Source organism: Podarcis filfolensis, assembly GCF_964270895.1.
Source record: "Podarcis filfolensis genome assembly, chromosome: 13".
NCBI classification, from domain to species: Eukaryota; Metazoa; Chordata; class Lepidosauria; order Squamata; family Lacertidae; genus Podarcis; species Podarcis filfolensis.
Window position 1 is genome coordinate 12,435,887 of NC_139615.1, and position 71,910 is coordinate 12,507,796.

Consider the following 71,910-nt stretch of genomic DNA (forward strand, 5'->3'; position numbering starts at 1 on the left):
CTCCTTCCTGGTGATACTGATGAAGTGGAGTGTATGGATCTTGGACATGGCATTTAACAATGGAAGGTTTGCATATTGCATGAGGAAGTAGAATTAGCAGCAAGACCATTAATGCCACCATCCTTGGTACATTTTCCCCCTATAAACTAGGATCCCCTTTGTACCATTACAGGTTTTGTGACTGAAGTAGTCTGACCTAATTGGCCTTTTAGCCTGCTCATATGTCTGAAATGCCGACTGTGAAAACTGGAGAGAAAAAAGTGATGACACTGATGGATGCTTGCTGGTTTCTGATTCCCAAGTCTAGTTGTGATTGCTGGAGGTAATATATTTTTATCAGGCTTCTCCAACCTTGTATCCTTCAGATGTTTTGGGCAATGATTCACCGCAATCCAAGATTGGCTGCAGGTGATGGGGTTGTGATCCAAAACAGTTTAAGAGCAGCAGGCTTAAAGGCTCGATTATATTACCTTTCACAGAATTTCTCATTAGATTAGATTGTGTACTATGCATGTCCATGAGGTGGTTTGACAAGTGGGCACATTAATTATAGTTCTTTGGATAATTAAAGGGAAGATAGTCACTTGTGTGTCTTTCCTAACAGAAGTTTTCATTTCCTCTTAGCTACATGACATTTTGGCTTACAATAATAAACAACAAGAAGAAAATACTGGAAATACAACCCTTTGGTCTGAAGACAGGGAGGAAAGGAACATGTTTGATAATAGCACTGGCCTATTGAAATTCTGACGTGGAAAGAAGAAACGTAGGGAGGGGGTATCCTTCCACTGCTTACACTGTATTCAAAAATAACATGAAAGAACAAAAATTGCATGAGTTGGTCTCCTTGTCTTCCCAACAGATGGAAGAATAGCACCAACCATTATGCTTGATAAACTAAAATGAGGCATGAGTAATGTCTCTGCCAACACGGAAAGACATTTCTAATTCGTTGGCAGTGCTAAATATTACCTCTTGTTATTTGTCCATGTCACTTTCCTTATCTCATTTTGTCTCATCTTTCCAGGCCAAAATTTAAACTATTGTGTCAGAAATACGTTATTATATTTCCCCTTCCCTTTCTTTGTGCTTTACAAATGGGAATATAATTTAAGGGCAGACATACTGATTCTTGCCCACAACCCAAATCTCTAAGTGGTGTTAGATTCCCGAGTCTTCAGATGCTCAGCCAGGATTTCTGTTTCCTTTTGGAATGAGGCACAGCAGAGAGTGTGGCATTTTTAGGATATGTGGTTTATTTACACATTATATGCACCCTGAACCTATGGGGGGCATTCACAGCATTATCACCCCTACAGTCTTTAGTTTTTTCTCTCTTAGCTGTAGCCTTGGGTTCAAACAGACACTCAAACATTGCTCTCTGACTCTTTCTCCAGCTTGTTGCTTTATTTACATTTCACATAACTGCAAACTCCCAACTCTAAACCCAGGCTTTATCCTTCCAACCAATTAAGGGAGGGGCCCCAACCATTTCTTCTCTCACATCGAGCCCCCTTTCCTTTGCTCTCCCTTTTTAATGCTTTTATTAACTTATTATACCAACACCAACACAGACATCACTCAGAAGACAAGCATACAAGAAGATATAAGTACACATAGAGAACAAATGAGACACAGACACCCCTATTTCAGTTCTTATTCATTTCTATTTGACTTCCTTACCCCTCAATGCGGGTCCAGTTGTATACTTAATAAACTGTTTCTTTCTCAATTTCTCTTCTCTATTTTTCCTCTATATATTACATTTTTAGACCTTATCTTATTTTGTGAATATTAGTCTAGACAAGTCCAAGTATTTATTTGAGGGCACTGCTTTCCCAGGTATTCACTACATTTCCCCCATTTTTTTTTGAAATTTTCGTTTGGATTTCTATAATTTCCGCTTTCAGTTCAGCCAATTCTAAATAATCAAATAAGAGGGAAGCAGGTGGGCTTGTGGTCTAAACCACAGAGCCTAGGGCTTACTGATAAGAAGGTTGGCAGTTCGAATCCCCACGATGGGCTGAGCTCCCGTTGCCCAGTCCCTGCTCCTGCCAACCTTGCAGCTTGAAAGCACCTCAAAGTGCAAGTAGATAAATAGGTACCGCTCCGGCGGGAAGGTAAATGGTGTTTCTGTGCGCTGCTCTGGTTCGCCAGAAGCAGCTTAGTCATGCTGGCCACATGACCCGGAAGCTGTACGCCGGCTCCCTCGGCCAATAAAGTGAGATGAGCGCCGCAACCCCAGAATCATTCATGACTGGACCTAACGGTCAGGGGTCCCTTTACCTTTAAATAATCAAATAGCTTTTCTTGCCATTCTTTTTGTTGGGATTGTTTCATTTTTCCAATTTTTGGCAATTAGAATTCTTGCTGCTACTGTCACATTAAAAAACCCCCTCTTATTTTCCTTTGTAATATCTGGATCTAATTTCCCCAGTAAAAAGGCTTTTTTAAAAAAAAAAAAAAGTTTATTTAATTTTCTTCAGCTCTCCATAAACCATATCCCCAAAACTCTTAATTTTATCTCAAGTCCACCAAATATGCAGCAATGTGCCCTCTACTTGTTTGCACCTCCAACAATTTTGATTTTGCTCTATACATTATAGATAGTTTCTAAGGTGTCATATACCATCTGTAGAACATCTTGAGAAGATTTTCTTTTATCACCTCACATGCCATGAATCTCCAATTTTCTTTCCACAATTTTTCCTTTGTTTCTTAATCTGAAGAGATAAAAGTTCCTTCAATGTGGAAAGGAAAGTGGTGAAACATAACCCTTAGTTACGGAAGCCCCTATGGTGTGAACCACTCCTGGGGAACCCCAGAGGATCACTAGGAGGGGGCCCCTCTTCCTGACCATTGCCACCAAGGATCCATCCGAATGCCCCTTCTCAGTGCTATTTTTCTAGAAAAAGAATTGCCAAAACTCTCCATGAATGCCTCCCTTGTTCTCTTATAATGGCAATGGTGCCCACCTGAGAGGTGACAGAACTGAGTTCCAGTGAGTTGAAAAAAAAGCCTGACTTCTTATGTCACTTATGTTGGTATCCTGTCAATTTACCAGCAAACCATGCATATCAGCAACCAACCCACGATGCCTTCATGAGTGCCTGCCAGCTGAAGTCAGTGCTGGTTGCAATTATGTGTACAGATGGTGACCATATTGTGTGTTCCACTACAATGGGGCAGGATGTACATTAACCCAGGCACATGCAGAAAAATCAGATGGGATTAAACAGTGTGAAATTGTTCATCCCTACTGCCGAATATTTGTAGGAAAGAGCCTAAAGGCATAATAATACATGGCCATGACCTAATGATAACAAATGCAGAGTTCATAGTCAGCAGAGGAAAAGTTAAATGAGGTCTGTAATTGCTGAATATGGGGGCATCAGTGTGTTGAAAGAGGGCAAGTAGTGGAGATTTGCAGGAAATAGAAATGTGAAGTGGGCATCTGCACATCCTACCTGATCTGGGGATGAAATCTAGAGTCTTGGGTTGGGCAGGCTGAGGGAACAACTGCCCTGCTCTGTATTCCCCCTCAGAGCAATTTGGGGGCAGGCCTAATATTTAATTGGTATTTTTAAAATTCTGATTGAAGTTGGGAGTTGACAGGGAAAGGAGACACACCATCTTCCTTCCCACTTTTTCACTGACAGCAGAGGGTGAAATCCTGTGGAGTAGTAGCCTGAAGAGGATTCTGGGTGCTTCTTTTCAGGGATACATAGAAATGGCTTTACTAGATATTATAACCAATGACACAAACATTTCATTTCTTCAGCATTTTCTTCTTATTAGGTGTTCCCTACTGTTCAGCTCAGGCCTCAGCAAAATAATGTAACATTTTGGGGAAAAGATGCAACACAACAAACCAGCACTGGAGGCTAAGATAGAGAAGATCTCCACAGCCACCATCTATTTCCCCTTTGTGCTCAGGTAGGAAGGAACAAAGGATAACCAAACACTGCAAAAGACCAACATGCTGAAAGTGATGAACTTGGCTTCGTTGAAACTGTCAGGTAATTTCCGGGCAAGGAAGGCAACAGTGAAACTGACAAATGCTAGGAAGCCCATGTAGCCCAAGACACAGTTGAAGAAAGTTACTGTCCCCTCATTGCACTCCAGTACAATTTCTTCAGCCACCGACTTCATGTCAGCATTAGGGAATGCTCCATTAGGGAATGGAGGAGAGACCACCAGCCATACAGTGCAGATGAGTGCTTGGATAAGGGAGCAGGAGAGGACAATAGAGTTTGCCAGTCCCTTCCCCACCCACTTCCTCATCCTGGATCCTGGTTTTGTGGCCATGAAAGCCAGAACCACAGTGAGGGTTTTTGCCAACACACAAGAAACAGCCACTGAGAAGATGATGCCAAAAGCAGTTTGTCGGAGGAGACACGTCACCTTGTCAGGATATCCAATGAACAGTAATGCAGAAAGAAAGCAAAGCAAGAGGGAGATGAGCAGAACGTAGGTGAGGTCCCGGTTGTTGGCTTTGACAACGGGAGTGTCCCTGTGCTTCACAAATATTTCCAGCACCAGTGCTGTAATGAAAGCAAAGGAAAGAGCAGAACAGGCTAAGCTGATGCCCAGAGGTTCTTCAAAGGACAAGAAAGTTGCACTCTTGGGAATACATGTATTTTTAATCTTTGTTTGGATACTTTTCATCTTCACATTCATAGCAGTCATTCATGTCTGAGAAAAGAAATATGAGCAACATGCCACTACTCCTTAATATATTATTAAAATGATTTAAAAAGTGTAAAAGGAGTTTCAAACAATAAAGACTAAAATGATGGAACCGTGGCCTTCTCACCTATTGGATGTTGAATACTGACTGAGGCAAAATGCAAGAGGGGGGGCCACCAAGACCCTTCCTGATTTCTGGCCTGAAGCCAACTCAAATTTTCCTGATACTGTTCTAGTTGCTCACACTTATTTACTCCCTAATTAAGGAGTATTTGTGTAATTTAGTCTTTGCAGTTTTGACATTAGGTGGCCTAATCAGAACCTTTCAACTGCTTTCTGGATTTTGATATTTCATGCTTATCCGAAGTCTGTCAGAGAGAAAATAAGCTTTTAAAATATTGATGTAGTTACAGCACCCTTTTGAATATTTTCATGCATTGTATCCTTAGTAATGCCCCCCACCCTCCTGGCTCACACACTAAACTCAGCATGGATTAAGGAGATATGGTGGCATATTTCCAGCTGTTACGGAAACCTCCTGGCTCATTTGAAAATCCACTTTACACTAATCGCCTTCAACCTTATGGATCTTGGTATAGGATTCTTTCTTATTAACAGCAGTGAACATTCACCATCACAAATTATCACGCAAACACATACACTTTCATTAGTTCCTTCTTCAGCTAGATTTCTCAATATTTTCATAAGCTGTAAAAAGGAACCTTGGTGAATGCATGATTTCATATGCATGTTCTCGATTAGAGGCAACAAACTTTAAATATATACAGTAAATTTCTTACCCTCCATGTCTGAAATCTTCCCTTCTGGACATTGGATGCAATCGTAGCAGCAAAATGCTTCCCCCTCCTTCACCTTCCTGCAAAAACCAGGGCGGCAGCTCTCAGTACATACAGACTTAGGCTGTGTCTATTACACAAATGAAAGAGAGAGATGTATAAAATAAGTGGACTCAAAGAAAAGCTAAAGGGGGAATTTCAGGGAACTGCCATCGGAACTAGAGGAGGAGGCGAGGCCCCGCAACGATGCTGGAGAGGGGCCAAGCAGGGAGAGAGGCAAGTCTCCTGTTGGGGAAGAAAATCAGCGCTACACCAGGGATAGAGGGGGGCCAATGGGGGAAGCAGAGAGCAGGCTCCGGGACTCTTCACTGGACACCAACGGGGAGAACACAGGTCTTCCGCTACCCACGCCCTCCCTGCGCAGAAGACTTCCGCGCAGGGAGAGTAGGAGGAGACTGGGCGTCAAACAACTTTTATGTTGGAAAAGGTTTAAGAAACGCCCACTGACGGATTCTGCCAGCGACTGAACAGCCACGGAGTGGATGGCTGTCCAGCGAGAAATGGTTTAACCAGCCAACCTAGCCCAGAGCGGCGGCTATTTACGCACAAGCAACCCCTAAAGCCATTACAGGGAAGTTAAGCTCTTCCTTAAAACGGATTTGCAGAAGAATAACAATATTCATTTCATCAATTCATTTAATAGGTTGTTTCAATTCCATTTGGACTCATTTTCTGACAATTCCCATTGACGCAATGTGCAAACTCCAATAAATTGTTGTTTTTTTGCAGTTACCTTTGTGGATAGTAATGTTTTTAATATCCTCTATAATCAAGGCTCTGATTAGGTATGCACACCTCTTTCTGCTACAGTGACATTAAGGGCTTGTGGTGGTGTCGCTTAATGCAAATTAAGCCTCAGAGTTATACACCTGTTATTCTAAAACCTTGAAACAAGGATCCTACATTCTTGCCTTGGGCCTCTTAGCAAAGCCACAATAGAAAGCCACTGCTCTATATCCTATAGGTGGTGGCAGCTAACTCTCCACTGAGCTATTCAATTGTGGGCTTAATACCCAAATAGAAGGCGGATTACTTGTTGATGACATTACACAGAATATTTTAAACGCCAAAGTCCTTAATATGTTTGTCTAGGAATATAACAACCAGAGGTTATAGGGATTAGACTTTTGTTATGGGACTTAAGTAAAAGTTGGTGTCACTTCATTTTTCTTCCTTATCAAAGAATTGTCATAAATTTAGAATATAGGCACAGATGTGTGGCAGCCCACATATTTCAGATACTATCTTGGTTAGCCCTTTGGGTGCTGTTTGAATTTATATTCTTATATGCCACATTGATTTATCAAAATCTATTTGGATATCTTAAGTTCCCATAACTTGACAAAGAGATGCATATCTCACCTGCGAAACCTTATAGATATCCAAGATTGTTGCCACATGAAGGGAAATTTGGGAGTCCAGTCCCCCAATGATGGCTATCAAGTTTTCATTGATGTCACAGATGTAGTTGGGGACAAATGTTTCCAGTGTGGATATGAGTAACATTGTGGCATGAGAGGTCCATTTGGCATTGAAATAGCTGTCATAGATGCGGAAGCCTAAAGTGACATTGGGTAAGAGCTGAGGGTTTGCATTGATCTCCTTCACTGCAAATTGCAAGGCCAGGATGTGCTGGTAATTCTTTGGCACCACACTAAAAAAAGAGTTTCATTTTCCACCAGAAGGGCATGTAACTCTTTGTAAATTTATCACAACTCAGTTCTACACTATCCTCATTAGCACTGCTTTCTTTCTTGGGAGACGCAGGGGTACACATACCACCAAAACATTTTGTGAATCTAAGTTTGGTCTCATTGAGGGGCAGTATTTCAATATAAGTAGGAAAATGAGGGTACAACTAAACTTTTTTTTTTTTTTTTTTTTAGGAAAAAGCATTGCTCATTTGTATTTTTTATTACTGCAATTATTTAAATTATCTTGAACAGGTATCACTACAAGTGATCCTCCTCCTTGCCTACAATGGCAGAAGAGGCAGATAGGGGGAAATTCTATCGTAAGGGAGCACAGACTTTAAAATATTCCTGATATAAATTGTTAACGCTTCTATTATTATCAATGGACATTGTTGGCTGTAACTGTTGGAGTCAAACAACCACATCAGGACCACCGTTTAGCCACCCCACCTCTTAAACTGATTTGCTTCATTGTCCAAAGAAGGAATAAAAATGCAAAAGAGAAATTATCCAGGCCTTACTTTAGCTCTTCAAGCAATGTTGGTGGGGGTTTTTCAATGAAGGGTATTGAAATGGAGATGATGATGCTGTGAGAGGCGATGGCACCAATGATGAGGTCTCCTTCCGCATGATACTGATGAAGTGGAGTGTATGGATCATGGACATGGCATTTAACAATGGGAGATTTGCATATTGCATGAGGAAGTAGAATCAGCAGCAAGACCAATAATGCCACCATCCTTGGTACTATTTTCCCCTATGCACTAAGATGCCCCTAGTACTATTACAGCTTATGAGACTGAAGTAGTTTGACCTAGTTGACCTTTTAGTCTGCTCATATATCTGAAATCCAGACTGTGAAAACTGTCGGTGGGTGGGAATAGTGATGACACTGATGGATTCTTGCTTCTTTATGATTCTTAGGTCTAGCTGTGATTGCTGGAGGTGATATATTTTTATCAGGCTTCTCCAACGTTATATCCTTCAGATATTTTAGACTGCAATTCACAGCATTCAAATCTGACTGCATTTGATGGGTTTGTGATCCAATACAGTCCAAGGGCACCAGGCTTTGAAAGGCTCAATTATAGTACCTTTCACAGACTTCCTCATTAGCTTTGATAGTGTACTGAGCAAGTCCATGAGTTGGTTAGACAAGTGGGAACTTTAATTACAGTTATTTTGATAATTAAAGGGAAGATAGTCAATTGTGCATCTTTCCTAACAGAAGTTTTCATATCCTCTTAGCTGCATAAGATTTTGGCTTACAATAATAAACAAGAAGGAAAAAATACTGGAAATACAACCCTTTGGTCTCAAGAGAGGGAGGAAAGGAACATGTTTGACTGTAGCACTGGCCTCTGGAAATTCTGACCTGGAAAGAAGAAACCTAGGGAGAGCGGAGTTTTCCCCTAATTACATTTCTTTCAAAGTTCACATGAATGAACAACAATTGCATGAGTTGGTCTCCATGTCTTGCCAATGGATGGGAGAAAAGCATCACAATTTATGCTGGAGAAACTAAAATGAGGCATGGGTAATGTCTCCACCAACAGGGAAAGACATTTGTAATTCGTCGGCAGTGCTCAACATTACCTCTTGTTATTCCTGCGTCTCACTTTCCTTATCTCATCTTGTCACATCTTTCCTTGCCAAAATTTAAACGGTTGTGCCAGAAATACGTTTTTATTTTTCCCTTTCCCTTTCTTTGTGATTTACAAATGGGAATATAATTTAAGGGCAGGCAAACTTATTCTTGCACTCCACCCCAATCTCTAAGTGGTGTGAGATTGCTGGGGCTTCAGGCCCTGATCCAAACTTTGTCTTGTTTTTTTGTAATTATGCACAGCAGAGACTGTGACTTTTTAAGATACATGTTTTATTTATTTATTTATACATACATACGACCTGAGCCTATGATGGAGGGGTTCACAGCATTAACATCCCTAAAGGTGTAGCCTTGGATTTAAACAGACATCAAACACTGCTGTTTTAAGACAAAGTAAAATAAAGCTTACTGCAATCTCAACTCAGAATTAGGCTTATAACCCAAGAGTTACAAGAAACTCACATGCAGCCTACATCTCCCCATCCCAGCCTGAATTCATAATAATATATAGATTGATATAATATTAAGAGCTAAAATATGCAATAGCAGAATATGAGCTGCTCATGTATGATGAATGATTTTATATCATTAGAAGGAGTAATATTTGAAGGTAGCAAATCCCTGTATAAGTATGTTATTTCATTAGATGTATTATAAATGTGACCCCAACACTCTCCAAGAGGAATCCTATTTCCATGCATGAAGGCGTAAATGTGGAGTTCATTGGAGTCTCCTGACATTCTGCATCAAACAGTGATAGATGCACTGGACTCCTGTTTCCCTATTTCCAACTCACTTGAGGTGTCTCATTATAACAGGCTCCTCAGATCCTTAGTTTTTCATTAATAATCCCTGCTCAGTTCCTTTTCTTGCTGTTCCAGCTTGATCAGCACATTTGACCAGTGGGTTTGGTTTCATACAATGACCGCCCCTCCCCAGATTCCTCATTTAGACAATGTGACAATGCAATGGTTGGACACAAATTCCCGGCCTATAGAATATAGAAAATAGATACTCTCATGGATTCTTCAAGACTTCCTTCTAATTAAGAGATCCCTATCGTTCAGTTCAGGTCTCAGCAAAATAATGTAACATTTGGGAGAAAAGATGCAACCCAACAAGCCAGCACTGGAGGCTAAGATAGAGAAGATCTCCACAGCCACCATGTATTTCCCCTTTGTGCTCATGTAGGTAGGAACAAAGGATAACCAAACACTGCAAAAGACCAACATGCTGAAAGTGATGAACTTGGCTTCGTTGAAACTGTCAGGTAATTTCCGGGCAAGGAAAGACACAGTGAAACTGACCAAAGCTAGGAAGCCCATGTAGCCCAAGACACAGTAAAAGAAGGTCACCGCCCCCTCATTACACTCCAGTACAATTTCTTCAGCTACTGACTTCATGTCAGCATTAGGGAATGGAGGAGAGATCACCAGCCACAGAGTGCAGATGAGTGCTTGGAGTAGGGAGCAGGTAAGGACAATAGAGTTTGCCAGTCCTTTCCCCACCCACTTCCTCATTCTGGATCCTGGTTTTGTGGCCATGAAAGCCAGAACGACAGTGATGGTTTTTGCCAGCACACAAGAAACAGCCACTGAGAAGATGATGCCAAAAGCAGTTTGGCGGAGGAGACATGCCACTTTGTTAGGATATCCGATGAACAGTAATGCAGAAAGGAAGCAAAGCAAGAGGGAGATGAGCAGAGCGTAGGTGAGGTCCCGGTTGTTAGCTTTCACAATGGGAGTGTCCCTGTGCTTCACAAATATTTCCAGTACCAGTGCCGTAATGAAAGCAAAGAAAAAAGCAAAAGAGGCTAAACTGATTCCCAAAAGTTCTTCATAAGACAAGAAAGTTCTGTCTTTGGGAATACATAAATTCCGATGTTTGTTTGGATATTTTTCAACTTCACACTCATAACAGTCATTCATGTCTGAGAAATAAAATATTTTGTATTAACCTCAATGTATTAATCTCACCAGCACACTAACTCTTGTTTCCTTCTTTCTTTTTCTTATTAAATTTTATAAACAAATAATAAAAAACTGTTTCATGACTACGTAATTAAGATTCGGGGGGGGGGGGACATCAGGAGAAGAAAAATGCAAAGATGGTAAATGATGGAGCTCATACTGCTCAGACAGCCAATCAGCAGCAGGAAATGTAGCAGGGTTGGAAACCCTTCCTGATCGACTTCACATAAATCAGGAACTAGCCAGGTTTTTCCAGTCGATATTCTGTAGCTTAATGTTTTAAAATATACATCTAAATATGTTTCATGGGGAAAATGTACATTTGAATAGGACTTTGATGAGCAATGATACAGCTAAATGCATATTGAGAGAATATGCAGATTTACATTTTTAAAACAGGATTTATTTTTTAAAATAATGCAAGTTAATGAAATGAAACTGTGTGCAAAAATATGTTAGGTTAACCATTAAGTCCATTGCCACCCAAATCTTTCTACCTTGCTTCAAAAACTGAGAAAAGAAAGCTTAGTGAATATATGTGTCAGGGGCTCGGGAGCAGGAGCACAGGGGAGAGAGGAAATGGAGAGCGAAGGGGAAGAATCCGAGGGCAGCGTAGGGGAGTATGACAGTGACCCGAGAGATTCCATAAGCTTCTCCAGCAAATCAGAAGATTCCCAGAAGGGGGCGCCGATGGTCAGGGCAAGGGGGGTCCCAGGGGGGACGCACCAGAAACAAGGAGCCAGCGGGGACCCCCAAAGCAGCAGCGGGGGATCAGGACCAGTTTCCCCACCAGAGCGTAGTGGGGGGGAAGAGTCACATGTGTCAGGACCAGTGTCTCCTCCAGCGGGGAGAGAAGATGAGTCAGGGCTGACCACGCCTCCATCGGAGAGTGGGGGAACGGAGGGGAGGTCAGTTGCAGCTAGCCTCCCCGAAGGGGGAAGCAGTGACAGCAGCAGTGAAACGGTCAGGAGGAAAGTTGCCGGCTGGGCGCGCGCGCCAAGTTCAAATGTACAGGCACGAGGGACAGCAGGAGACCCGGATTGGGAACCAGCTCCTAAAGCCCGCCGGAGGGAGGGGAAGACTCAGGGGATTCAGCGTCAGAAGAGTCTAGAAAGGGCGAGACCCCGACGGACAGCCGGAACCAGAGGAGGAAAGAGCAGAGGAAGAGGTGGAGCAAGGCTAGAGTCTTAAACTGGTGTCTGGGGGGAGGAGATTCAGACGGAGCTTCAGCGGTCTAGAGTTTGAGACGTAGAGCTGCACGCTGCGGCTGTGGAAGTGAAACTGAACTTCAATAAAGACTTTCGTACTTAACAACGAAGCGGCGTTGGTCCTTTGTGAGCTGGGATCTCGGGCAGCTCTGTTTTTTGTCAAAGATGATTCTGGCCTCCAGCCAGTTTTACAGGTTTAATTAGTTCCATTTTTCTATTTACACACAGCAGAGCTCTCAGAGCACGTCCGGCTCATTCGGATTAGTTGCAGCAACTGGCTGCTGCTTTCGTTTTCTCCAGCATAACCACTTCCGGAGCCCTCCCCTTTTCCTTCCTCTGTTACGTGAAGGGCTAAGCCCTGGAAATTGCTCCCCCTCTCTGATTCATTGCTTCCTGACAACCCTTCGTCCTCCCCCTCCTCTGAAGAGGTACAACTACTTACAATCGGAGGCTTATCTCTGTATTTCCACATCATTTCCCCCTTCTCAGCCCCCAATTCCCTGACAGGTTTTATACATATGTTGCTCTCAGTTTCAGGGAACCAGATATAAATCTGTACCATATATTTCTTACCCTCCTCGCCTGAAATCTTCCCTTTTGGACAAGGTGTGCAGTCATAGCAGCAAAATGGCTCTCCTTGTTTCACTTTCTTGCTAGAACCACGAAGGCAGCTATCGGTACATACAGAGTTAGGCTGTGTCTAATTTGAAGTGAAAGAGGAAAATATATATAATTCTCAGAATAATACAGAATAATAAAGGAAGAACAAAAGTGAGTGCTCTTAGTAGGTTTTGTGTTTTACTACATTAAAAAAACCCCTCAGATTACCTGTTTCTTAAGCATTCTTTCTGATTTGCTTATACGGTGATTGTCTTCCCATTATTCAGTTAGTCCACTTTCCCATGCACTTCTCCATCCCTTTCCCAAGAACTAAAAGTTATTTTTGTATAAGTGGGTTTGTTCTTCTAGGCTGATAGGGACAATCTAATAGTGCAAACCTGAAATTACTGGTATATGCTTGAATCAGTATCACAAAATAGGTAAAGGTAAAAAGGTAAAGGACCCCTGGACAGTTAAGTCCAGTCAACGGCGACTATGGGGTTTGTCCACAGACAGCTTTCAGAGTCATGTGGCCAGCATGACAAACTGCTTCTGGTGCAACAGAACACCGTGACAGAAACCAGAGTGCACAGAAATGCCATTTACCTTCCTGCCTCAGCAGTATCTAATTATCTACTAGCACTGGCATACTTTCGAACTGCTAGGTTGGCAGAAGCTGGGACAGAACAATGGGAGCTCACCCCGTCATGGGAATTTGAAGCGCTGACCTTCTGATCGGTAAGCCCAAGAGGCTCAGTAGTTTAGACCACAGTGCCACCTGCAAATATTGAAAGTCTGAAGGCACCCCAAATCTCTGTTGAGGAGTTGTGGGTGACTTCATGCAGTTTATGTTCTAGTTCTATCTAGAGATATATCAGTAAGAGGTAATAGGACTTATTGTGGTTATTATAGTGCTCATGAAGTTTTTTATCTACAAGAAACACAGATATGTGGCAGGCCAAATATTTCACGCATCATCTAGTCTGGCTTACTGGGTGGAATTTGAAGGTACCTGTATTTTGCGCTCTATAAGACGCACCAGACCACAAGATGCACCTAGTTTTTGGAGGAGGAAAACAAGAAAAAAAATATTCTGAATCTCAGAAGCCAGAACAGCAAGAGGGATCGCTGCGCAGTGAAAGCAGCAATCCCTCTTGCTGTTCTGGCTTCTGTGATAGCTGCACAGCCTGCATTCACTCCATAAGATGCACACACATTTCCCCTTACTTTTTAGGAGGGAAAAAGTGAGTCTTATAGAGCAAAAAATACAGTATATGTGAGAGTGATTATTGTGGATTATTGCGATCTTATCCATTTAGAATTCATTTCACAATGTCATTTAATATATTCATAGTCAATATAACAGGAACCACTATAAAAAGTTGTAGGGATAGCATCTAACAATAATTTATGTGTTGTGCTATTTTCTGTCCTAACTGTGATTTTAATAAGGGCTGTACGATGCTCACCATAATTAACTTCATATGTTATACACATTCAAAATTGGAATCTTCACAAATAGCTGACAGTTACCGGTACATCCTACCTGGTTAAACCAGTTATGCCATGTTATGGCATCCTCGTTGATAGTGAAAGCTTGGTCTGGAGGAGCCTGGGGGTCCATCTTCCCAACTTTCACTCTTTTAAAGGATTAGTTTGAAAAAAACAATCCAGTTGTTGACATCAAATCCAGCTACTATCTCCCCAGTCTGGTCAAAGGAAACCGTGTCCCCAGCACTATTGTTAAACGAGATGCCCCTCAGAAAATGGTGGAGCTATATTGAAAAGAAAATGGCAAGAATTTAATCAAGGCTGAAATTCAGGAAGGGATAATGAGGTCTTGCATCTTTCAGGTTGAACTCTTTAAGTATCCATTCTGGATGGAAGCAATTTTCTTCTCATCTTTTGAAGTTTATTTTCAATTACAGATTTTCAAGAATTGCGGCAGTCTGTTTCAGAAATTAACAGACAGCCATAAACATAAACATTGGAAAGTTAATGAAAGTGATGGCTCTGTGGATTTCATGGTGTGTGTGTGTGTGTGTGTGTGTGTGTGTGTGTGTGTGTGTGTAGTGGGTTTCTGTATCATTCCTTCTATATGCCAAGTTCAGAGATAAATTTGATTCTGTCTGTAACCAAAACAACATCACCCACATGTAAGAGGTAGGTATGAACAGGCTTGGGGGAACTTCAAAGTTTACAGAGGTACAAAGTAAGGCTTTGGGGAAAGAAACCCTGAGGAGGGCACAAGCCTCCAAACATCCCAATGAGGACTGAGAGCATTTAGGAGCCTCAGAATGCTGAGAGACTCTCTGTTAGGGAGGAGTACAGAGAAGGTACACACACAAAGAGGACAATGTTATAGAGGATCTGCAAGGAATAACACATTTCAAACTTTTCTTAGAATTCCAAGGAGTAGGTATGCAGGAGAAAAACAATTTTGTCTGCATTTTAATACTCATTTCAGACTTTTGGACCAAATATGTGAACTGAAATACAATTATGCTTTCAAATTCATGTCTCTGAACTTTGCAGTGCAGTTCTCAAATCAAACAATGTGTATAGAAGTGCATATATTAGGGGGAAGTGTCCATAAAATATATATATCTGTGAAAGGAACTTATATTATATATATGGTAGACTGCTTGGGAAAAAAATTGCTTATTTGTCAAAGCTGTTTTTAAAAAACGCATAAAGATTTTGCAATATATATATATTATAAGAGTTAATAATCACAATTCTATACATACTTATCTAATACATGGGTATTATTATTATCCAAATACATATATGTTTATTTTTAACCTACTATATTTTGTACAAATATGTTCCAAATATCATTATATTTGTCCATGCCTTTGCCTTTAAGTAATCTGTTGTAAATGTAGTCATATCTTCAATCCATTGGTTAAAAAGAGCCAGACATTTATCTTTCCACTGCATCAGTGTCAGTAAGGACACAAAGAATCTATTTATGTTGCCCAGTTGTCAAATTCCATATGAAGAATATGTAATTCAAAAGAACATTTTCCTCTGAAAATTTTAAATTTTCCTTCACAGTCATATTTATATAATCCACTACTTTCTGCCAAAACTTAATAAGTGTAGGACATTGTAAAAACATGTGCTTTAAAGAAGAATTATCCTTAGTACATCTCCAACAACATGAAGTCTTAGATAAACATTTTAAAAATGTAGTGGAGTCCAATAAATTCTAAATATTATTTTCTGTTGTACAGGCAGTTCCCTCTTTGTGTGTGGGGTGTGCTCTGGATCATTTTGTGTGTCAGTAGAGCACACATAAGTCCTAGTCTTCCACTGTTTCCCTGCTCCACCCCATTCCTCTTCCTGTTCCGCCCTTTTTCAGGTCCAAAATGACCTGCAAGTCAGAGTTCATGTGCCAATTGAATGCACACAAAATGGTCGCTGCCTGTGTAAATCATACTGTAAGGTCCATTGACACCTTTGCTATAGAAGTTTCCTCATCAGTCAGTTCTCACGCATCTGTCTGTCCCTTTGGTCAGAGCTCAGATTACAGCTGCTCTCCCCCTCCTCTCTGCTTCTTCTGTTAACTGTCCTCTCCCTGTGCCTGCTTCTTCTCCTCCTGTCAGCATCTGAGCTTCGCTGACAATATGTATGCTTCCATCCAATTTTTCCTTATCATCATTTTTTAAAAGTTAGGTTGCTTCACAAAGTCAATTTAGCAAGGGAAAATAGGTCAATTCTATTTTTCTTAGATATCATATTCCATTTCTTTCTAACTGACACAACTGTTTCCAGAGACTCCCAAGCTCTAACATATTTTGATCCTAATATTGTCCATCCAGCCCAAGTTGCTATTATATTTATATTCTAAAGTTGCCCTGATCAGAAAATTAGTACCAGTTGTGGGCTTCTGGTATTTATTCAATTTTCAAAGGTTCCTTCTCCAGTGGTACACAGTGAAGAGGCAAACAGTTAAATGGAGATGTTCGGCTCATTACCTGCCACAAATGTTGATGCTGAAGCTTCAGTCCTCCACTGGTTACCATTGGTCTATGTTTGACTCGGGATGTAGACATGGCATGCAAAGCTTGAGCCACAACATAGGCAGCATTGTAGATGTTGTAGCTGTGGCTGGTCATGCTCATTTCAAAGAAAGGACCAGGAAGGTTCTCCAGCTTCTCTTCCCCAGTGCAGTTATCTCCCTCCACATTGCCAGCAATGTGATTTCTGAATACGCAACCAAATGCGTGCTGCCAGAACTCCACAATAAAGCCATCTCCTTTTGGGCTGGAAGGATTTTTGCTATCAACAAATTGGTGAAATCCTGGTGGATCATTAGAGTGAGTTGTGAATGAGAGAGCCCCATGGAGTATTTCGGTGTCCCAAGTCCTTTGATAGGGAAATGAAGTGAGCTCCATCTGGGCAGTCATAATCCACACCTTACCCTTTGGCTGACTTGGCATTTGTTCTCCTTCTGATAGGTATGGCAACCATCTGAAAAATGTCATAGCATACGATTCCCCATGGACAACAACTGCATTGGCTTTGCTATTCATTATATTATCATGTATTTTTGCCCCCTTGTTAAACAAATCATTAAATTCTGAGACAAAACTGATTTTCTGAGTTCTCTCTGTGAAGGCAAAACAGATACCCCTCTGGGAGAAAAGCGGAACCACAGTTTGTATAAATCTATCTCCATATTCATCATTGAAGGTAAGGGTCCCAATCCATGTCCACCTGAAATGCAGAAGGAAGTAGAGAATCCCCTGATATTGAAGGTCTTCCTTGGGGACCATCTGGTAGAATGAAAATCCTGGGGTTTTATCATTCCTCAGTGGTGCAGAGCCATATATGAACTAAAGAGAAATGTGGGGATGGAAGAAAGTGGCATAAACAATAGCCATTTAAATGGACCAGTTTTAACTACTTAGTGCACTTGAAACATGTTATATCAACAGTCCTTACAACAATGCTATGATGTATATAACTGCTAGGTTTGCATGGAATGGACAGAGGGAATAATGACATTTTTTAAGAACTTCTAATAGAGTCATTGTTTAGGAGAGAACTGCAACCACACAGGACACCATTTGGCTCAAAATGCCCCATCTTTAGAGCCTTAACTATAAGAAGATAATGCATATATATCTTGCAGCAGAGGCAAAAGTTATCAGAAGATGAGAAGTTCCCTGAATTCTCTCATATTTTATCCAAATCCTACAACTGTTTAATTGTTGTTGGAATGACAGAGGTTATTCTTCAGGGGTAGGCAGCAATTTTCTATAGCTCCACCACATTCAAAATGCCTCAAATGAAGTTCTTTGTTTCGCTGTTGTGCCTACCAGTGTGGTGTAGTGGTTAAGAGCGGTAGTCTCGTAATCTGGTGAACCGGGTTCGCGTCTCCGCTCCTCCGCATGCAGCTGCTGGGTGACCTTGGGCCAGTAACACTTCTTTGAAGTCTCTCAGCCCCACTCACCTCACAGAGTGTTTGTTGTGGGGGAGGAAGGGAAAGGAGAATGTTAGCCGCTTTGAGACTCCTTAAAGGGAGTGAAAGGTGGGATATCAAATCAAAACTCTTCTTCTTCTTCTTCTTCTTCTTCTTCTACTACTACTACTACTACTACTACTACTACCATTTCTCCCTCACCCTCCATGTTTACATGTGTTCAGGTGAAAGTATTGTTAAGCCCCCCCCATGTTTGCGTGGTGTGAGATTCGAAGGGTCCATGTGATTACCTGGGGTTTGTGTTTGCTTTTGGAATGTAGTGGACACTGTGATGTTTTATATGGTTTATATATGCATATATACAATCTGAGCCTATGATGAAGGGGTCTATAGCACTACACTCCAAGAGGGTCTCCTGCTTCTCCCATAGGTGCAGCAGTCTTGGATCCAAAACAGCAAGCAGCCATGCTCTCTGACTACTTTCTGCAGCATGTCACAGCTTTGTTAGGTCACAACACTACCAATCACAATACCAAAAAATACCACTGGCCTTCTATCTTAGGGAGGGGCTTCATTCAATTTTGCTGACAGACACAGAATCCCCTGATGGCCCATCTGCCTACCTTTTGTTAGGTTAATGACTCAGCTATTATCAGATGACTACCTCATGCGGAAGATGGCCTGTGTTATTTCCAACACTTACTGGATCCAGGGAGTTAAGAGTTTGCTTAATTTCTAACCCTTTACTGAATTCAGAGATTTAAGGGAGTCTAGACACTACCACCCCAAACTCATAACAGTATGAAGTGAGACGGACCACACATTACGTGTTCATTAATGAATTATTTCTGAGACTGAGATATGTCCCTCTGGTTACTTGGAATGTACACATTTGTTTCTCCAAACTACATAATTCAACATTGATATGGTAAATTTCCATATAGGACAGAGAGTGAGAAATATCCTACCTGTGGAACCTTATAGATATCCAAGACTGTTGCCACTTGAAGAGAAGTCTGGATGTCCAGTCCCCCAATGATGGCTAAAAGGTTTTTCTTGATGTCACAGATATAGTTAGGGACAAATGTTTCCAGTGTGGATATGAGTAACATTGTGGCATGAGAGGTCCATTTGGCATTGAAATAGCTGTCATAGATGCGGAAACCTAAAGTGACATTGGGTAAGAGCTGAGGGTTTTCGTTGATCTCCTTCGCTGCAAATTCCAAAGCCAGGATGTGCTGGTAATTCTTAGGCACCGCACTGGAAAGAAAGTTGCATTTTGTATCAGAAGGATATGTCCCACTACCTAAATCTTTCACAACTATGTTCTATATCATCCTCTTCATTATAGTATTTATATAAGAATATATGCTTAAGGCAATCCTTATCGTCAACACAAAGATTAGATAGGTGAAAAACAGACACATCTTATACTTTCTTGGTAAGGTAGTTATTTACAGTTGGTTTTACTAAAAGAAGCTATATGATTTGAAATCCTTGGGAGATGCTATTTAACACAGACATATAAATTTATATGCATAAAATTATTATTCCACACTATAAATTACCAATAAATTACCAATATACCACAATTACCACTATAAATTACCAATAAGAAGACTCTTAAAAGATTAATGATTAATGAAGACATTATTTATTTAACAAAGTTGTAGAAGATAATGAAATCAGAGGAATGGCATGACAGAGGGTCCCAAGATAAGGAGAAAGAGGACAGACCTATTTCTCCCAGTCTTGTAATACCACATCAAGGGTCAAGCCAATGGAGCTGAGAAGTGGAACATTCAGGGGGGTAGGAATGTTGTACTACATCATAAGGCTCACATTATAACTATGTGTCATGGGATAAACTTAGTTTATATTAGACAAACCCATGAAGGATAAGGGCATTTTTGAGTACTAGATGCAATGGACAAGGCTCTTTGTGATGGACCAGCCCTTCAAATATCTGCTTGGAATTTCCTCAAAAGGAATCTGAGTCCTCTTATGTGCTCTATTTTTAAAACCAATGGGGAAAAACCAAGGAGACAACCAATCCAATTTGAGGGGTCTGGAAAATTATTTGCAGATGACAGCACAACTTTGCAGGTATTGCTACAAGTGATCATCCCAGTTATTTACCATGGTATAAAAGGGAGAAAGGAAGGAATCAAAATGCAATATGGAAATATTAAGTCCTTACTTAAGGTCTTCAAGTAATATTGGTGGGGGTTCTTGGGTGAAGGCTATTGAATTGTAGTTGAGGATGCCATGAGATGCAATAGCCCCAATGATGAGATTACCTTCCTGGTGATACAGGTGCGATGGAGTGTGTGGATTGTGGATATGGCATTTAGCAATGTGAGTCTTGCATACTACACAAGGAAGCAGCATCAATTTCAAGACCAGTAACACCACCATCTTGACCATTACCATCACACCAAAATCCCCCTATTTCTAACCATAGCAGTATCATTAGAGCCTCTAAGAAAAAAAACTGCCAGAACAAATATGCCATTTAGTCTGCCAATATGTGTGAATCCCAGAGTTATTATTATTTTTTAATCCTGATCATACTAGTGAATCCTTGCTGGCTTTTAGTCCCTAACACCAGTTGTTATTGCATATTTATACCAGCCTTCTCATAACACTCTCCAGATGTTTTGTACTTTAATTTCCACCATCCCTTATTGACTAGCGATGGATGTAGTCCAGAATATTTGGAGGGCACCACATCTGGGTGTCAGGAGTCAGAAACAAACGTGAGTCAAGCAATAAAGAACAGTGTCAGAGAAGTTAACTCTTAATTCAAAGAAACAAAAAGAAGCACAGGCCTAGTGATCACTGCAACTCTTCCCAGCAGGTCTTGCCCCAATGTGGCAGGGACCAAAGAAGAAGAAGAAGAGTTTGGATTTGATATCCCGCTTTATCACTACCCGAAGGAGCCTCAAAGTGGCTAACATTCTCCTTTCCCTTCCTCCTCCACAACAAACACTCTGTGAGGTGAGTGGGGCTGAGAGACTTCAAAGAAGTATGACTAGCCCAAGGTCACCCAGCAGCTGCATGTGGAGGAGTGGAGACGCGAACCCGGTTCACCAGATTACGAGTCTACTGCTCTTAACCACTACACCACACAAAGGTTCCTGCCTTCCCACAACTGCCCAAATCCCCTCCTCTCCAGGGTTTCTTTCCCTGAGTCTGGACTGCTCTTTGCCTCAGCCTCTTCCAGCTCACAAAACCCTGTTACCTCTTCAGCTTCTGACACCTCCTCCCCGCAGTCTGCTCCCTCTTCTCCCTCTGACCACTCATCACTGCCCCACCACCAATTCCCTGGCCCCAAGCCTTCTTCCCTTGAGCAATTCCCAGCTAGTGCCTCCCACTGCTCCTCTGCATCTAGCCAGTCCCTGGCAATGGGGAACTCTCATTTATACTATCATTGACAGACTGTCTCATTAGATTTGGTAGTGTCTAATGCAAGTTCTAAGGGAGTGAGGAGTGTGATAAGTGGAAGTGTTAGTTACTGTCTTTTTGATAATTACAGGGGAGATAATAATCAGCTGAAATCCAGCAATTCTCTGTGGAATTGCAAAACTAAGCTAAACTAAATTAAACTTTAACAGAAGTTTCCATTTCCACTTACAGGGGCACCAGCTCCCGGGGGCTGAGCCCTTCCACTCCCATTTTTTGGGGCTGCTCCACCAATGTCCAAAAAGCATGGAGGTGAAGCAGTGGCCACCTCCTGCTCCTGCTGCTGCTGCTGTGGAGGGGAAGAAGGGTCAAAGCAGCCTCCCACCAGTGGCAGCTACAGAAGGAAGAGGAGGAGCTGCTGGCCATTGAAGCTCTGTATGCAGAATGTTGGCTCCATTAATTGCCCTTGCAAGCTGGTGCCTCTGTCCGATTACTTGGATGAGAGCTCGGCATTTGGGCTTACAACTATGAAAAACAAAGAAAAGATACTAGACATTTCCATTGAACCATTTTCCTTCATTTGGGGCCAGTCTAATTTGAATATTTTCAGTTCTGGGAACTCAACTTGCTTTTGTTAACTTTCTGAACTGGTCAATTGATTTTACACATATAACTTTTTTGGGGGGGAGACACTTGATTCTACTCATAGCAGCTGAAAGAATTTCTACATGCTCTTTCTTAGGGCAGAATACCCACAGGAAGAATATTATATTTTCAGACATCCCATAATGCATTTGGCCCAGGAAATACAGGGGAGCAGGATATGGTGAACATTGTGACTTGTGCTGCAAGCCTTTTTTCCTGCAGAAAAAGAAGAAAAAACACCTCTGCAATCTTACAAATTGATCAAAAGTAAGCAAAGGCAAAGCTCTGCCTTGGCTGATGATTTGGGGCTGGATGAATGGCAGGTGAAAACCAATATTGATTCCCAAGGGCAGTGGGTTAATTCACAGCTGTCCAGAAGCTTCAGCCCAATTGCATCATTGTAATCTATGAGATAAATTTCAGAAAACAGACTTTAAAAGGGGGCTTCCCAGGGAAGGCTGCAGATACTGAGCTAATGATATATTTTTAAACTTTTTATTTAATGAAATGTATACACTGATCCAGCAAGGTTCTTTTTGTATCCACAACAAAGCAATGCAATTGCAATTTATTCCTTATAACCACATATATCCATTTACAATCCTAATTATAAGTAAGTGGAATACAAGAAATATTAAAATTATGAATAAAAACACTTAAAGACAAGTAGTTAAAGACATTTTGAAAAATAATTAAAATAAGCTGTAAAGCATCAACATCTCCATGTCTGCATGGGCTTGCCAAAACAAAAAGTTTCTATGCAAGTGCTGAAAATCATACAATGAAGGCACCTGCCTGATGTCAGTAGGCAGCGAGTTCCAGAATATAGCTGCTGCCACACTAAAAGGACTATTTCTCAAAAGCACAGAATGGGTATTGTGTAGCATCTGCAACAGTGTCAGGCAAGGATTTCAAATTGGTTGCATTAATCAACTGCCACTTCCTTTATTCTCCTTTACCTTCCCTGGATGTTCATGTCAAAGGGATTTCTGAATATTCGATTTCCAAATGTCAATGTGGATTCATGGTTCTAAATCAAATCAGGGACAAACCGATTCTGTCTGAGAGAGGGGTGAATCACCGAATCAGGCTCCAAATTGAATGGTGGAGGTGAAGCCTGCACATATCTTGTGAAAACACCTTTTTCCTGATCAATCCAGATTGAGAATTAAGATCACATATGGATTTACTTGTAATAATATATTGACAATAATTGCTCTCAGGACTCAACTATACAGCTGGAAATAAAATGTTTCAAGTGTGTTGTAAAGTGCATTATACAAATGCGAAATTGATGGCGATGGTGAGCTATGGCAATACATGTTTCAAAACTTTTTTTTTTGTTTTTATAATAACATTTTATTAGATTTTAACAAAAAAAAAAAGGTTACAAAACCATAAACAGCAACAAAATAAACACCGGGGGAAAAAAAGAAAAAAAAATACAAACATCAAAAATTCAACACAAAAAGAAAAAAAAAAGAAAGAAGAGAAAAAGAAAGAAAAAAGATAAGAAAAATAAAAATCCCTCTTTTCAGTTTCTCACCATTTTTTTACTTATTTTCCTGACTTCCTCCCACCTCCCTCTTTGTATTCCATTTAAAGATTTGTTCAGCAAATTCATACCTCTTACCTTACCCTTAATTATATATCCCCATATAATATCCTCATATTTTCATTTATAATCAAACCATTCTTACAAATTCTTATTGCACCTTATTACTCAAACCACTTCATTTTTACAATAATTTCATTAATTTTATCTTATCCTCAAATCATTAAACTTTCAAAATTTAAACCAAATTTTGCTAAAGCCAATTACATCCTTTCCAACATCTTTTAATGTTTCATTAGTATTAAAATAATTCCATAAATATAAGTTTATTACAAAAAGCATTTCTCATTCTAAGTTAATCCAGCGTCCCTTTTCCTGGTTCACGGCAATGTCAGTCCATATATCATTATATCCTTGTCAATCAGGTGTCCTAATGTCTGAGGCTCTCAAGTCACTTCCAAGCCCCTTCTGCGAGTTTTCTTGTTCCTGTTTGTAATTGCATACATCCTTGTTCCCTGTTGATTTCTTTCGCCTTTCCTTCTCTTTCTCCTTGGGGGGCCAATCTCCGGGTAATTCCGTACAGTAATATTCTTCATTTCCTTTTATCCAATTGTCCCATTCCCCGGTGTTGCACTCCCCAGTGTTTAGTTTGTAATCCAAAGAGTAATTGTTCCAAAAAAGATCTTCCACTTGTTTCACAGTCCCACCAGAAATAGAAATTTTCATAAATCCAAAGTTTAGCCAGTGTCCTCCAAATTCCATCCTCCAGTATTGCAGCTTTTGGTCATGTGAGACTTTAATTCTCTGTGTCTTTTGGGATACATTCACAATCTCTTCCATCTTTCTCTGCCCTTGCACTTGCCCTATTGAACCAGTTTCCTGAATAGATTGTTGTGCAGTTTCTGTAGCTGCATTTTCCATTGGCACCTCTTTGCTGACTGCAGCTGCTATATAGTCCATCTTTTGATTCATCAAAGACACTTTCTCCTCCAGCTGTCGCAGCACATCATATATTTTGCCCAGGGCAGATAAAACTTCCTCTCTAATCATTTCTGTCAAGGTCAGAGAGCTGGTCCCACGGTCTAATTTTCCCAGTTACAATGTTCTCTTTATAGTTTAGAACAAACACACTGGCTGGCTTCCTCTAGGGGGTGTAGTTACTTTTGGCATCCATTTTTAAATTGTATCCAACAAGGAAAAAATTACTTTCGATTTTCAGATATTTTGTTTCCTTTCAATATAAAGCCAACAGACAGAAAGCAGCATTGGAATTATTTTTTCCCTTTTCCAGTTCTATATGTCAATTTTTCTATTTTCAAATTGTAGATATCACCGACAGTTTCTTTCCTGTCATTCCGTCCCCAGGTTAGGGACAGTGGAAGCTTATTTTCTTAACTCTCTCTCTGCAGGATTAGAAAGTCAAATTTTCTCCCCCTTTCCTCCTGCTGTCTAGGGGGGTTTGATGGTTAAAAGTGCAGGAAACTTCAGGCTATCTGTTTTCCCGGCTTTTAGCTTGTAAAATCTTTGCTTTGATCTTTATACAAAGGACGGGAGGTGGACTTCCTTTTTGCACCTTCCCGTTTCAGGTCAAATTCAAAGCTATATTTTAATCCAAAATTTTCAATTGTCCTACTCACGGGTTGTTGTTTAAAATCCGAATTGTCACAGGAAGAAGGACAGCGCTCTCTGACAACAGCTGTGCAGCTTTGCTCCGCAGAAGTAGTGATTGACTCTCAGCACCATGCCAGCCCCCGTCTCACTCAGGAGCCCTTTATAGGGTTCCTTTGCCGAACGGGGGGGGGGGCGCAAACGGTGCCCGCCGAGTCCCATGGCCGCAGGCTTCTTCCGCCTGCGGTTTTCAAAGGATCCCCGCTTTGCTGTAGCGGTAGGACCCGATTTCTGCGGAGCTGTCTCCCTCTGAATCAGAGGGAATCCGCCATTGTCGGAGGCACTGCCTCCGGAAGTCTCGTTTCAAAACATTTTTTGGGGGGGAAAGGATTTTCATGTATTTTATGTGTGTCTAGATTCCACCCCAGTCTTCTTGACAATACACATACTACAAGAGAATAATGTATGTGTAAATGTATTATTGTTTCCCTCAAAGCAAAGTACAGATGCTTCAGGTTACAGACGCTTCAGGTTACAGACTCCGCTAACCCAGAAATAGTACCTCAGGTTAAGAAATTTGCTTCAGGATGAGAACAAAAATTGTGCAGTGGCAGCGCAGCAGGAGGACCCATTAGCTAAAGTGGTGCTTCAGGTTAAGAACAGTTTCAGGTTAAAAACGGACCTCCAGAATGAATTAAGTTCTTAACCCAAGGTACCACTGTAAGTCAATTTTACAAATGAATTTTCAACTATGGGAATTTTGACTCTAGAAAAAATTATATAAGGCAGCAGCTGAACATATATTTCCAAATGTTCTACTGTACACAGAGAAAAAAGCATGAAGACAGCAAAGGGCAGGTTTATTATTTCTTTAAATTTTCTTCCTTATTAGCTGTTCTCTATTGTTCAGCTCAGGCCTCAGGATGATTATATAACATTTGGGGAAAAAGATGCAACCCAGCAACCCACCACCGGAGGCTAAGATGGAGAAGATCTCCACAGCTACCATGTATTTTCCCTTGGTGCTCAGGTAGGAGGGAATAAAGGACAGCCAAACACTGCAGAAGACCAACATGCTGAAAGTGATAAACTTGGCTTCATTGAAACTGTCTGGTAACTTCCTGGCAAGGAAAGCCACAGCAAAACTTACAGTTGCCAGGCAACTCATGTAGATGAGGACACAGTAAAACATGGCCACAGACCCCTCATTACATTCTAGTATGATTTCTTCCATCACGGAGTGCATGTCCACATCTGGGTATGGGGGAGAGGTTGCCAGCCACACAGTACATATCCCTGCTTGGACTATGGAGCAGGAAAGGAGAATGGAGTGGCCTAGTCCTTTGCCCACCCATTTTCTCATCCTGGATTCTGGTTTTGTAGCCATGAAGGCCAAAACCACCGTGAAGGTTTTTGCCAGGACGCATGAAACAGCAGTTGAGAAGATGATGCCAAAAGCTGGTTGCCGGAGGAGACATGTGACCTTTTCAGGTCGGCCAATGAAGAGCAATGCACAAAGGAAGCAGAGCAGGAGAGAGATGAGGAGAGTGTAGGTGATGTTTTGGTTGTTTGCAATCACAATGGGTGTATCGTGGTGCTTCATAAATATACCTAGTACCAGAGCTGTGATCAAGGAAAGGGAAAGAGAGAAACAGGCTAAACTGATGCCCAAAGTTTCTTCATAAGACAAGAAGCTTATGTCCTTGGGTAGACATGCATCACGGTTCTTGCTTGGATAGTCTTTGTCAGCGCATTTATGACAATCATTCATATCTGGAAAAATGTAAAGAAATGAGCTCATATCATATCAGCTTACTGAAATGTTTCCTTTCTGTCTGAGAAGGAAAGAGCTGTGTTTAAATCAAAACACATGTTTAGTACTGTCTGATGCTCTGCAATGCGGTAATGTTGAGTTTAGTTGGTTCAGAGCTATGTTGTCCTGTAAGTGCCACAGCCATGGCCATTGACATTTCCATGTTTATACACACCAGACTGGGTGCAGCCTGTGTAAGTCAGAAGGAGTGGTAAGACCTCCTCTAGATATGATTTGATCCACATACCATCCAACTACTCTTAATGCATTGGCATTCTCATTTGATTAACAAATTTAGACAATCATAAAGGCAAAGAAGCAGGCTCTATTTAATCTATTTATTTCTCCTACCATCCTGGTTTGCAATCTTCCCCTCTGCACATGGGACGCAATCGTAGCAGCAAGGTGGCTGTCCCTCCTTCACTTTCTTGCTGGATCCTGGAAGACATCTCTCAGTACAGACAGAAAGAGGCTGAGTCTATTCCATAAATGAAAGAGCAGAATGCGGAAGAGTTCCAAATAAGAGATTTTTGAGGAATGCGATCTTGGTGAATTCCAAAACAACCAAAATTCCAGACAAATACATAAATTTTAATGAAGCTATCCAGGACCTACGATACCCCTTGGAATGCTGCAACACAATTCTCAGCATGTTAAGAAAAATATATACTTTTGAATACGTATTTTGAGATAACTCATTTTTAAAGACTAATGTATCCATTCCTAATGCTCAGTCACTTGTTCTTTACATCTTTCCTCTCAGCTCTCTCCTTCACTCTCTCAATCTTCACCACTTCTCCTGCTTCCACCTCTTCCACTTATGAACTTAGGAGACTAGCGGTCCACTTATGAACTTAGCGGTCCACTTATGAACTTCCACTTATGAACTTAGGAGACTAGCGGTCTCCTGCACCTGCTGCTGTCGGTTCCCATTTTCTTCCTCTGGTATTATTATACCTCCCTTTCCCAACCACCCCATTCCTCCAAATTTTAGCAAGAAAGGTGAAATCTTTAGGCTTATCTATTAATGCATCCTCTTTAACTCAGTCAAAAATCAGTGTTTTCTAAATGTAAAGATATCCTAATGTTTTTGTTTATTTTAATATAGATTTCTATTTTTACTTAAAATTCACATTGCAGTCTTCCAGAAGAAAGAAAAACCCATTTAGTTACTCCAACTAACCACTTGTGTGCACTCTCTGATGTAAGATTGCTTCAAGGTCAAAAAGATCATCCATTTAATAGTTTCATGGTCTTTCACCACGTACACCCTCTTGTGCAGGCAAAATATATGCAGAGGCCCTGATTGGCTGGGGAAAAACCCTGCACTCCTGTCTCCAGGCCTTTTCATAGGAAAACTGGTATTTGACCAATATCAAAGCACCCATATTCAGATGAAGGCTCTCTGTTTGTGTGTCCCTAAGGTATATTTGCACTGTTAACCTAGTTTAACTGTATTTTGTAGTATAAGGGTTCTTCTGTTTTGTATCCTCCTTAATAAAATATTTGCCTTTACTTCTTGAGTGGCTTCTAGCAATAAGCTTTTGTATCTTAATCTGGTACTTGGATGCATTGGTCATGTTCTACACAGTAAGTTTAAAAGACAGTGAGTAGACATGCAGGTGAATGATCATTGCTTATGCAAGATTGAATCTCTTTGGAATTATCTAACAATGTGGCCCTACCTGATTAAACCACCTATGCCATGTTATGGCATCTTCATCAAGGGTTAATTTTTGGTCTGAAGGAGTTTGTGAATATATCCTCCCAACTCTCACTCTGTGAAAACTTTGGTTGGAGAATATAATCCAATTGATAATATCCAAGCTAGATGCTGCCTCTCCATTCTGGTTGATGAAGACCACATCTCCTGCAGTATTGTTAAATGAGATACTTGTCAGAAAGTGATGGAGCTAGATTGAATACAGAAAAGGCAATTGTTTGGAAATGGCTGCAGTTCTAATACAGAACTGAGGTATCTTTTTCCTGTGGGCAGGACCTACAGCAAGTGGTGGGTGGTGATACAGTCAACTGTGAGTGGAGTCAGGTCCAAGGATGCAGAGACCACCCATTGTCACTCTCCCACATCTTTCTCTCTCTCCCCTTTCTACAGCCTTCCTTTCTCTGCCCCCACCACACTTCTTTTCCTCTATCACATTCATCCCAGGAGACAAAACATTGGTTTGTGACCACCTGCTCTGAGGCAGCATTTGGTGTATATGGGATAGAGAGAATGCTGAACATCTTTCTTGACTATTACCACTACTTGTTATCTGTGAAAGCAATAACATATCAGTGGCCTCCAAACATCTCTCATACAAATGCCTTTTTTTCTCTGAGAGGAATGAGCAGGCTGACAACATTTCGGAAACTCATATTTGTGAGGGAATAGCAGGACCCTACCAGTCAAGGTGAGCTCCCGTTGCTCAGTCCCTGCTTCTGCCCACCTAGCAGTTCAAAAGCACAAAGTGCAAGTGGATAAATAAGTACCACTCTGGCGGGAAGGTAAATGGCATTTCCGTGCACTGCTCTGGCTCGCCAGAAGGGGGTTAGTCATGCTGGCCACAAGACCTGGAAGCTGTACGCCGGCTCCCATGATGAGTAAAGCGAAATGAGCACCGCAACCCTGGAGTCGTCCGTGACTGCCACCTAATGGTCAGGGGTCCATTTACCTTTTTACCAGTCGAGGATGTTCAGCCTATTACCTGCCAAAACTGTAGATTCAGATTATTCTCTCTCCCTCCATACACCATTCCTCTCTGTCTGAGACCGGATGTGGACATGGCATGTAAAGCATGGGCCATGGCGTACACAGCACAGTGGATGTTGTAACTGTGGCCTGTCATGCTCAATTCAAAAAGTGATCCGGGAAGGTTCTCCAGCTTCTCTTCTCCAGTGCACATATTCTCCTCCATTCTGTCTGAAGTGATATCTGGGAATACACATCCAAAGACCTGTTGCCAGAAGTCCTTGATAAAACCGTCCCCATCTGTGCTGAAAGGGTTTCTGTGCACAACATACTGATGAAATCCTGGTGGGTTTCTGAAGTGAATTTCAAAGGAAATAGCACCACTGAATATTCCTGAATCCCAGTTCCTTTGAAAGACAAATGAAGTGAACTCAACCTGGGAAGTTATTATCCATACTTTACTTTTTATATTGTATGTCATGTCATCATGTTCTGATAGGTATGGAAGCCATCTAAAAGTTGCCATGGAATAAGATTCTCCATAGGCAACTATTACATTAGCTGTGCTGCTAAAAATCTTATGGTTTATACTTGCCCCCTGTTGTATTATGCCATTAATTTCAGATATAAAACTATAATTGGGGATTCTTTCTAGGAATGCAAAGCAGACACCACTCTTGGTAAACATTGGGGAAATGGTTTGCACAAATCTTTCTCCATTCTTATTGTCTGTTGCAATGGCTCCAATCCACGTCCACCTGAAATGCAGAAGCAAAGAGAGAATTCCCTCATACTGAAGGGCTTCTGAGGCTGATATCTGGTAGAAGGGAAGACCTGGGCTTTTATCATTCATCACTGGAGCAGAGCCATAAATGAGCTAAAAAGTAAATGGAGGAAGAGAAGAGAGAAAGTAGATTCCTTTCACAGTATTCATATACATTATGTGGTGAACCCTGTTATTCAAATATGCCCTTTGCCAACTTTTCACAGATTGTGTGCCTCTCTCTCAATTATACAAAAGACACACATACAGATGGGCCGAGAACTGGAACCATCACATTTCTTCTCTGGAGATTCTTCTTTCTTTTTCATGATTCACATACACCATCACACAGCAAGACTGTGCTGCCTCTTCTCAGACTTTATTTCTGCACATTTATTTCACTTATGAATCAGCTGCTCACTACTGTTACTGTACTCCTGAAGAACTGGAATGTATCTGCAATTTGCCATACCTCGCAGTGAATTTAATTGGTTTGGTGCATTAAAGTGGAATAATGATTTTATCGACACCTACCTATCAGTTTTTTTGGCTGTAAACAATTCCTGCCCCCCTTTCCCAGCAGCTTTTTTGAGATGCCCTGATCACTAATTTTAGTACTGGCACATACTTGTCAGCTTTTATCCTGTAAGCAATTTTCTGCTTTCCCCAGCAACTCAATTCAGATACCTCCACACTAAGCAGAAAATGCTGCGTAACCAAAAACAGCTGGTGAGGGAAAAGCCCACTTTCCCATCATTGGCATTTGGGATATCAGTGTTCTAGATGTGTGTGTAAGAAAGGATGAGTGACATATTTTTTTTCTGGTATTGCACCCTTTCTACTTATCCAGGTTTGTTTGTTTGCTTATATTATAATTATGTACCACCTTTATTTTCCAAGGATCTCAAGGTGGTGTACATGGTTTTCCTTCCAATTTCATCTTCACCCTGAACTGCTGATACACCCTGAACTGATTCCGAGGAACCTGCCTCTTCCTCTATGCAATTTAATAAAGGTATTGTACATAGGTGTCCTACCTGCGGAATCTTAAAGATATCCAAAACAGTGGCCACATAAAAGGAGATTTCAGAATCCAGTCCCCCAATGACCCCAGTCAGATTATTTTCAACATCACATATATAGTTAGGGACAAATTTCTTCACAACGGATAAAAGCAGCAGTGTGGCGAGATATGTGTTCCTTGCATTGTTATAGCTGTCATATAAGTGAAAGCCCAAGGTGATATTGGGTAGGATACGAGGGTCTTCGTTGATCTGCTTGACTGCAAATGCCAAGGCCATGATGTGCTGGTAAAGCTTAGGCAACACCCTAGAATGAGAGTTGCAAACTGTATCAGCAGGAACTTTTACATGTCAACACAGTAGTTAATCATAATGATTTGGGGGCCGGTTACACTCTGTCTGCTCTACTATTGAATAGCTCTTATCAGTAGAAAGTTCTTCCTGATGTTTAGTTGAAATCTCCTTTCTTATTTCTTTAATACACTTATTTGGAGCAAGAGAAAACAAGTGTGTTCCATCTTCCTGGTGACAACCCTTGAGATATTTTTTAATGGCTATCATATTTCCCCTCAGTCTCATCATAGCTAAACATACCAAACTCCCTCAACCGTTCCTCATAAGGCTTGGTTTCCAGACCATCTTTGTTGCCCTCCTCTGCATATGTTCCAGCTTGCTAATACGTTTCCTTCTTAAATTGTAGTGATCAGAACTGGACACAGGACTCCAGGTGACCAAGGCAGAACAGAGCAGTACTATTACTTCCTTTAATCAGAACACTACACTTCTGTTGATGCAGATCCCTTGACCTTTTCCACATGTACTACTGGCAAGTCAAGTGTTCCTCATCTTAGATTTGTGCATTTGTCTCTACTGAAATCCATGTTGTTACTATTGTCCCATTTTTCCAATGTTTTAAGGTTGGGTTGCTAATGTGGGGCCAATGGGACGTCTTGCCGTACACACCTGAGGTCTTTTCCTGACACTTACAATCTCTGGTCTCTCCCTGCAGTGACCTCTTTTTCATGAAGCAGGGATTGTCATTGGAATTCACTGAATTCTATACTTCATAATAAGTACCTTTCAGTGCTGAAACAAACCTTAGCCTAGATCAGAAAATGAAACATTCAGCTTCAGAACAGGTTTTTAAAAATTCATTCTTACTAACACTCTAGTAGTTTAGATAAATATAGGGACACGGGTAGTGCTGTGGGTTAAACCACAGAGCCTAGGACTTGCCAATCAGAAGGTCAGCGGTTCGAATACCCATGATGGGGTGAGCTCCCGTTGCTCTGTCCCAGCTACTGCCAACATAGCAGTTCGAAAGCACGTCATAATGCAAGTAGATAAATAGGTACCGCTCCGGAGGGAAAGTAAACGGTGTTTCCGTGCGCTGCTCTGGTTCGCCAGAAGTGGCTTAGTCAGGCTGGCCACATGACCCCAAAGTTGTATGCCGGCTCCCTCGGCCAATAAAGCGAGATGAGCGCCGCAACCCCAGAGTCGGCCACGACTGGACCTAATGGTCAGGGGTCCCTTTACCTTTAGTTTAGATAAAGTCTATCAAAATTGGCTTTTCAAAAGGGCTCTCCCACATACACAAACATGCATATGTTTGAATACATTTATATTTATTTTCATATCAAGAAATGGAGCTTCTACATTATTCTCTCAATTCACAAGACATTCCTATGGATTTTTGCATCAGCCTATGTCCCACTGAAATGCAAAGTTGTTATTACTAGGTAAATAGGTAGAGGTTTGCAGCCTTAGTCATTACTCTCAGGCTGTGACTCTAGGTTTGATCATTTCTCTGTTGTAATGGATGAGTGACTTAATTCTTACACAAGCTCTTCAGGCATCGCTGGTGGGGGTTCCTCAGCAAATGTTGCTGGAGAGGAGATGAAGCCACCATGGTAAACAATGCCACCAATGTTAAAATCTCCTGGCTGATGATATGTGTGAAGTGGATGGTGTGGGCCTTGGAGCCTGCATTTCGCTATGTGAGCCTGACATACATTGTAAGAAATCAGTTCCAGCAGTAAAACCACCATTCTCAATACAAAGGCAACTGTCTGTTCTACATGGAACCCATGATTTCTCTGGCAATATTATAATTAGCTACTCCAAGATAAAAATTGTCTCATTTGAATGGTGATTAAGTTTCCTGAGACGATTCAATCTGGGAGTGTGTAAGATCAGACTTGTGGATCCCAGACCCTATTTAAATTATTCTGGTTAATTTTAGTATCCTTTGTGTTCCTTTTGCAAGTCCACAGAGATTTTTGAGGAGCAGCAGATTTAATTATAGCCATGTTAATAACCAAGCTGGAATTCAGTTATTTATTCAATGCTTGTGAACCCCTGTGGAATTGCTGAAGAAAATGTGTTTGTCACATATTCGGAACTATTGTGTTAAATTCCCTTTCAGTGGATAATAAGGGGCTAGTGGTGTATTGGTGAAGTCAGAAGTTCATAATAGAAGACCTTGTAAACAATGGAGACTCCCAAATGTAGTATGGTGTTGTGAGCATCTTGGAATTTGGCTGAGTGGACCTGGATTCACATCAACCGCGTGGCACGAGAACAATGGCTGCTCACCATTTTTCCAGGGGAGACAATGGCGTTGCCTCACTCTCAGCCTCCTTCCCCGATAGCCTAGGCACGCACTTTTGCTGGCCTTTGGAGGGGAATTCTCCTTGGCCAGTGGATCTCAAAAGGGAGGGGTCTTTCCAACCCAAAAGGCAGTATAAATGGATCACTCACTGGTGCCTCCTGGAGGGAAGTGCTTTGCTGGCTGTACCCATTGGCTGCTGTCTTGTCTAGCCTGGAAGTGAGGCTTAAAAGGGCAGTTGCAGGAGGCTCTCGCAGCACGGATGGGTGAAGAGCGACACCCTCCCACCCTCCCTTTTTATTTCCATGTTTTACTGTGTTTTTATATCTGCTGTAAGCCACCCAAAGTGGCTGGAGAAACGCAGCCAGATGAGTGGGTTATAAATAATAAAATTATTATTATTATTAGTCCTACTTCCTTCCATTCCTGTCTCCATTTGAATACCTGGACCTTCTGCAAAGGGCCATAATCTTACAGACACTCATTAACAAGCATAGTTAGCTTGCTGTATAACAGTACAGATGTCTACACAGAAATAAGTGTTTTAAGATTTAATGGGCCTGACTTCCAGAGAAGGGAGTACAAGCGGGCAACGTAGGCTCTGGTTTACGGTAGAAACCAAGAGAAAGCAGTGGCTTTGTGCCCTTAGGAGCTGTATAACAGGAATAAATTCAGAGGTCAAGCTTGGATTCTAGAAAACTGAGGTCCATTATGGGAATACATATGCAACCTGAAGTCTCTCTGTCCTCTTTGATTCCACTTTCAATCTGATTAAGCTCTGGTTTACTTGTATTCTCCATTCATCATGGTTAGGTCTAATCAATTTTATCTGCTCAGTAAACATTTGCTGAAGGATGCCAACGATCGGTGGAAAGTTAAACAATATACTTGCCACAAATATAATACCTATTTGTATTAAGACTATAGTGTTCTGATCCATCACTTGTGTTGGTGAAAATAAAACTTTTCAGTTGTGGCTTTGTTGAATGCTCTGCCCAGTGAACTGTACATGGTTCTTTGTTGCCATCTTTTCCAAGCACCAGGGCAGAAATCTAGTTCTCTGAATTTCACCAAGGAGACCTGATTCAGACAAAATCTTGGGGGGAGGGAACCCAATTCAATGGGGGGTAAATTATTTCACAGTACATATATAATCTATGGAACTCAATGCCATAGGAAACAATGGAGGAGACAATGCGTTTGCTTTTGGATACAGCTTGAAGGTTTAATCTCACTGTAAACAAGTGGTACAGTGACAATAAAGTATTTCTATTTCCCACAGGAATCTGGTTGGTCAGTGTGAGTACAGGCTGCCATACAAGATGGGCCATTGACCTGACTCAAGAGGATTATCTTACATTTCTACGATCTTGAGTATGGATAGTTGATGATGAAATCTGACTGTCAGTAGTACAGAACAATAGACCATAAATGAATACTCAAATATTCCATGGCCTGCAATAGTACAGTTTTACATTATGCTGAAAGCTGTGAGAATTAAGGCTAGATGCAGATTTGCTTACATGTATATTTTGACAAGAATTACTCTGAGTCTTCTTGTCAACACTTGCTACAAGAAAATAATGTATGTGGAAATGTATGATTGTTTTCCTCAAAGCAAATAAGTCAATTTTACAAAGGAAATTTCAACAATGGGAATTTGGAGTCTAGAAAAAATTATAAAAGGGAGCAGGTGAACTTATATTTCCAAATATTCTACTGTAAATACAGAGGAAAACACAAAATACAGCAGATGACAGGTTTCTCATTTCTTTAATTTTTCTTCCTTATTAGCTGTTCCCTATTGTTCAGCTCAGGCCTCAGAATGATTATGTAACATTTGGGGAAGAAGATGCAACTCAGCAACCCACCACCAGAGGCTAAGATGGAGAAGATCTCCACAGCTACCATATATTTTCCCTTGGTGCTCAGGTAGGAGGGAATAAAGGACAGCCAAACACTGCAGAAGACCAACATGCTGAAAGTGATAAACTTGGCTTCATTGAAACTGTCCGGTAACTTCCTGGCAAGGAAAGCCACAGCAAAACATATAGTTGCCAGGCAGCCCATGTAGATGAGGACACAGTAAAACATTGTTACAGAGCCTTCATTACATTCTAGTATAATTTCTTTTGTCATTGAGTGCATGTCCATATCTGGGTATGGGGGAGAGGTTGCCAGCCACACAGTGCATATCCCTGCCTGAACAATGGAGCAGGAAAGGAGAATGGAGTGGCCTAGTCCTTTCCCCACCCATTTCCTCATCCTGGATTCTGGTTTTGTAGCCATGAAGGCCAAAACCACAGTGAAGGTTTTTGCCAGGACACAAGAAACAGCAGTTGAGAAGATGATGCCAAAAGCTGGTTGCCGGAGGAGACATGTGACCTTGTCAGGTCGGCCAATGAAGAGCAAAGGACAAAGGAAGCAGAGCAGGAGAGAGATGAGGAGAGCATAGGTGAGGTTTCGGTTGTTTGCAATCACAATGGGTGTGTTGTGGTGCTTCATAAATATACCTAGTACCAGAGCAGTGATCAAGGAGAGGGAAAGAGAGAAACATGCCAAACTGATGCCCAAAGGTTCTTCATAAGACAAGAAGCTTATATCCTTGGGTAGACATGCATTCCGGTTCTTGCTTGGATAGTCTTTGTCTGGGCATTTATAACAGTCATTCATATCTGGAAAAAAATAAGGATATGGTCCTTAGCTCCTTTAACGCCAGCTTGCTGACATGCTTACTTTCTGTCTGAGAAGAAAGGAGCTCAGCTCAAAATAAAACATATGTCCAGTACTTTGTCATGTGGTTCAGAGCGATGTCGTCCTATAATCAACACAGGCAGGGCCATTCCTCCTCATGATATTTGAGTGTATCGTCACACTAGCTTGAGTGCAGCTTATGTAAGTTGGAAGGACTTCCGGGTTGGCGCCTCCGGCAATGGCGGAGCTCCTCTGATTGGGAGGAACTTGCTCCGTGGAAAGCAGGGTCTGACCGCCACGGCGAAGGCGGAGACCCTCTGAAATCACAAGCGGGAGAAGCTTGTGAACTTGGAATTCGGCTGGCACCTTCTGCGCCTCCCCTACTCGCGGGGAAACCCTGTTTTGGGGATCCGGAGCGATGTGGGGTGAGTGGCGCGGTGCTTCGAATTGACTGCTTCTTTCACGGAGTGAAGCCGCATTGCTGTTGCCGGAGAGCGCTGACTTTTTCCTGTGGACAATTGGATTTTAAACAACTGAGTAGAGTAGAACGGAAAATTGGATCTTTAAATACCTTAATTTGGCACCGAAACGGGGAAGGTCTTAAACAGGAAATCCTCCTTCCTCTTTTGTAAATAGATTGAAGCAAAGACGTTATAAGCTAAAGTCTTTGAAAGATTTTGGCAAAGGATTAAATTTCCATCGGTTGAAACTACAAAACCCCCCTTGGAAGCAGGAGAAGAGGGGGGAAATTTTGGACTTAGCGAGCCTGCAGGAGAGAGTGAAAAACCAAATTACCACTGCTCTGAACCTGGAAAAGGGCTGCCAGAAAGAGTGAAGTTGTGGGAGAGTTCATTGACTGCGAAGAGAACATTTTTGACAGCTAGTTAAATAAGAGAAAGATACTGTTTCCATTGTTCTCTTCTGCGTTTAAAAAGGAGGAAAAGTAACTGAAAATTGAAACTATTTTTATGGCTTGAGTTGTGTTTGAAAGGATTGATACAAGTGGAGACTGTTTCCCTCTAGAGGGAGCCCTTGAAACTGTTACAGGAGTATAACTGGGGAATTGCCAGCTGCGAGATAAGAAATTGTGAGAACCAGAGATTGACCTTGGACCATTTAATGTTGACAGGAGAAGCCATTGTGACGGTATTATGCAAGATAAGCTATTCGCTATTCATAAGAAGACGGATGACATGTCTTTTAAAATTGACAACTTGGAACAAAAAGTGACCAGTTGGAGACAAAAAGTGAGCATTAATACAGAAACAATTCAGGACTTGGTACAAGAATCTACTTTGGCAGGACAAATTGTGGAGGAGAAAGAGAAAGCTGTGGTTGTTGAGCCTAAAGGAATACAAGCGGGATCCTCAGTCTTACAGAAGCAAATTGAGGATTACAAGTTGAGGCCTTCTATGATTGAATCAAGAAAAAGCCATATTTTGAGGATTGGATCCCGGCTTGGACGGAAGAAGGAAAGTTGGAAAGATCCCTCTATGCAGGGATTAACTGACTTTTGGGACATGGACTTGGGTCTGGAGGAGATTGGAGTTCTGGGGGCCTTTGGATTTGGAGGAATTTTGAAACATGTCATGAAACATCTTATAGACCTTAGCTTCAACCATGGAAATTTGGCTGACCTGTCCAGAAGGAATAAAAGCATGGTTAGGTTGGAGTTTTCCCAAGATCTGCTCTTTGGCATTAAAGAATATGAAGAAGACCTGCAGAAGGGACCTGGAAAAGAGTTAAGAGCCTCGGACATAAGATCTCCAGGTTGATGGACTATTTGGAATTGATGGAAAGGACTGGCAGAATCCGAAACCAGGGAGAGGAGATGGTGGAAGAAGATTGGAGAATTTAAAGTTTATATATAGAAATACTGTAAAATTAATGAGTGATAGAAAAATGGTGGAAAGAAATTTTATGGCCTTAGCAGAAATATTATAAGGAGTTAAGCATATATAAGTATTTTAGTTTTAATGAAAAATAAGGTTAAAAAATATGTTAAGATATCTATAATATGATAGAAAATTGAGAAAGATGGAAAGGATTTGCTGAAACAATTAATAGAAGTAGAATACAAAAAGGGAGGTGAGAGGAAGTCGAGGAAACAAGGGAATGAAAGATAGAGTATGGAACAGGTGTGATGTATGTTTTTAAATGGTTTCTGTTCTGTTTTGCTTAGGGTTAGGGTGGGTTAGGGTTTAGTTTAGTTTAGTTTAATGTGTTTAGTTTAATGTGTTTAGGTTGTGCTTTGTATTGTTTATACATTGTATTGTATTGTTTCTTTTCTTTCTTTGTTTTTTCTCTCTTGTCTTTTTTCTTTTCCTTTTCCTTTTCTGTAATCTTTAAAAGTAATAAATATTATTTTTTAAAAAAATATATGTAAGTCGGAAGGAGTGACAAGGACCACTCTGGATACGATTCGAACCACATGCCACCTAGCTACTCTCAATGCATTGTTATTCTCATTTGATTAACATATTCCAACTATCTCTCTAAATATTGACCCTGTATACCTGCATCATTTAGCCTGTACACTGAGGGAGGAGGAGGAGGAGTTTGGATTTGATATCCCGCTTTATCACTACCCTAAGGAGTCTCAATGCGGCTAACATTCTGCTTTCCCTTCCTTCCCCACAACAAACACTATGTGAGGTGAGTGGGGCTGAGAGACTTCAGAGAAGTGTGACTAGCCCAAGGTCACCCAAGGTCACCCAGCAGCTGCATGTGGAGGAGTGGGGAATCGAACCCGGTTCACCAGACTACGAGTCCACCACTCTTAACCACTACACCACACTGGCTCTGGGATCTAGCTCTGAGGGCCTTTTGTCAGTTTTCCCATTGCGAGAAGTGAAGTTACAGGGAACCAGGCACAGGGCCTTCTTGGTAGTGGCACCCACCCTGGGGAATGTCCACCCATCAGATGTCAAGGAAATAAACAACAATCTGACTTTTAGAAAACACCTGAAGGCAGCCCTATATAGGGAAGCCCTTAATGTTTGAAGTTTTACTGTCGTTGAGGTTTCAATTTGTTGGAAGCTTTCTAGCATGGCTGGGGCAACCCAGTCAGATGGACTGAATATAAATTATTGTTACTATTGCTACTACCACCAATATCTGAAGGACAACCACCAAGAGGCAGGGACACACATACAATAACTTATGTCTTCTTTTGAAACTTAACCTCAGCCATCCTGACACCTTTTAGTCAAATGGACCCATTTAATCAAATTCTTTCCCTTACCATCCTGGTTTGCAATCTTCCCCTCTGGACATGGGATGCAATCATAGCAGCAAGGGGGATGTCCCTCCTTCACTTTCTTGCTGGATCCTGGAAGACATCTCTCAGTACAGACAGAAAGAGGCTGAGTCTAATCCATAAATGGAAGAGCAGAAGAATCATCGAGAGAATAATGAGTTCAGCATGTTTCAGGTTCTAAGGCTCTTCTCTATGTTTCTAAACTGACACAGAATGCCTCTACCAAGAGCAATTGCTACTTTTCTTTTTAGTAGTAGTAATGTTTGGCATGATGTAATATCTCCTCTATTGTTCTGGGTTGCGCAGGCACACTTTGAAGTTACTCTAGTGTTCCTGTTAATCTTGTTATAATCGTTACTTCTTAGTATGATGTCCACTAGGTAGGCACCTCTGGACAAATTCTGGACAAATACATGAATTGGAATGGTGCTATCCAAGAGATTTAGCACTGAGCATGTTAAGGGGAAAATATGCTTTGGAATACATATTTTGAGATACCTCCCTTTTTTTCAGACTGATGCATCCATTCCCTATGCTCTTCACACCTTTGCTCTCAGCCCCCTCCTTCACTTTCTGTATCTTCACCACTTTTCCTGCTTCCACCTCTTCCACTGGCTCCCTTAGAAGACTAGTGGTATCCTGAACCTGCTGCTGCTGTCTGCTTTCACTTTTTTCCTCCTTTTCCCAATCACTTCATTTCTCCACTTTTCTCACAAGAAAGGCAAAATCATGGGGCTTATCAATTCATACATAGTCTTTCACTCAGTTCAAAACCAGTATTTAATATTTATAAAGAAATCCCAATTTCTTTGGTTTATTTTGCAATAATTTTCTTTATATACTTAGGATTCTGGTTGCAGTCTTTCAGAGGGGAAGAAAAAGAACCCATTTTATTAGTCCAACCGACCTCCTGTGTGCACTGTTTGATGTAAGATTGCTTCAAGGTCAACATGATCATGCAAAAATCAACTGGATAGCTAACTGGTCTTTCAGATGTACACCCTCTAGTGCAGGGGAAGTGTATGCCAAGGCCGTGACTAGCTGAAAGAAAACATGCCCTCCTGTGTCCAGGCCTTTTCATAGAAAAACTGGTATTTGACTTGGGCCTGCTGATCCACATTCAGATGAAGATAGTGTGAAGTAAAAATCACATTTGTATGGATGAAGCTTGTGGTGGGGGTCTGTGAAGGGTTGGTATTAGGGTGAGACAACCTAGCTTTCGCTATTTTCATTGCAATCAGTTTCCCCAAGGTAAGTTTACACTGTTAGTCTTGCTTAACTGTATTTTATAGTAAAAGGGTTCCTCTGTTTTGTAACCTCCTTAATAAAATATTTGCCTTTATTCCTTGTTCCAACAGAGGGCTGCCCTTGGATGCCTTCTAAAAAGTTGTGTTGGTCTTTAATCTCCTTGACATCTGCAGGGAGGGTGTTCCACAGGGAACACTGTTCTAGGGATATACCGTATTTTTCGCTCTCTAGGACGCACCCGATCATAGGATGCACCTTGTTTTAGAGGGGGAGAACAGGGGGGGGGAATTCTCCCCATCTCTGCTCAGTGCCCCTTTAGCGAAGCGGCAGGAGAAACGGAGCCCCTTCCATTTCTCCTCCCGCTTCGCTGAAGGGGTGCTGCACAGCTCTTCCTCTCTGCTGAAGCCAGGAGAGTCTTGCTCTCCTGGCTTCAGCAAAAGGAACCCGAAGCCTCTGGAGCACAGCGGGAGCGCTCCCTCTGCGCTTCGGAGGCTTCGTGTTGCTATCGCTGATGCCAAGGAGTCTGCATTTGCTCCATAGGACGCACACACAATTCCCCTTAATTTTTGGAGGGGAAAAAGTGCGTCCTATAGAGCGAAAAATACGGTACATGGTGAATTGGCTTCTTTATTTATAAAGTGCTTTATCCAAATCTTTAAACCAGGGATTCCCAGTGTGGTATTATGGCAACCTCATACAGCTCATTGGTGAATGCTCAGGCCCTCTCCTCTACCATTTTCAATGATTTTTGTTAATGTAATGAATTTTGCATTTTAAACTGAAGATGGTGCTGAAGTGAACGGAAAGTGGCATCTAGTGGCACATTAACTTTTCTCCAGAATGTTTCTGGATCCCACATGAGGGCCATAGAGAAGACAGAGGGAGCAGACAAGCTAGATACATAAGGTACATAGAAGTAGTGGTGGGGCTTACCTACCCCCTCCCCAATATTTTATTCAAGTTGTTGACCCTGCTTTGGCCATCCACTAATCAGTAACTTGCAGTTCAAAAGACAGCGATTAGAAAGGCAGGTGGATAATTATTGCTTAAACTATATTGAATCTCTTCTGAATTAGATAAAAATGTGGCCCTACCTGGTTAAACCAACTGTGCCATGTTATGGCATCTTCATCAAGGGTTAATTTTTGGTCTGGAGGAGCTTGTGGATCTATCCTCCCAACTCTCACTCTATGGAAACTTTGGTTTGCGAATATGATCCAGTTGACAATATCCAAGCTAGATGCTGCCACTCCATTCTGGTTGATGAAGACCACATCTCCTGCAGTATTGTTAAATGAGATACCTCTCAGAAAGTGATGGAGCTAGATTGAAAACAGAAGAGACAGGTGTTTAGAAAAGGCTACAGCCTAACACAGGGCTGAGCAAACTTTTTTCCTGTGTGTAGAGCATTCAGCGAATGGTGGGTGGTGATTTAGGCAACTGTAAGTGGAGTCAGGTCCAAGCATGGAGACAGCCATCCCATTTTCTTTCACAAATGTGCCAGTCTCCGTTTCCCACCCAAATTATTGATAGTCTCTCTCTCTTCCTGTCTACCTCCGCTTCCACTGTTTAACGTTATGGAATGGGGAATTGGACCAAAATATTAAATTCGATGCTCAATTTCTTGAGGTTAACTGATGATGTCATAACTTCTCAATATACTGTGTTTTTTTAAAAAACGGTGACAGAAGTTTTCAGTCCTGCCAACTTTTGTTATTTTAAACAATGTATTGGAAAACTTTGATGCTATCTAAGCCTTGTAATGCTGGATTCAGCTGATACTACTGCCGTTAATGCATGACTGACTAGGCTAAAGGCCCACAGACATTCCCCCCCCCCCAGTCATCTCAGAACAAATTGTAGGAAAATATGAGAAGTGTGAAGGAATCATGCTTATTCTCTGATAAGAGGAATAAACTTTTGTGGCTTCCAGTTGGGCGTATCTTAAAGACAAACCTCCTTTCATCCCAAGTTCATTTTTTGTACTGAGAATATGTGACTTGTATGATCAAGATGGCTGTGACTTTGTGCTTCTTCACCTGGTCTTTATTTTGTATTCCCTTTAAGACTTAGAAGAAATATCCACAGGAATTGCTCTGTTGCTAAGAAATGTCTTTGCAGTGTGTAAAACAGAGGTCATTTCTAGACTGTTTGAGACTATAACAGAGGGCAACAACTTTAGTGTTGTCTCCAACTATGCTTTCCTCAGACCCATTTTAATTAAGGAACCTAAATAATATTACAAGTTTCACAAGGAAAGGACAAATTTTACCAAGGAAATTCAGGGTATACAGTGGTACCTCAGGTTAAGTAATTAATTCGCTCCGGAGGTCCGTTCTTAACCTGAAACTGTTCTTAACCTGAAGAACCACTTTAGCTAATGGGGTGTCCTGCTGCTGCCGCACCGTAGGAACATGATTTCTGTTCTCATCCTGAAGCAAAGTTCTTAACCTGAAGCACTATTTCTGGGTTAGCGGTGTCTGTAACCTGAAGTATATGCAACCTGAAGCGCATGTAACCCGAGGTACCACTGTAGTTACTTAGTAATAGTGGATGGACCCACAGCCCCCTGTGATCCTCCTTGGATGAAGATAGAACTTTAATAAAACAAACCAATTTCCGTGTCATGGTAAACCTATGAACTGCAGAGGTTTTTCATACTTTGCTCCTTCCTGAACAAAAGCAGGAGCAACAATTTCTTCTTGGCTTACTAATTGTGGTTTGTTTGAGCAAACCAAACCAAATTCACCAGCTTGGATTTATCATGAAGTCAGGAGTCATTGTTTGTTTACTCATCCTAGTGGAGGAGTGAGGCTGGAGCAATCTCCACATTTATTATAAACTTTATAATGACGTGTAAACTGGACATTTGTTTCTCAGTAGGAGATGCCGGTTCTCAGTTTTCAGAAGAAAGAAAATCACACCTGTGGTTTTTCTGTTACATTTTGGAAGTAAAAATTCCCCACCCTTTTCTTTTTTAGTTCATTGTTTTCGATTACCGTGGTACTTTGGGTTGTAGACGCTTCAGGTTACAGACTCTGCTAACCCAGAAATAGTACCTCAGGTTAAGAACTTTGCTTCAGGATGAGAACAGAAATCATGCGGTGGCAGCAGTGCAGCAGCAGTGGGAGGCTCCATTAGGTAAAGTGGTACCTCAGGTTAAGAACAGATTCAGGTTAAGAACGGATCTCCAGAACAAATTAAGTTCTTAACCCAGGTACCACTGTACTGGCTTTTGCAAAGTAGCTGTAGAAATGTACCAAACATTTTCTGGCACATTATGAGTTGAAACAAGTGTTATCAAACAAAATATTTGTAAATATGATGCAAATGATTTCTGAGAGATGTGATTTATTTTTCAATATGCCTAAAGGTAAAGGTAAAGGGACCCCTGACCATTAGGTCCAGTCATGACCGACTCTGGGGTTGCGGCGCTCATCTTGCTTTATTGGCTGAGGGAGGCGGTGTACAGCTTCCGGGTCATGTGGCCAGCATGATTAAGCCGCTTCTGGCGAACCAGAGCAGTGCACGGAAACACCATTTACCTTCCCGCCGGAGCGGTACCTATTTATCTACTTGCACTTTGACGTGCTTTTGAACTGCTAGGTTGGCAGGAGCAGGGACCGAGCAACGGGAGCTCACCCCGTTGCGGGTATTCGAAACCCGGGACCTTCTGATCGGCAAGTCCTTGGCTCTGTGGTTTTACCCACAGCACCACCCGTATCCCAGATCTCAAGCCCTTCTTCCCCACACTCCCTTTTCCATCTTTCCCTTTCTCCCTCTCCCTCTGGTTCTGGCGAACCAGAGCAGTGCACGGAAACACCATTTACCTTCCCGCCGGAGCGGTACCTATTTATCTACTTGCACTTTGACGTGCTTTCGAACTGCTAGGTTGGCAGGAGCAGGGACTGAGCAATGGGAGCTCACCCCGTTGCAGGGATTCGAACCGCTGACCTTCTGATCGGCAAATCCTAGGCTCTGTGGTTTAACCTACAGCGCCACCCGCATCCCAAAATGCCTAGAGAGGCATATTCAATATGCCTAGAGAAGTCTTAATATCCCAGATCTCAAGCCCTTCTTCCCCAAACTCCCTTTTCCATCTTTCCCTTTCTCCCTCTCCATGAGACACTGTGTTGTGCAGCCACCTGCTCTGAGGAAGGATTTGGTGGATATGGGCTAGAGAGAATGCCGAACCTCTCTATTGACTATGACCACTACTTCCTTTCTGTGAATGCAGATTTCAGTGGGCTGCAAAGCTTCTCTCATACAAATGCTTTCTCCTCAAATACAGGGCAGTAACCACTCAAAATAGGACACAACCATCATTTCCCTTTTCTCTGGGGGTATACTGCCATTATGTAGCCCAGATCTGCAAGCAGCACAGTATGTGGGGAATCATCTAGGAAACCATCATATCAGTGCCTTCTCCTCTGTCAGCAGAATTATAAATTCATTTCTGGACTCTGCCCAAATGTTTGAACTCTTAGAGGAAAGACTAAGGTAACAGCATTTTGTGAAGCCATACATATTCAACATAGTGGGGGGTGGGTGCCTTTGCCATATAATGGTTCCAAAATAAAACCGTAATCCTCAAAAGGATGTGCCAGAGTGAAGACCGTTAGGAGAACCCTCCAGGCTATCAGCAGCCCCCTCCTCCATTTCTCTGAGCGTCCTCCGGTGAGCATTGCTCTGGAAAAGGCACCCCCTTCCTCTCCATGGCACTCCAGCAGCATAAACCAGCTTGGTTTATGCACACTGGTCTTCTGGCTTAACACAGCAAGAAGAATGAAGCATCATAGCTCTAAACTACTCTTTATTTACACTATATTACACAGACATCACCTTGCCAACAAAGGTCCGTATAGTTAAAGCTATGGTTTTCCCAATAGTGATGTATGGAAGTGAGAGCTGGACTATAAAGAAAGCTGATCGTCGAAGAATTGATGCTTTTGAATTATGGTGCTGGAGGAGACTCTTGAGAGTCCCATGGACTGCAAGAAGATCAAACCTATCCATTCTTAAAGAAGTCAGCCCTGAGCGCTCACTGGAAGTACAGATCCTGAAGCTGAGACTCCAATACTTTGGCCACCTCATGAGAAGAGAAGACTCCCAGGAAAAGACCCTGATGTTGGGAAAGACGGAGGGCACAAGGAGAAGGGGACGACAGAGGACAAGATGGTTGGATAGTGTTCTTGAAGCTACCAACATAAGTTTGACCAAACTGTGGGAGGCAGTGGAAGACTGGAGTGCCTGGCGTGCTCTGGTTCATGGGGTCACGAAGAGTTGGACACGACTAAACGACTAAACAGCAACAACAACAACAACAACACAGACAAGGAATCATGGTGCTCTTTCTCATCCAGCTCCGAGAGAGAACAGGCAAAAATGAAAGTACATCACATAATACATACAGATAGGGCTATATCCAGTTCTCACGCTTCCTCTCAGACAGACTGTGTGATTTGTACTAATCACAAAATGCAGCCCTGGAGGAGTGAAATTGCTGGAAGTGTGAGAAAGAAGGCCACCTGCAGATGAATTGCAGGAAGGGCCAGAAGCCCAAGAGCTCTGGAGCAGGAGGTGCCAGTGGCGAGAATCGTACCAAGCCTAGCTCTACCCAGGCACATGCTTTGATTACACCAATACCTCCCCAACTATCCAGAATGAAGCATCTTCGCCCTAGTGCATCCCTTTCATGAAGGTAAGACGTGGGGGGGGGGTGATAGGTCAACTGTGATGTCATGCACTCCTCCTCCCCCAGTGTTGGGCACAACTCTGATTATGAGGAAGCAACAGAGCTCTCACTGTTGAGGATGTAACAACATTTACCTGCCAAAACTGTGTATTCAGTTTCTTCCCTATCGATCCATACACCATTCCTCTGTGTCTGAGTCTGGATGTGGACATGGCATGCAAAGCATGGGCCATGGCATAAACAGCACTGTGGATGCTGTAACTGTGGCCTGTCATGCTCATTTCAAAAAATGATCCAGGAAGGTTCTCCAGCTTCTCTTCTCCGGTGCAAATATTCCCCTCCACCTTGTCTGAAGTGATATCTGGGAATACACATCCAAAGGCCTGTTGCCAGAAGTCCTTGATAAAACCGTCCCCATCTCTGCTGAAAGGGTTTCTGTGCACAACATACTGATGAAATCCTGGTGGGTTTCTGAAGTGAATTTCAAAGGATATAGCACCACTGAATACTCCTGAATCCCAGTTCCTTTGAAAGACAAATGAAGCGAACTCAACCTGGGCTGTTACTATCCATACTTTACTTTTTACATTATTAATCAAGTCATTATGTTTTGATAAGTATGGAAGCCATATAAAATTTGCCATGGAATAAGACTCTCCAGAGGTCACCACTGCATTAGCTTTGCTGCTAAAGATTTTGTCTTGTATATTGGTCGCCTGTTCTAGCAAGCCATACATTTCAGAAATAAAACTGAAATCAGGGATTCTTTCTATGAATGCAAAGCAGACACCACTGTTGGTAAACATGGGCGAAATAGTTTGCACAAATCTTTCTCCATTCTCATTGTTTGTTGCAATGACTCCAATCCATGTCCACCTGAAATGCAGAAGCAAAGAGAGAATTCCCTCATACTGAAGGGCTTCCGAGGCTGCCATCTGGTAGAAGGGAAGCCCTGGGCTTTTATCATTCATCACTGGAGCCGAGCCATAAATGAGCTAAAAGTAAATGGAGGAAGAGAAGAGACAAAGTAGAGTTCTTTCACAGTATTCATAATAATTATGTGGAGAACCTGTTAGTCAAATATAGCCTTTGCCAATGTTTCAGGGTTTGTGTGGCTCTCTCTCACATATACAAAAGTCAAACATGCAGATGGGCTGAAAACTCGGATCATCTCCCATTTGTGGTTTTTAAACCTTTGATTTGATGACTGGAGAGGGACACTGCGCCTGTTTTGTTTTATTTTATTTATAAATCTTGTTAACACTTTGATGACTAAAGCAGGGCATTGTCATTGTGTCTATTTTACTGTTTAGGGAAGCTTATAATGTTTGACGGACGATTGTATTTTAATATTTTGTTGGAAGCCGCCTAGAGTGGTTGGAGAAAACCCAGCCAGATAGGTGGGGTATAAATAAATTATTTTTATTATTATTAAAAAAGAAAACAATTTTTTTTATGTCATTGTAAAATTTGGCAGGGTCTTGTACAATAGATAAAACTGAATGGGGAAACATACATACCATACCCCAAACAGCAGATCACCTAAACATTGTCTGTCTATGTCAGAATTGCAAGCAATTTCCCTTTTCCAACAGCAACTCAATTCGGATGCCCTCCTCCCTAAGTAGAAATTGCTACATAACTAAAAACAACTGGTGAGGTAGAAGCCCACTCTCCCATCAGAGGCTTTGGGATATCAGTGGTCTAGATGTGTGCCAGACAGGGGGGAGTGACATATATTTTTTCTGGTATTGCAACCTTTCCTCTTATTCAGGTTTCTTTCTCTCTTTCTTTCTTTCTTTCTTTCTTTCTTTCTTTCTTTCTTTCTTTCTTTCTATTATAATTATGTACCGCCTTTATTTTCCAAGGATCTGAAGGTGGTGTACATGGTTCTGCGCCCAATTTCATCTTCACCCTGAACTGCTGATACACCCTGAACTGATGCTGAGGAACCTGCCTCCTTCTCTATGCAAGCTAATAGAGGTATTGTACATAGGTGTCCTACCTGCGGGATCTTAAAGATATCCAAAACAGTGGCCACATAAAAGGAGATTTCAGAATCCAGTCCCCCAATGACCCCAGTCAGATTATTTTCAACATCACATATATAGTTAGGGACAAATTTCTCCACCATTGATAAAAGCAGCATTGTGGCAAGATATGTGCTCCTTGCACTGATATAGCTGTCATATAAGCGGAAGCCCAAGGTGATATTGGGTAGGATGTGAGGGTCTTTGTTGATCTCCTTGACTGCAAATGCCAAGGCCAGTATGTACTGGTAACCCTTAGGCACCACCCTAGAATGAGAGTTGCAAACTGTTTCAGTAGGAACATCAACAGTTATTTCCTTTTACATATCAACACAGTAGTTAATCATACTGAGTTCAGTGGGGTTAACTCTCAGTCTGTTCTACTGTTGAACAGCTCTTATAAATAGAAAGTTCTTGATGTTTAGTTCAAATCTCCTTTCTTGTAACTTGAATACCCTGATTTGGAGCAAGAAAAAACAAGTGTGTTCCATCTACCTGGTGACAGCCCTTGAGATATTTGAAAATGGCTATATTTCCCCTCAGTCTCATCATAGCTAAACATACCAAACTACCTCGATCGCTCCTCATAAGGCTTGGTTTCCAGACCATCTTTGTTGCCCTCCTCTGCACATATTCTAGCTTGTCAATATCCTTCTTAAATTGTGGTGATCAGAACTGGACACAGGACTCCAGGTGACCAAGGCAGAATAGAGCAGTACTATTAATTCCTTTCACCAGGACACTATAATTCTGTTGATAGAGATCCCTTGAACCTTTACATATGAACTACTGGCAAGCCAAGTGTTCTTCATCTTAGATTTGTGCATTTCTCCCTATTGAAATTCATGTTACTTTTGCCCCAGTTTTCCAATTTTTTAAGTTTAATAGTATCTAGAGCAGGGGTTGCTAATGTGGGGTAATGGGAGGTTTTCCCTTACATGCCTGAGGTCTTTTTCTGACTCTTACAACATCTCTGGTCCCTCTGCTCTCTCCCTGTAATGTCCTTGTATTCATAAGGCAGTGATGGTCCTTGGAATTCACTGAAGACTATACTTCTTAATAAGTACCGTTCAGTGATGAAACAAACCTTAGCCTAAGATCAAAAAAAATGAAACCATAAGAACCTCCAGTTTCAGAACAGGTTTTTTAAAATTCATTCTTACTTATACTCGAGTTCAGATAAAGTCTATCAGTATTGGCTATTCAAAGGGTCTCTCCCAGACACACAAATATACATCGATTTCAATACATTTCTATTCATTTCCCTATCCAGAAAATGGAATTTACCCCGTATTGTCTTAATTCACAAGAGATTCCTGAATTTTTTTGCCTCACCAAAAGTCCCATTCAAATCTAAAGTGGTTTCCCCCAGGTAAATTAGAAGAATGATCAAACTCTAGGTTTGATCATTCCTCTGCTGTAATCAATGAGTGGCTTAGTACTTACACAAGCTCTTCAGGCAGCACTGGTGGGGGTTCTTCAGCGAATGTTGCTGGAGAGGCGATGAAGCCACCATGGGAAACAATGCCACCAATGAGGAACTCTCCTGGTTGATGATACATGTGAAGTGGACTGTGTGGACCTTGGAGTCTGCATTTCTCTAAGTGAGCCTGACATACTTTGTAAGAAAACAGTTCCAGCAGCAAGACCACTAAAATCACCATTCTCAATTCAAAGGCAACTGTTTGTTCTAGGCAGAAACCACTATTTCCCTAGCATTAGTATAATTTATTTCTCCAAGATAAAAACTGTCTCATTTGAATGGTACTTTATTTACAATCTGGGACTATCCAAAATCAGACTTGAGGCTCCCAGAACCTATTTAAATTATTCTGGTAATTTTAGTATCCTTTCCGTTACTTTTGCAAGTAGCCACTGAAAGTCCACAGGGGTTTTTGAGAAGCCACAGCTTTAATTATAGCCCTGTTCATAACCAAGTTGGAATGTAGTTATTTATTCAATGCTTGCGAACCCCTGTGGAATTGAAGAAGAAAATGTGTTTGTCACATATTCAGAACTATTGTGTTTAATTCCCTTTCAGTGGATAATAAGGGGCCTGTGGTATATAGGTGAAGTTAGAAATTCATAATAGAAGACCTTGTAAACAATGGAGAATCCAAAATGTAGTACGGTGTGGCAATGACCCCTCACCATTTTTCCAGGGGGGACAGTTGCGTTCCCTCACTCTCAGCCTCCTTCCCAGATGGCCTAGGCACACACATCTGCTGGCCTTTTTTTGGGGGGGGGGAATTCTCCTTGGCCGGTGGATCTCAAAAGGGAGGGGTCTTAGTATTGACATTACAGGAGCCAGAATCTAGTACTAAAAGAGTATTAGAATTGATTCAGGAATTTGGTCAAGTTGCAGGATTTAAGTTGAACAAGTTAAAGACTAAGGTTCTTGAGAAAAATTTAACACCGATCGAGAAAGAGAGGTTTCAGAAGGAGACGGGATTAACATTGGTAAAGAAAGTAAAATACCTGGGGGTTAACATGACTGCTAAGAACCTAAATTTGTTTAAAGATAATTACGAGAAATGTTGGTCAGAAGTGAAAAAGGATCTTGAAATATGGTCAAATCTGAAGCTTTCCTTGTTTGGTCGAATTGCTGTTATAAAGATGAATGTATTGCCAAGAATGCTATTTTTATTTCAATCATTGCAAATTTTGGACAAAATGGATTGTTTCAAGAAGTGGCAGAAAGAGATTTCTAGATTTGTCTGGCAGGGCAAGAAGCCCAGAATAAAATTTAAAATATTAACTGATGCTAAGGATAGAGGTGGATTTGCTCTGCCAGACCTTAAACTTTACTATGAATCAGCAGCATTTTGCTGGTTGAAAGAATGGCTGCTTCTTGAGAACACAGACATTTTGGATCTAGAAGGTTTCAATAATGTTTTTGGGTGGCATGCATATCTGTGGTATGACAAGGTTAAAGCTCACAAAGCATTTAAAAACCATATTGTCAGAAGAGCATTGTTTAATGTCTGGACAAGATATAAAGACTTACTTGAAAATAAAACCCCAAGGTGGTTATCACCGATGGAAGCGAAGGCTCAGAAAAAGCTCAATATGGAGGCCAAATGGCCAAAATATTGGGAGATTTTGGAACAAGAAGGCGACAAATTGAAATTGCAGAGTTTTGAGAAACTAAAAGATAAAGTGCGAGATTGGCTTCATTATTATCAAATAAGGGAGGCTTATAATATGGATAAAAAAATTGGTTTCCAGGTGGAAAAATCAAAATTGGAAACAGAACTGTTAGATCCCAAAACTAAGATACTTTCAAGAATGTATAACTTGCTGTTGAAATGGAATACACAGGATGAAACGGTTAAATCTGCTATGATTAAATGGGCACAAGACGTTGGACATAACATTATGTTTGCTGACTGGGAACAGTTGTGGACCACCGGTATGAAATTTACGACATGTAATGCCCTAAGAGAGAATATTATGAAAATGATATACAGGTGGTACATGACACCAGTCAAGTTTGCAAAAATATATCACTTGCCCGATAATAAGTGTTGGAAATGTAAGGAAAATGAAGGTACATTCTTTCACCTTTGGTGGACGTGCCCAAAGATTAAGGCTTTCTGGGAGATGATATATAATGAAATGAAAAAGGTATTTAAATATACCTTTCTGAAGAAACCAGAGGCCTTTCTCCTGGGCATGGTCGGCCAATGGGTGCCAAAGAAGGACAGAACTTTTTTTATGTATGCTACAACAGCAGCAAGAATACTCATCGTGAAGTATTGGAAGACACAAGATCTACCCACCTTGGAAGAATGGCAGATGAAAGTGATAGACTATATGGAATTGGCGGAAATGACTGGCAGAATCCGCGACCAGCGAGAAGAGTTGGTGGAAGAAAATTGGAAGAAATTTAAAGACTATCTGCAGAAACACTGTAAAATTAATGAATGTTAAAATGATGCAGGATTGAAATGAGATGGTTTTAGTAACAAAATTAAAAGAATATGCAAAAAAGGGTTGATAATTAGATGAAAATATGATGTTTAACATGTCAAGATTTATATTTAGGATAAAAACAAAGAGGGAAAGGATTTTCTGAATTAACTATGTGAACTGGAATACAAAAAAAGGGAGGTGTGAGGTCAGGAAACGAGTAATTGAAATATAAGACATGAAAAGTTTGATTTGTTTTTAATTGTTTTTTAATTTTTTTTACATATTTTGTATTTTTTTCTGTATTTTTGTATCTTTTTTCTTTGTCTTTTTAATTTTTATTTTCCTATATTGTAATTTTCTTTGTTTGTAAAATCTCAATAAATATCTTTAAAAAAACAAAACAAAAGGGAGGGGTCTTTCCAATCCAAAAGGCACCATAAATGGGCCACTCACTGGTGCCTCCTGGAGGGCAGTGCCTTGCTGGCTGTAGCTATTGGCTGCTGTCTCGTCTGGCCTGGCAGTGAGGCTTAAATAAACAAACATGGCCCAAAGACATGGTGACCACAATGAGGTGAGAGGTGCATGTCGAGGCAGCCTTGGTGGTCCCTTCATAGGGACCCTGGGAGCAGATTGTGTAGAGAATGAATCCATATGAGATGAGCAGGCCAATAAAAGAAACTAGTGACAAAATTCCACTGTTGGTGATCATCATGACCTCCAGGGCATTTGTGTCAATGCAAGCCAACTTGATGATTCTGGAGAGGTTGAGTTGGTGCCCCATGCCCTCCTGTATGACTCCTTTTACAGCGGCTTATGAAAATTATCTCCTAATTCTGTCAGCCTATGTCAGCTGGTACCGTAGGGAGAAAAAGGATTCTTGAAATCTCTCAGACCCCACAGTTCATCCACACCCAGGTGAGGGGGTCAGGATTCCCAAAGTTGCCGAGCCTGACTTTCCAGCCTTTTGGGTGAATTTTAAGTCAGTGTTCACCTTCATTCAGTGATGCTGATGTCTCTGGCTTCTTCTGCAAACTTCTGCCTTTTATTTTTAAAATATGTATTCTGCTTCACTTCCACTAGGGCAGGGGTTGGGGATGTGTGGCACTCCAGATGTTGAGGGATTCCAAAACCCACCAACCCCAGTCAGTATGGAAAATGGTCAGCAATGATGAGGGCTGTAGTATAGCAATATCTGGAGGGCTATAGGCTTCCCATCCCTGCTCTAGGGGGATTGGAAGCAGATAACAAGAAAAGAAATAATATGTTTTACTGTGTTAAAGCGGCTGGGGAACACAGCCAGATGAGTGGGTTATAAATTACAAAATTATTACTATCATTATCATTATTATTAGTTATACTTCCTTCCATTCCTATCTCCACTTGAATACCTGGACCTTCTGCAAGGGGGGGGGGCATAATCTTAGAGATACTCATTAACAAGCATAGTTACCTTGCTGTATAACAGTACAGATGTCTACGCAGAAATAAGTGTTTTAAGATTTAATGGGCCTGACTTCCAGAGAAGGGAGTACAAGCGGGCAACGTAGGCTCTGGTTTACGGTAGAAACCAAGATAAAGCAGTGGCTTTGTGCCCTTAAGAGCTGTATAACAGGAATAAATTCAGAGGTTAAGCCTGGATTCTAGAAAGCTGAGGTCCATTATGGGAATACAGATGCAACCTGAAGTTTCTCTGTCCTCTTTGATGCCACTTTCAATCTGATTAAGCTCTGGTTTACTTGTATTCTCCATTCATCATGGTTAGGTCTAATCAATTTTATCTGCTCATTAAACATTTGCTGAAGGATGCCAACAGTCAGTGGAAAGTCCAACAATATACTTGCCAGAAATATAATACATATTTGTATTAAGAATACAGTGTTCTGATCCATCACTTGTGTTGGTGAAAATAATACTTTTCAGTGTGGCTTTGTTGAATGCTCTGCCCAATGAACTGTACAAGGTTCTTTGTTGCCATCTTTTCCAAGCACTAGGGCAGAAATCTAGTTCTCTGAATTTCACCAAGGAGACCTGATTCAGACAAAATCTTGGGGGGAGGGAACCCAATTCAATGGGGGGTAAATTATTTCACAGTACATAGATAATCTATGGAACTCAATGCCATAGGAAACAATGGAGGAGACAATGCATTTGCTTTTGGATACGGCTTGAAGGTTTAATCTCACTGTAAACAAGTGGTACAGTGATAATAAAGTATTTCTATTTCCCACAGGAATTTGGTTGGTCAGTGTGAGTACAGGCTGCCGTACAAGATGGGCCATTGGCCTGACTCAAGAGGATTATCTTACATTTCTACGATCTTGAGTATGGATAGTTGATGATGAAATCTGACTGTGAGCAGTACAGAACAATAGACCATAAATGAATACTCAAATATTCCATGGCCTGCAATAGTACAGTTTCACATTATACTGAAAGCTGTGAGAATTAAGGCTAGATACAGATTTCCTTACATGTATATTTTGACAAGAATTGCTCTAATTCTTTTTTTTTTAAGAAATATTTATTAAGATTTTACAAAAACAAATATACAAAAACACATAATAAAAGAAACAAAAAAATAAGAATAAACACCCAGAAAAAATAAGAAAAATTAAAAACAATTCTTTTTCATAACTTAAAACTCATTTGCTTGTTTCTTTGACTTCCTCACACCTCCCCTTCTTGTATTCCCATTTAAATAATCAAATCAGCAAATCCTTACCCTCTTTCATTTCTATTATCTCTATAACGTAACATTTTATAGCTCATTATTTTCATCCATTATCTATTCATTTTTGCATATTCTTTTTTTGTGTTTTTACCTATTTATACCCTTTTTCCATATTCTTAAAGCATTACAGCTGGAAACCACTTAATTTCTATCCAACATCATTCTAACATTCATTAATTTTACAGTATTTCTGTAGATAGTCTTTAAATTTCTTCCAATCCTCTTCCACCGACTCTTCTCCCTGGTCTCGGATTCTGCCAGTCATTTCTGCCAATCCCATATAGTCCATCACCTTCATCTGCCATTCTTGCAGGGTGGGTAGCTCTTGTGTCTTCCAATACTTTGCAATAAGTATTCTTGCTGCTGTTGTAGCGTACATAAAAAAAGTTCTATCCTTCTTTGGCACCAACTGGCCAACAATGCCCAGAAGGAAGGCCTCTGGTTTCTTCAGGTATATTTAAATACCTTTTTCATTTCATTATATATCATCTCCCAGAAAGCCTTGATTCTTGGGCACGTCCACCAAAGGTGAAAGAATGTACCTTCAGTTTCCTTACATTTCCAACATTTATTATCGGGCAAATGATATATTTTTGCAAGCTTGACTGGGGTCATGTGCCATTTTCATAATATTCTCTCTTAAGGCATTACATGCCGTAAATTTCATACCTGTGGTCCACAACTGTTCCCAGTCAGCAAACATAATGTTATGTCCAACATCTTGTGCCCATTTAATCATAGCAGATTTCACCGTTTCATCCTGTGTATTCCATTTCAACAGCAAGTTATACATCCTTGACAAAATCTTAGTTTTGGGTTCTAACAGTTCTGTTTCTAATTTTGATTTTCCCACCTGGAAGCCAATTTTCTTGTCCAAATTATATGCCTCCATTATCTGATAATAATGAAGCCAATCTCGCACTTTGTTTTTTAGTTTCTCAAAGCTCTGCAGTTTTAATCTATCTCCCTCTTGTTCCAAAATTTCCCAATATTTCGGCCATTTGGCCTCCATATTGAGCTTTTTCTGGGCTTTTGCTTCCATTGGTGACAGCCACCTTGGGGTTTTATTTTCCAATAGATCCTTGCATCTTATCCAAACATTGAACAAAGCTTTCCTGACAATATGGTTCTTAAATGCTTTATGTGCTTTAACCTTGTCGTACCACAAATATGCATGCCACCCGAAAACATTGTTAAAACCTTCTAAATCCAAAATGTCTGTGTTCTCAAGAAGCAGCCAGTCTTTCAACCAGCAGAATGCCGCTGATTCATAGTAAAGTTTAAAGTCTGGCAGGGCAAATCCACCCCTTTCCTTTACGTCAGTTAATATCTTTAATTTTATTCTGGGCTTCTTGCTCTGCCAGACAAATCTAGATATATCTTTCTGCCACTTCTTGAAACAATCCATCTTGTCCACAATTTGCAATGTTTGAAACAAAAACAGCATTCTAGGCAATACATTCATCTTTATAGCTGCAATTCTACCCAACAAGGAAAGCTTCAAATTTGACCAAATTTCTAAATCTTTTTTCACTTCCGTCCAACATTTTTCATAATTATCTTTAAATAAGTTCCCATTTTTTGCTGTCATATTAATCCCCAAGTATTTCACTTTCTTGACCACATTCAGACCTGCCTCATTCTGAAACCTCTCTCTTTCAATCGGTGTTAAATTTTTCTCTAAAACCTTAGTTTTTGACTTGTTCAGTTTGAATCCTGCCACTTGACCAAATTCTTGAATTAGTTCTAAAACCCTTTTAGTACTAGATTCTGGCTCCTGTAACGTCAGTACTAAATCATCTGCAAATGCTCTCAATTTGTACTGTTTGGCTCCGACCTGTATACCTTTAACCAACCGGTCCCTTCTAATCATATTCAGCAAAACCTCCAGGACCGATATAAAAAGCAATGGGGAGATTGGGCACCCCTGTCGTGTCCCTTTTTCTATCCTGAATTCTTCCGTCACCACATTATTTACAATTAATTTAGCCTTTTGTTCAGAATATATTGCACCTATACCATTTTCAAAACCTTGGCCTACCCCCATCCCCTGTAGGTTCTTTTTCATAAAACTCCAAGAGATATTATCAAAAGCTTTCTCCGCATCCACAAATATCAGAACTGCTTTAGTGTTTATATTCACTTCTAGTTTTTCCAAAATATCAATTATGTTCCTCAAATTATCAGACAAATGTCTTCCCGGGAGAAAGCCCGCTTGATCTTTATGAATCTCTTCCATCAATACCTTTTTCAATCTCTTGGCCAAAATGTCAGCAAAAATTTTGTAATCCACATTAAGTAACGATATAGGGCGGTAGTTCTTAAGCTGAGTCTTTTCAGTCTCTGTTTTCGGTATAAGTGTAATATACGCCTCTTTCCACGATTCTGGTGCCCTCTTCCCTTCCAGAATTTCATTGCAGACTTCCTTCAAAGGTTGTATTAACCACTCTTTCAAAGATCTATAATATCTAGAAGTCAGCCCATCCGGTCCTGGAGATTTGCCCAATTGCATATTTTGAATGGCACCTTCTACTTCCTGTTCAGATATTTTATAGTTCAACATTAATTTACTTTCTTGAGAGATTTTTTGTAATCCATTTGTTTTCAAAAATCGGTCTATGTCCATTTCTTTCTGTGGCCCTTGTGAGTATAATTGTTTAAAGTACCTCTGGAAACAATTTCTAAGCTCATTTGGATTATGTATGTTCTTTCCTTCCACTTCTAAATTTGTAATAGTATTTAATTTTTGTCTTTTTTTCATTTGCCAAGCCAACAATTTCCCACATTTATTAGCTGATTCAAATGTTTTTTGTCTCATTTGTTTAATTTTCCATTCTATTTCCTGAGTCATCATTTCCATATATTGTACTTGATATAATTTTATTTCTCTCAAAATCTCCTGCGATTTTGGTTTTACCCTCAATTTCTTCTCACATTCTTTTATTTTCTCCAAAATTTTATCTTTCTTCTCATTTTGACTTCTCTTCTTTATTGCATTCTGTTGTATCAAAAACCCTCTCATAACAGCTTTGCTTGCGTCCCAGATTACTCTTTTTTCTACATTAGTGTTCATATTTATTTCAAAATAATCTCTCAAAGTTTTTTGGGCCTTTTTATACACTTCTTCATCTCCAAATAAGGTGTCATTCATCCTCCATCTGAAGGAGCCAGTTTATATTTGCTTCATCTCCATCCTTACAGCGTTATGGTTGGAGCAAGTTTTTGGGCAGATTTCCACTTTCTTTATCTTTGGTGCCATTCATCTAGTTACCCATATTTGGTCAATTCTAGTCCATGTCATCTTGGCTTCAGAAAAGAAGGTTCCCTCTCTTCCCAAGGGGTTCTTTGTTCTCCAAATATCCACTAAGTCCATATTGTCTGTCATTTCAAAAAAAGTTTTTGGTAGTCTACCATCCTTGGTAACTACCTGTCTTTGTGCCTTGTCCATGTTTGTAGATACAACTCCATTCATATCCCCCATCAAAATCAGATTGTAATCCAGATAGTCCAATAATGTCTCATGCAGCTTTTTTAAAAATTCAGATTTCCCCTCATTCGGTGCATAAATTCCTACGATCAAAAATTTCTCTCCTTGAACTTGAATTTCAATTGCCAGGAATCTTCCTTGTTCATCTTTAAAAATAAATTTCGGTAATAATCTCTCCTTTGCATATATCACAACTCCTCTTTTTTTAACTTTATCGGATGAGATAAACTCCTGCCCCAATCTCTTATTGATAAGTAATTTCCTGTGTAACCTTGTTACATGAGTTTCTTGTAGACAAATCAAGTGCAATTGTTCCTTTTTTAATAAATGAAAAACACTTTTTCTCTTCCGAGGAGAGTTAAGACCGTTGCAATTCCAACTTAAAAGTTGCAGAGCCATGATGGGGCTGCTTTGCTTTACCTCCGACTGCACCAAGTGTCTGTTCTTGTTCTGTCAACGGTGTCTCTTTCTCTGGGCCGTGCAATCCAAAAGATAAGTTTGCTATATCCAATATTCCTTTTTCCAGTGCTCTTGGCTCTTCTCCAGATTCCACTTCTTTCTGTAGATCTTCTTTGTGGTCTTTCAGAAATCTGTCTTTTTCGTTGACTGATCTTATTTTTATCTTTTTTCCTTTGTATTTAAAGGATAGACCTTGGGGAGATTCCCACCTAAAGAGAATTCTATTTCTTCTCAACAGGGCCACTAAATCTCCGTAGTTAAGCCTTAAGTCCAAAAGATGTTTTGGAATATCCTTAAATATCTCCACTCTTGAGTCATCAATTTCCAAAGTTCTTTGATAGTGCAAGTTCAAGATTTTATCTCTCTCCTCTTTTGTTCGAAAGGTAATCAAGCAGTCCCTCACCTTGTTCCTCCTTTGTCCTCTTCCGAGTCTGAATGCACTCACTATCTTAAATTCTTCCTTCCCCAATTCCTGTTGCCAAAAATCTGTAAATTCCTGTGTAAGAAAATCAGCCAGATTATCTTTCTCACGTTCTGGTACAGCCCTGATTCTTACATTTTTTTGTTTCTCTTTCAATTCAATCATAGACAATGTCAAACCGTGGTCCTCCAATTGCTTATATACTGGTGGTATCTTCTCTTGAGTAGCAGTTGCAATATCTTTTGCTTCTTCAGCTATCTTTCTGGTCAAAGCAGATTCCTGTAATAATTTTTCAATAGACTGTGTATTGGTATTCACCTTCTGTCCCAAATTAGTAATACTTGTAGTATTCAAATCAATTTTAACTGATGCTTCAGCTACTTGTTTATTTGTCTCAGCTACCTGCTTAGCTAAATTTTCCAAGGATTCATTAATTTTCCCAAGTGCTTGTGCCAAAACGTCTTTGGACGACATAACTTTTGATTTGACCTGTGGAGGGGCAGCCCCTGATGTTCCAGATGCTCCAGATGTTGAAGCCCTTCGCTGCTGCACAGCATCTGTCCGATAGTGTCTTCCAGACCTAGTAATCTTTTCCTGCGCCAGCTCTAACTTTCCTCTCCCATCTGCCATAACACTCTCATGAAAATCCAAGGCCAATCCCACGGTTAGAGATTGTTTTGAAAAGGAATTTTCCTATAGTCCAGTTGTTATTGTAGCAATGTCAAACCTCCTCTAGGGGGACACAGTAACAACCAAAGCTTGCAACTTTTAAAGACGAATATAGTCCTTATGAGTCCCCCAATTCACTGAAAAACAACAGTTTCAGGCCACTTAAACAGTTACTTTAAAACCAGGAGAAGTCCAGTAACACTGTATCTCTTTTTTGCAGAGCAAGTCAAAAGTCCTTTGCTTACCGATAGGCTTTCCTCCGAGCGGCTTTCCTTTTCTAGGGGCAGTCCGTTCCCAGGTTTTAGGCAGCAGATTTTAGCTTCCTTTTCCTCTTATTTTTGCAGGTAAATACACCTCAAGCTTTCCCCCCCTCCTCTCCTGCAAACTGGAGGGGAGACCGCTTTCCTGATGTTAAGATTTAAGTCTTTTTCCAAAGCGTCCTTTCAAGTTTCCGCTTTACAGTCTCTTTGCTTTGATCTGTTTACAATAAGGGAAGGCAGACTTCCTGTTTATACCTTCCCGCTTCGGTATCAAATTAACTTGTTCTTTTAGATCCAATTTAATCCTACTCACAGGTAGTTACTTTCAAGTCCAATTGTCCCAGGAAAAAGTCAGCGCTGTCCGATAACAGCTGTGTGGCTTCACTCCGCGGAAGAAGCAGTTGACTCTCAGCACTGCGCTGCTCACCCCGTCCCGCTCCGGAGCCCTTAAAAAAGGGTCCCTTTGCAGATTGGGGGGGCACAAATGGTGCCCGCCGAGTCCCCACGTTCACAGGCTTCCCCCGTCTGTGATTTTTAAAGGGTCCCCGCTTTGCCGCAGCGGTAAGACCCGATCCCACGGAGCTAGTCCCTCCCTCCGAGACTCAGAGGGAATCCGCCATTAATCGATGGTGCTGACCCGGAAGTCAATAAGAATTGCTCTAATTCTTCTTGTCAACACATGCTGCAACAGAACGATGTATGTGTAAATATACGATTGTTTTCCTCAAAGCAAATAAGTCAATTTTACAAAGGAAATTTCAACTATGGGAATTTGGAGTCTAGAAAAAATTATAAAAGGGAGCAGCTGAACTTATATTTCCAAATATTCTACTGTAAACACAGAGGAAAACACAAAATAAAGCAGATGACAGGTTTATTATTTCTTCAATTTTTCTTCCTTGTTAGCTGTTCCCTATTGTTCAGCTCAGGCCTCAGAATGATTATGTAACATTTGGGGAAGAAGATGCAACCCAGCAACCCACCACTGGAGGCTAAGATGGAGAAGATCTCCACAGCTACCGTATATTTTCCCTTGGTGCTCAGGTAGGAGGGAATAAAGGACAGCCAAACACTGCAGAAGACCAACATGCTGAAAGTGATGAACTTGGCTTCGTTGAAACTGTCAGGTAACTTCCTGACGAGGAAAGCAACAGCAAAACTTACAGTGGCCAGGCAGCTCATGTAGATGAGGACACAGTAAAACATGGCCACAGACCCTTCATTACATTCTAGTATAATTTCGTCTGTTATTGAGTGCATGTCCACATCTGGGTATGGGGGAGAGGTTGTCAGCCACACAGTGCATATGCCTACTTGAACTATGGAGCAGGAAAGGAGAATGGAGTGGCCTAGTCCTTTCCCCACCCATTTCCTCATCCTGGATTCTGGTTTTGTAGCCATGAAGGCCAAAACCACCGTGAAGGTTTTTGCCAGGACACCAGAAACAGCAGTTGAGAAGATGATGCCAAAAGCTGCTTGGCGGAGGAGGCACGTCACCTTGTCAGGTTGGCCAATGAAGAGCAATGCACACAGGAAGCAGAGCAGGAGAGAGATGAGGAGAGCGTAAGTGAGGTTTCGGTTGTTTGCAATGACAATGGGTGTGTTGTGGTGTTTCAAAAATGTACCTAGTACCAGAGCTGTGATCAAGGAAAGGAAAAGAGAGATACAGGCTAAACTGATGCCCAAAGGTTCTTCATAAGACAAGAAGCTTATATTCTTGGGCAGACATGCGTCACGGTTCCTGCTTGGATAGTCTTTGTCTGGGCATTTATTGCAGTCATTCATATCTGGGGGAAAACAAATATATTAGGTCATAGATTTCAGTTTAGTGAAATGTTTACTTTCTGTCTGAGAAGAAAAGAGCTCTGTTTAAATCAAAGCACATGTTTAGTACTGTCTTATGCAATGCAATGTGGTATTGTTGCAGTCTAAGCTTTCTCTATGTCATGGATATGCCACTAAACCACATGAGTCCTAGAGGGGGAATGTACAGTGGTACCTCAGGTTACATACGCTTCAGGTTACACACGCTTCCAGTTACAGACTCCGCTAACCCAAAAATAATAACTCGGGTTAAGAACTTTGCTTCAGGATAAGAACAGAAATCGCAAGGCTGCAGAGTGGCGGTAGTGGGAGCTAAAGTGGTGCTTTTTCAGGTTAAGAACGGACCTCCGGAACGAATTAAGTATGTGTAATGGTTCTAGGGGTTGCTCGTGCGTAAGTTGCCGCCACTCCTGGCTAGGTTACCTGGTTGAACCCTTTCTGTCTGGACAGCCTCTAGCTTCGTGGCTGTCTCAGTCGCTGGCAGAATCCGTCAGTGGGCGTTTCTTGAACTTCTTCCAGCAAAGAAGTTCTTTGACGCCAAGTCTCCTCCTACTCTCCCTGCGCGGAAGTCTTCTGCGCAGGAAGGGTGTGGGCAGCGGAGTACCCGTACTCTCTCCGCTGGTCTCCGGTGAGGAGTCTTGGAGCCTCCTCTCCGATTCCCCCATCTGCCCCCCTTCTCCACTGGTGTTACGCTGATTTCCTTCCCCAGCAGATGGGCTGCCTCTCTCCCTACTGGGACCCTCTCCGGCATCCCTCTGGAGCCTTCCCTCCGCCTCTAGCTCCGATGGCAGTTCCCTGACAGTATGTAACCACAGGTACCACTGTAGTCTAAAATGTTTAATTCTGCGGAGAAGGTTCAACTGGGGATAACTAACCTAACTAACCTAAAACAACTAAACGTCATACAAAGGGTTTGAAACAGTTTTATACTTTTGGCACAAATTCCACACATTCCATTTAGTTTAAATTTCCTATCCAATTAAGACGCTATGTTTCCCTCACCCCATTTCCTCTTAAGGCACTTTGTTGTCTCCTTATGATTGGTCCAAATTACAACCGTGTGAACATGCATACTGACTCCCAGTTTAAACAAAGGAGCTTCCTCGTGGTCTGCTAAAATGTTATTGCAGGATTAGCTTCCACGTCAGTATTTTATTTCACTCTAGTTATTGCGAATAGTCTGACCACAGTCGGAGAATGCTCAGTATGTCAAAACATTATATGGTATAATTCTCATTATTTAATTACTGCCATATTCTTGAATTTATTTGGTTCAGAGCTATGTGGTCCTGTAAGTGCCACAGCCAGTGCCATTGCCATCTGAATGTTTATTCACACTAGCCTGGGTGCAGCCTGTGTAAGTCAGAAGGAGTGGCAAGACCCCCTCTAGATATGCTCAGGACGCAAGGTAGAAACGTGCAAAGAGAAAGGCATGCTTGGCAAATCCACATCATGATCAACTCTGATCCGGAAACCAATATCCCCACTGTGGAAGGACATGTGGATCCAGAATTGGCCTCCACAGTCACTTATGGACTCATTGTGAAAACTTTGCTTATGGAAGACAATCTTACTCGGCTATGAGTAATCGAAGAAGCAGAAGTGGGATCATTTTTAAGGGTGCTCCTGGTTGCGGTCAGGCCCCCAACCTTGTCCCCCCCCCAGTGTGGGCGGAGTAACGCCATCATGCCAGGGTGGCACCACGATCACCCCGGCTTCTTGGCCAATCATTTTTCTGTGGGGTGATTGTGGGGGATATAAAAGCTGCAACGTGAGGCGTGTCAGGCACCTGCTTTGCACTGCTGAACACCCACCCAACCGCCCTTTATTTTATGTGTTCTCTGGCCTTACTTTGGACTTTGGTTGGTCACCTGTCTTAGGCCGGGAGCCGGGTAGGAATGTTTGCATTTGGCAGATTGGCAATGGTTACTTGGCTTTCGCCTACCTCTTAGCAATCGCCACAACTTTGTAAGGTTTGGCGGTTAGGCATTGGCTCATTGATTTGTGGGGGAGGGGAAGTCAGCCATCTCCTGCCCCTCCATTGACCAAGGGTATTCTGTTAAAGGAATCCAAGCCCTGGTTCCTGTCTGAAGTCCGCTTGAGGGACTAGGGCCATGCCAGGCCTCTCGGGACACCGAGGAGAGCTGCAGGAGGGTTCCCCCGATGTGGCTTCCTCTTTGGGTGGTTTATCCTTACTGACTTCCTGCAAAAGGGGCGGGAGTCTGATATGGCCCTTTGCCAATACCACTCACATTTCTGTAATCAATAAAGTTGTGGCCTAAAATTTTGCCCAATAACCTTAAACCAAAATTATGTGTCAGTGTGAATTTTATTCGAACAAAGGGCTGGTTTGGCGGCCTTGCCACACAAGAAGAAGAAGAAGAAGAAGAAGAAGAAGAAGAAGAAGAAGAAGAAGAAGAAGTGCTTTGAACCACATACCATCCAACTACTCTCAATGCATAGTCATTCTCATTTGTTTAGCATATTTAAAGGCAATGATCAGAAAGAGGCAGGATCACACACACAGTAGATTATCTCTTTTGAAAAGTAAACTCAGCCGTCCTTACATCACCTTTCAATTATTAGTGCTATTTAATCCATTTATTTCTCAAACCATCCTGTATTGCAATCTTCCCCTCTGCACAAGGGATGCAATCGTAGCAGCAAGGTGGCTGTCCCTCCTTCACTTTCTTGCTGGATCCTGGAAGACATCTCTCAGTACAGACAGAAAGAGGCCAAGTCTATTCAGTAAATGAAAGAGCAGAAGGGTCAGCAAGAGTACAATGAGTTTGGAAATCTTCATGTTCCGGGGCCCCACTCTATGTTACTAAGCTGATTCAGGATTCCAACAATATGTAGAATGGCTATTTTTTTTAGTAGTAGTAATGTTTGAAGTGATGTCATACTGCCTGTATTGTTCTGGGATGTGTAGGTGTTGTGATTACATAGCAGTTCCCCACTTTTTAGCAAGAAAGGCAAAATCTTGGGGCTTATCCTCTTTTCCTCAGCTAAAAACCAGTATTTTATAATTGTTAAGAAATATTTATAAAATATTTGTAAATATAAGAAAATAAAACATTTGCCTTTATTCCGTTAGTGACTTCTAGCCGTAAGCTTTTGGCTCTTAATCTGGTACATGGATGAAGAAGTGTTTGGATTGGATATCCCACTTTATCACTACCCGAAGGAGTCTCAAAGCGGCTAACATTCTCCTTTCCCTTCCTCCCCCACAACAAAAACTCTGTGAGGTGAGTGAGGCTGAGAGACTTCAGAGAAGTGTGACTAGCGCAAGGTCACCCAGCAGCTGCATGTGGAGGAGAGGGGAAACGAACCCGGTTCACCAGATTACGAGTCTATCGTTCTTAACCACTAAACCACACTGGCTCTATGTATGCATTGGTCATGTTCTACACAGTAACATGCAGTTTCAAAGACAGTGAGCAGACATGCAGGTGTATGATCATTGCATACACCTTAGGCAATACTGAATTTCTTTGGAATTATCTAATAATGTGGTCCTACCTGATTAAACCAACTGTGCCATGTTATGGCATCTTCATCAAGGATGAATGATTGGTCTCGACAAGCTTGCGAATCTATCCTCCCAACGCTCACTCTGTGCAAACTTTGGTTGGAGAATATAATCCAATTGACAATATCTAAGCTAGATACCACCTCTCCATTCTGGTTGATGAAGACCACATCTCCGGCTGTATTGTTAAATGAGATACTTCTCAGAAAGTGATGGAGCTAGATTGAAAACAGAAAAGGCAATTGTTTGGAAAAGGCTGCAGTCTAATGCAGGGCGGAGCATCCCCCCCCTTCATGTAGGAAAAAGCTACAGCAATTGGTGGCGGTGATTCAGTCAAGTGTCAGTGGATTCAGGTCAAAGCATGGAGAGACCACCAATTTTCTCTCTTCCACATCGCTCTCCCATTTTTACAACCTTTCTTTATATCCCCCGCCCCACACCTGTTTTCCTCTGTCCTTTTTCATCTAAGGAGACACCACAGTGGTTGTGTGATCACCTGATCTGAGGGAGGATTTGGTGTATATGGGATAGAGAGAATGCTGAACATCTCTCTTGATCATTACCACTGCTTCTTATCTGTGCATGCAGTGGCATCCCAGTGGTCTGCAAACTTCTCTCATGGAATTGATTTTTCTTGTCTCAGATTAATGAGCAAGTTGACAGCATTTTGGAATCCCATACCTTGTGGGGGAATAACAGGCCTCTTCCAGTTGAAAATGTTTAGCTGATTACCTGCCAAAACTGTGGATTCGAATTCTTCCCTCCCCCTCTGTATGCCATTTCTCTGTGCCTGGGTCTGGATGTGAACATGGCATGTAAAGCATGGGCCATGGCATAGACAGCATTGTGGATACTGTAACTGTGGCCTGTCATGCTCATTTCAAAAAATGATCCAGGAAGGTTCTCCAGCTTCTCTTCTCCTGTGCAAATATTCCCCTCTGCCTTGTCTGAAGTGATATCTGGGAATACACATTCAAATGCCTGTTGCCAGAAGTCCCTGATAAAACCGTCCCCATCTGTGCTGGAAGGGTTTCTGTGCACAACATACTGATGAAATCCTGGTGGGTTTCTGAAGTGAATTTCAAAGGATATAGCACCATTGAATATTCCTGAATCCCAGTTCTTTTGACCGACAAATGAAGTGAACTCAACATGGGCAGTTGTTATCCATACTTTACTTTTTATATTGTATGTCATGTCATCATGTTCTGATAGGTATGGAAGCCATCTAAAAGTTGCCATGGAATAAGATTCTCCATGGGCAACTATTACATTAGCTGTGCTGCTAAAAATTTTATGGTTTATACTTGTCCCCTGTTGTAGCATGCCATTTATTTCAGAAATAAAACTTAAAGTGGGGATTCTTTCCAGGAATGCAAAGCAGACACCACTCTTGGTAAATATTGGGGAAATGGTTTGCACAAATCTTTCTCCGTTGTCATTGTCCGTTGCAATGACTCCAATCCATGTCCACCTGAAATGCAGAAGTAAAGAGAGAATTCCCTCATACTGAAGGGCTTCTGAGGCTGCCATTTGGTAGAAGGGAAGCCCTGGGCTTTTATCATTCATCACTGGAGCAGTGCCATAAATGAGCTAAAAAGTAAATGGAGGAAGAGAAGACACAGAGTAGATTCTTTTCACAGTATTCATATACATTATGTGATGAACCCTGTTAGTAAATATGCCCTTTGCCAACATTTTGGTGTTTGGTGCAACTCTCTCATTTATACAAAAGACATACATGGAGATGGGCTGAAAACTGGGATCATCTCCCATTTGTGGTTTGGAAACCTTTGCTTTGATGAATGGAGAGGGAACTGTGTCTGTTTTTTTTATTATTATTATGAATCTTTTTATGAATCCCCCAAACAGCAGATTCCTTAGATATTATCTGGCTTTGTCAGAATTGCAATTTGGGTCAGATGCTCATTTCTTCTCTGGAGCTTCGTCTTTCTTCATCATGATGCATATGCCCCATCACACAGCAAAACTGTCCTGATTCTTCTCAGACTTTATTTATGAACATTTATTTCACTTGTGAATCAGCTGCGAAATACTATTACTGTTCTTCTGTGGAACTGGATTCTATCTGCAATTTCCCATAACCTCTCTCTGTCTTTCATTATGTCGGGTGTGCTAAAGTGGAATAGAATAGGCTCCTACCTGTAAGGTTTTTTTTAGCTGCAAGCATTTCCCCCACTTCCCCAGCAGCTTATTTGACATGCCCTCCTCACTAATTTTTCCACTGGCACCTAAAATCTTATTGATTTTATCCTGTAAGCAATTCCCCCTTTCCCTCAGCAACTCATTCAGCAGAAAATGAAGCCCACTCTCCCATCAGCGGCCATTGGTATATACTGTAAGTGATCTAAATGTGTGTGTGTGTAAGACAGGGGAAAGTTACATATTTTTTCAGGTATTGCAACCTTCGCCTTTATTCAGGTTTGTCTGTCTATCTGCTTGTTTGCTTATATTACAATTATGTACCACCTTTATTTTCAAAGGAACTCAAGGTGGTGTACATGGTTGTCCTTCCAATTTCATATTCACCCGGAACCTATGCTGAGGAACCTGCCTCTCCCTCTATGCAAGCTAATAGAGGTATTGTACATGGGTGCCTTACCTGTGGAATCTTAAAGATATCCAAAACAGTGGCCACATAAAAGGAGATTTCAGAATCCAGTCCCCCAATGACCCCAGTCAGATTATTTTCAACATCACATATATAGTTAGGGACAAAATTCTTCACCATGGATAACAGCAGCAGTGTGGCAAGATATGTGCTCCTTGCACTGATATAGCTGTCATATAAGTGAAAGCCCAAGGTGATATTGGGTAAGATGTGAGGGTCTTCATTGATCTCCTTGACTGCAAATGCCAAGGCCACGATGTGCTGGTAACCCTTAGGCACCACCCTAGAATGAGAGTTGCAAACTGTATCAGCAGGAACGTCAACAAATGTTTTCTTTTACACAATAGTTAATCATACTGAGTTCAGGGGGGTTTACACTCTACCCGTTCTACTATTGAATAGATCTTATCAGTAGAAAGTTCTTCCTGATGTTTAGTTGAAATTTCCTTTCTTGTAACTTGAATACCCTGATTTGGAGCAAGAGAAAACAAGCATGTTCCATCTTCCTGGTGACAGCCTTTGAGATATTTGAAAATGGCTATCATTCCTCCCCTCAGTCTTACCATAGCTAAACATATCAAACTCTCTCAACCATTCCTCATAAGGCTTGGGTTTCCAGACCATCTTTGTTGCCCTCCTCTGCACATGTTTCAGCTTGCTAATACGTATCCTTCTTCCATTGTGGTGGTCAGAACTGGATACAGGACTCCAGGTGACCGAGGCAGAATAGAGCAGTACTATTACTTCCTTTGATCAGGACACTATACTTCTGTTGATGCAGATCCCTTGAACTTTCCACATGAACTACTGGCAATCTAAGTGTTCCTCATCTTAGATTTGTGCATTTGTCCCTATTGGAATTCATGTTGTTACTTTTGTCCCAAATTTCTAATCGTTTAAGATTAATAGTATCTAGAGCAGGGGTTGCTAATGTGGGGCCCATAGGACATCTTGCCGTGCACACCAGAGGTCTTTTTCTGACAAAGTCTCTGGTCTCTCTCTGCAGTGACCTCTTTTTCATGAAGCAGTGATGGTAATTGTAATTCACTGAATTCTATACTTCATAATAAGTACCTTTCAGTGCTGAAACAAACCTTAGCCTAGATCAGAAAATGAAACATTCAGCTTTAGAACAGGTTTTTAAAAAATCATTCTTACTAACACTCTAGTAGTTCAGATAAGGTGCCATAGGAAGGCACTGGACATAGTAAAAGATCCATCGCATCCTGGTCACTGTCTCTTCGAGCTCCTGCCGTCGGGACGGAGATACAGGACGATGAAGACAAGAACGAGCCGTCTTAAGAACAGCTTCTTCTCCAGAGCAATCTCGGCCCTGAATGGGAAGCCTGGACTTTGAAAGTCATCTAATCTTCCTTGCTGTACTATACTGTATTGTTTGAATTAGTGTTTTTATGGAGCAGTCAAGTAATTTTGTTGTCCCTGAGAGGGGGCAATGACAATAAAGATATTATTATTATTATTATTATTATTATTATTATTATTATTATAAAGTCTATCAAAATTTGCTGTTCAAAAGGCCTCTCTCAGACACACAAACATGAATACATTTCAATACATTTATTTTCATTTCTCTATCCAGAAATGGGAATTTCTCCTGTATTCTCTTAATTCACAAGAGATTCCTTCCAATTTTTTGCACCAGCATAAGTCTCATTCATATCTAAAGTGGATTCCCCCAGGTAAAAGGGTAAATGTTTGCTGCCTCACTCATTATTCTGAGGCCCCAACTCTAGGTTTGATCATTCCTTTGATGTAATAAAATGAGTGCCTTAGTTCTTACAGAAGCTCTTCAGGCAGTGCTGGTGGGGGTTCCTCAGTGAATTCTGTTGGAGAGGAGAAGAAGCCACCATGGGAAACAATGCCACCAATGAGGAACTCTCCTGGCTGATGATACATGTGAAGTGGATGGTGTGGACCTTGGAGCCTGCATTTTGCTATGTGAGCCTCACATATATTGTAAGAAATCAGTTCCAGCAGCAAGAACACTAAAACCACCATCATTAATACAAGGGCAACTGTTTGTTTTATGCAGAAACTATGGTTTTTCTGACAATACTAGATTAGGTTTCTCCAAGATAAAAATTGTCTCATTTAAATGTTAGATTAATTTCCTGAGAGGACACAATCTGGGAGTATCCAAAATCAGAATTGCTGATCCCAGACACTATTTAAATAATTCTGGTTAAGTTGTAGTATCCTTTGTGTTATGTTGCCAGTGGCCAGAGAAAATACACAGGGGTTTTTGAGGAGCAGCATATTAATTATAGCCTTGTTAATAAACAAGCAGGAATGTAGTTGTTAATCCAATGCTTGGGATTCCCTGTGGAATTGCAGAAGAAAATTGCTGAAGAAAATATTCAGAACTGTTATTTTAATTTCCCTTTCATTAGATAATAATAGAGCAGTGGTGTATGTGTGAAATTAGAAGTTAGAAGCTCATAATAGAAGACCTTGTAGAAAATGGAGACTCCAAAATGTAGCATGGTGTAGTCAACATCTTGGAATTTGGCTGAGTGGATCTGGATTCACACCAGCCATGTGACATGAGTGCAATGGCCATTCATGGCTATTCTGGGGAATGACCTCTCAGCCTCCTTCCCCTGTGCCTTAGGAATCCATGTTTGCCCACACCCCCATGGGCAAATGCCCCTGTGATTCCGGAGAGGTTGAATTGGTGCCCCATGCCCTCCCGTAGGACTCCTTTTATAGAGCCTTGTGAAAAATCTCTCTTGATTCTGTCAGCCCATGTGAGCTAGCACCTTAGGGAAAAAGGGTATTCCTGAAATCTCTCAGACCCCACAATTCATCGAGACGCAGCTGGGGGTGGTCAGGATTCCCAAAATTTCTGAGCCTGATGTTTCAGC

General features: G+C 41.3%; 3 protein-coding genes and 1 pseudogene across 4 annotated transcripts; all 4 read right to left on the minus strand.

The window, feature by feature from the left end:
* Nucleotides 1–3,777: 3,777 nt before the first annotated feature.
* On the minus strand, nucleotides 3,778–19,315 carry LOC310748544 (vomeronasal type-2 receptor 26-like; annotated as a pseudogene). Its single transcript, XR_014552310.1, has 5 exons — nucleotides 19,030–19,315; nucleotides 16,611–17,471; nucleotides 14,174–14,402; nucleotides 5,490–5,616; nucleotides 3,778–4,695 (listed from the first exon to the last, which is right to left on the minus strand). The product of XR_014552310.1 is annotated as a vomeronasal type-2 receptor 26-like (transcript).
* Nucleotides 19,316–26,140: 6,825 nt separating this feature from the next.
* LOC310747107 (vomeronasal type-2 receptor 26-like) lies at nucleotides 26,141–30,647 on the minus strand. Its single transcript, XM_083581441.1, has 4 exons — nucleotides 29,793–30,647; nucleotides 28,773–29,000; nucleotides 27,439–27,565; nucleotides 26,141–27,047 (listed from the first exon to the last, which is right to left on the minus strand). The coding sequence occupies exons 1-4, from the start codon at nucleotides 30,627–30,629 to the stop codon at nucleotides 26,146–26,148; spliced, it is 2,094 nt and encodes a 697-aa protein (XP_083437567.1). The 5' UTR covers nucleotides 30,630–30,647; the 3' UTR covers nucleotides 26,141–26,145.
* Nucleotides 30,648–35,667: 5,020 nt separating this feature from the next.
* Nucleotides 35,668–48,054, minus strand: LOC310747102 (vomeronasal type-2 receptor 26-like). The gene is made up of 4 exons (XM_083581436.1): nucleotides 47,200–48,054; nucleotides 42,465–42,692; nucleotides 40,108–40,234; nucleotides 35,668–36,844 (listed from the first exon to the last, which is right to left on the minus strand). Exons 1-4 carry the CDS (start codon nucleotides 48,034–48,036, stop codon nucleotides 35,943–35,945), a joined length of 2,094 nt encoding a protein of 697 aa, XP_083437562.1. The 5' UTR covers nucleotides 48,037–48,054; the 3' UTR covers nucleotides 35,668–35,942.
* Nucleotides 48,055–61,922: 13,868 nt separating this feature from the next.
* On the minus strand, nucleotides 61,923–67,980 carry LOC310747104 (vomeronasal type-2 receptor 26-like; the record flags this gene model as incomplete). The annotated part of the gene is made up of 4 exons (XM_083581438.1): nucleotides 67,126–67,980; nucleotides 66,384–66,611; nucleotides 65,476–65,602; nucleotides 61,923–62,824 (listed from the first exon to the last, which is right to left on the minus strand). Exons 1-4 carry the CDS (start codon nucleotides 67,960–67,962, stop codon nucleotides 61,923–61,925), a joined length of 2,094 nt encoding a protein of 697 aa, XP_083437564.1. The 5' UTR covers nucleotides 67,963–67,980.
* Nucleotides 67,981–71,910: the final 3,930 nt, after the last annotated feature.

Coding starts and splice junctions, on each gene's coding strand:
- LOC310747102 (XM_083581436.1), bottom strand. CDS start 48,036: ATGAATGATAAAAGCCCAGGGCTTCCCTTCTACCAGATGGCAGCCTCG. Junction 42,693..47,199: donor TGAATACACAGTTTTGGCAG/GTAAATGTTGTT, acceptor TTTTCAATCTAG/CTCCATCACTTTCTGAGAGG. Junction 40,235..42,464: donor GGCACAGTTGGTTTAACCAG/GTAGGGCCACAT, acceptor TTTATGGATTAG/ACTCAGCCTCTTTCTGTCTG.
- LOC310747107 (XM_083581441.1), bottom strand. CDS start 30,629: ATGAATGATAAAAGCCCAGGTCTTCCCTTCTACCAGATATCAGCCTCA. Junction 29,001..29,792: donor TGAATCTACAGTTTTGGCAG/GTAATAGGCTGA, acceptor TATTCAATCTAG/CTCCATCACTTTCTGACAAG. Junction 27,566..28,772: donor GGCATAGGTGGTTTAATCAG/GTAGGGCCACAT, acceptor TTTATGGAATAG/ACTCAGCCTCTTTCTGTCTG.